The 72089-nt window shown below is 45.4% G+C and overlaps 1 protein-coding gene and 1 pseudogene across 2 annotated transcripts; one reads left to right on the top strand and one right to left on the bottom strand.

Moving 5' to 3' along the window:
* The first annotated feature begins 31655 nt into the window (after positions 1–31655).
* On the top strand, positions 31656–32467 carry LOC308341621 (F-box only protein 27-like; annotated as a pseudogene). The gene has a single exon. The product of its transcript is annotated as an F-box only protein 27-like (transcript).
* A 20264-nt stretch (positions 32468–52731) lies between these two features.
* Positions 52732–55989, bottom strand: LOC308341620 (cryptic protein-like; the record flags this gene model as incomplete). The annotated part of the gene is made up of 4 exons (XM_080801650.1): positions 52732–52737; positions 53189–53297; positions 53540–53657; positions 55983–55989. The coding sequence occupies 4 exons, from the start codon at positions 55987–55989 to the stop codon at positions 52732–52734; spliced, it is 240 nt and encodes a 79-aa protein (XP_080657776.1).
* Between the last annotated feature and the right edge of the window lie 16100 nt (positions 55990–72089).

Raw genomic sequence — 72089 nt, 5'->3', positions numbered from 1 at the left:
CACATTGATTGATTTGCGAATGTTGAACTCTCCTTGCAACCCAGGGATGAATCCCACCTGGTCATGGTGGGTAATCTTTTTAATGCGCTGTTGGATCCCATTTGCTTGGATCTTGTTGAGAATCTTGGCATCCATATTCATCAGTGATATTGGTCTGATATTCTCCTTTTTGGTGGGGTCTTTGCCTGGTTTGGGGATCAGGGTAATGCTGGCTTCATAAAAAGAGTCTGGAAGTTTTCCTTTTGCTTCAATTTTTTGAAACAGCTTCAGGAGAATTGGTGTTATTTCTTCTTTGAAAGTTTGGTAGAATTCCCCAAGGAATCCATCAGGTCCTGGGCTCTTGTTTTTTGGGAGGTTTTTGATCACTGCTTCAATCTCGTTACTAGATATCGGTCTATTCAGGTTGTCAATTTCTTCCTGGTTCAATTTTGGAAGTTTATAGTTTTCCAGGAATGCATCCATTTCATCTAGGTTGCTTAACTTATTGGCATATAACTGTTGATAATAACTTCTGATGATTGTTTCTATTTCCGTGGTGTTAGTTGGATCTCTCCCTTTTCATTCATAATTTTATTAATTTAGGCCTTCTCTCTTTTCTTTTGGATTAGTTTGGCCAATGGTTTATCGATCTTATTGGTTCTTTCAAAAAACCAGCTTCGAGTTTCACTGATGTGTTCTACTCTATCTCTAGTTTCTGTCTCATTGATCTCTGCTCTAATCTTGAGTATTTCCCTTCTTCTGTGTGGAGTTGGCTTAATTTGTTGTTGATTCTCCAGTTGTTTAAGGTGTAGAGACAGCTGGTGTATTCTGGATTTTTCAATTTTTTTGAGGGAGGCTTGGATGGCTATGTATTTCCTCCTTAGGATGGCTTTTGCTGTATCCCATAGGTTTTGGACTGAAGTGTCTTCATTTTCATTTGTTTCCATGAACTATGTAAGTTCTTCTTTGATCTCCTGGCTGATCCAAGCATTCTTAAGCAAGGTGGTCTTTAGCTTTCAGGTGTTTGAGTTCCTTCCAAACTTTTCCTTGTGGTTGAGCTCCAGTTTCAAAGCATTGTGCTCTGACCATATGCAAGGAATAATCTCAATCTTTTGGTATCAGTTGAGCCCTGATTTGTGACCCAGTATGTGGTCTATTCTGGAGAAGGTTCCATGTGCATTTGAGAAGAATGGGTATTCTGTTGTTTTGGGGTGAAATGTTCTGTATTATATACAGAACATGAGGTCCATCTGGTCCAATGTGTCATTCAATGCTCTTGTTTCTTTGTTGATTTTCTGCTTGGATGATCTGTCTATTACGGAGAGTGGTGTGTTAAGATCTCCTACGATTAATGTATTCATATCAATATGACTCTTTATCTTGATTAACAGTTTTCTTATGTAATTGGCTGTTCCCATATTGGGGGCATAAATGTTTACAATTGTTAGATCTTCTTGGCGGATAATCTCTTTAAGAATTATGTAGTGTCCTTCTGTATCTCTGACTACAGTCTTTAGTTTAAAATCTAATTTATCTGATATGAGAATCACTACCCCAGCCTTCTTTTGAGGCCCATTGGCATGAAAGATGCTTCTCCATCCCTTCATTTTCAGTCTGGGTGTATCCTTATGTTCGAAATAGGTCTCTTGTAGACAACATATGGATGGGTCCTGTCATTTTATCCAATCTACAACCCTGTGTCATTTTATGGGTGCATTTAGGCCATTCACATTGAGAGTGATTATAGAGAGAAATGTTTTTACTGACGTTGCGTTACCTGTGAAGTCTTTGTTTCTAGAGATTGTCTCCATATATTTCTGTTCAATGATATTCTTAGGATCTTTCCTCTTTTATAGAACCCCCCTTAATATTTCCTGCAGTGTTGGCTTGGTGGTCGTATACTCTTTTAAACCTTGCCAGTATTGGAAGCTCTTTATCTCTCCATCCATTTTGAATGTCAGTCTTGCTGGATAAAGTATTCTTGGCTGCATGTTCTTCTCATTTAGTGCCCTGAATACATCTTGCCAGCCCTTTCTGGCTTACCAGGTTTCTGTGGACAGGTTTGACGTTATTCTGATGGGCTTTCCTCTGTACATAAGGAGTTTCTTTGTCCTAGCTGCTTTCAAGAGCTCCTGTCTACAATTATGATTCATCATTTTCACTATCAGGTGTCTTGAGGTATTTCTAGATTCTATGATCTTGGGAGGAGACTATTCTGCCTCTAGTACATGAACGCTGGTTCCATTTGTGAGATTGGGAAAATTTTCATGGAGAATTTGTTCAACTATATCTTCTAGTCTTTTTCTTTCTCCTCTCCTTCAGGGGTTCCAATAATTCTGACATTGGAACATTTCATGGCATCATTTATTTCCCTAATTCTGTTTTTGTGGCCTCTAAGCTATTTGCTCCAGGCTTCCTTCTGATCTTTTTTCTCTATCTGTTTGTCCTCCAGGTCATTAATTCTATCTTCTGTCTCAGTTACCCTAGCTTTTAGAGAATTTAGATTAGATTGGAACTCATTGAGAAGATTGTGAACATCATCCCTGGTGGCTTTCACTTCTGTCCTAATCAATTCCATTTTGTCATCCATGGCATTCTCCAACCTAGCTATTGCCTGGGTAATTGTTAGCCTGAATTCCCGTTCTGACCTATTGTCTATATCCATACTCATTAGCTCTGTTGCACAAGGCCCAGTCTCTGGATTTTTCTTCTATTGGGCATTCCTCCTCCTAGTCATTTTGGTGAGACATGGCTGAACAGATGTGTAGCTGAATGTATTGACCATAGTGCAGGCAAGGTGCACCCTGGAACGCCTCTGAGCAGTCAAGAGTCCCCACCCAAAAGAAAGAAAAAAGAAAAAAAAAAGAAAAAGAGAGATAGGGGGAAAAAGAAAGATAAAATAAAAGAGAAGGCTCAGCCCAAATGGGCCCCAAGGTAAGATTTATGAAGTATACAAACAGAAACAGACAAACAAAAAGACTGACAAAAGTAGATGACAAGAGAAAAAAATAAATATACAAAAACAACAACAACAAAAGAGCCTGGTCAAAAAGAACCCCAAGTATAAGACTTATATACTACCAGGACAAAAACAAATACACAGAAACACTGGTGGAAGAAAAAGATGGGAGAGTGGTTACAAATTCTCAGTGGGCAAGGAAGGTTATTTTGATTCTTCCTGGATGTATCTTGATATCTTTGTTAAAGGACTCAAATTTCCTAAGATAAAGGGGGATTAAAAACTGGTTTACCTATAGGGGTAACAGTGATTGGGGAAAGGGCATTACCTTGAAGATTATGTCTATATGAATATTAAAAAAAAGAATAAAATAAAATAAAATTTTAAAAAAATTAAAAAACAGAAAAGCAAAAGAAAAACACAGGTATATGTATCAAAAAGTTCAGGTTAGGGGCACCTGGGTGGCTCAGTGTGTTAAGCTTCTGCCTTCAGCTCAGGTCATGATCTCAGGATCCTGGAATTGAGCCCCTCATTGGGCTCTCTGCTTGGCGGGGAGCCTGCTCTCCCCTCTCTCTCTGCCTGCCTCTTTGCCTACTTGTGATCTCTCCCTCTCTGTCAAATAAAAAAAAAAGTTCAGGTTAAAAGGTTATTATGGAATTTGATGTACTGGACATCTCACTGTGATGATAAATAGGTTAAAAAGTTATATATATATATATAATGTATATATGTATGTATATATGTATGTATATATATATATGTGTGTGTATATATACACACACACACACATATATATATATAAACCAGAATTGTGGGAATGAATTAAAAATAAAAGTTGTATCTATGAAGTAGTGGTGGTTGTCCTCTTGTCTTTTTTTGGGGGGGGGTTGGTTTTCTGGGGGAGGGGCCTGCTGCGTGGGTTTTCAGGCAATGTCCCTAGAGTTAAGTCCTCCTGCCCCCATCAAGGGGGTGGGCTCTGAGGAAACCGGTTTTTCAGGCTTTTGTTCTCTGGAGATTTTGTTTGTTTGTTTGTTTTCTCTCCCCTTGGCAGCTTTTGATGGTTTTTGGACTTTAGAGGAAAGAAACTGCATCCAGCCCTCCCTCCCAGAGAGAAGCCTCAGTCTCTTCCCCTCTGGGTGCTCCAGAGCACATAAATTCCCCCTCAGCTGCTGGCAGAGCATGTTCCCAGTCAGTCTCTGGGGTCACAGGAACTCCCGCTTGTACCCAAATCCACAATGGCCGGGGCTCTCTGGGCAGCTCCAGACCGCCAGAGAGGTCCCAAGCAGGGTTAGCGCCCTGAGATTTTCCTGCTGGCCCGGGCTGGGAGTGCTCAGACTCTCCGGGTCCAAGAGAGCGCCGGCTGGCACCTGCACACACCTCTCTCAAGGGGGACGTGTGGGGCGCGACTCAGACTCTGGATGCACGGTGCACGTGTGTAGAGTGCAAAAGGCTGTGGTTCTGCTGGCTAGCGAGGCTCCCTGCCCCTCATGGGAGCTGCCACCCAGATGCTCTCAGGCGTGCTGGCAGCTCAGGGACCAAGACCTGGCTTCTTCGCCACGCTCTCTGGCTCAGCACCAGTCCTGGGTCTGGGGACTTAAGGCCCTGTCCTTAACTGCCCCGATTCCCACAATTTCCCCCCACAATCCTTTGCTCTTTTTGAGTGCTTTCACCCAGACTCCAAGTTAATGCTCATCCCCAGTTGCAGGGCACTCTCCGGGGTATTACTTTCTAACGGGTCGCTTCTGGTGGCTCCCTCTCCTTTTTGTTTATCTTCCGGTATCAGTCCAATGTTCTCACTCTGCTTTACCTGCCCACTGCTGTCTTATGCCCCCGTAGAGATCCAGAAGTGTATAATTCTAATCTCAGGCTGATTTCATGGGCAATCAGAGTTCTTTGGTAGGTAATCAGCTCACTTTAGGGTACAGGTTGAAACAGCACCTCCTCCTACTTCCCCACCATCTTGTCGAATCTCTTTCTTTGTTCTTGCCTGAGTGCCTGGCATTGCCCAGCTGTCCAAAATCCATTTTTGTCTCACCTCTAGGTTTCTGTACATGCCACATCCCCGTCCAGCCCAAGCGTTTGTGTGCCTTTCCTGAAGACACTTGGGGCGAGCCCCTAGCATGGCAGAATCCCATCCCGAGGGCTCCCTGGAGGACCACAGCATTAGAGTGAGCCTCAGGGTTCTGCTGAGGCCATGGTGGGGAGGATTCCTTCCTACTGTGGCTGAGTTTCAGGTTGCTGGCTGGAACCCTGTGATCTGGCAGCACTTAGGGGCTGCATAACTGGCCTCTGGACTGTCCTTGGTGCTTCCTGCACCATGGCTCCTTCCCTCTTCACTGTCAAGGAGCAAGAAGAGCAGCCCCTGGACCTAATACTCCCCCACTCCGGATCTTCCCACCTGTGTTTCAGGTAAATATTAAAAGTGGAGTGGGTCCAGGTGAAATGTAAATCAGTATTTGAACTAAGTTAAGTTTGTTGGTTTAATGAATATAGACATGTCTTTAAAGTTACAGCAGTACAGAAACTTCAATCAAAGTTCACTGAAGGTCAAATAAGCTCATGCTATTTGTTAAAATCTGTTAGTAAAGAAATAACTGAACTGATGGTTAATTGTCTGTCTCAAAGTTTTAATGGGTAATTGTTAAAGTAACTTTCAAAGTCTTTGGTAACCTGAAACTTCAAAGTTTTGGTTGGATGACAAATGAAATTAAATTTGTTGGACATCTAGGTCTTAACCAAATGGGATAAAATGCTAAAGTATTGAGTACTTGATGTAGGTTTGTGCTTTTGACTTCTTACTGCAAAGAAACAAAGAATATTTAAATCTGTCGGTAAACATGTTTTGTGCTTATCTGATTCATAAATTTGCCATTTACAGAATTCTGTTGTAACTGTTCACAATTGGTTAATACTTAACCATCACCAGAAACTGAAATATTTCTAAGAATAGAAAATTCTGCTAACTGTAACTAAGACTGATGGAAGTAAGGGAAATAACCCTATATGTAAAAAAGTAGGAGATACAAAGGAAAGATAAGAAATGGGAATACATTTTGTTAAAGAAAAGGTAATTTTGTCCTAAATGAGATGGTTTTTGAAAGGAAGTGGCTTGGGACAAAACCTGGATACAAAAGAAAGTTGTAAAAGGTTTGTGAAGGGAAATTTTCAGAAAAAAAAAAAATTTAGGTATGGTCAGGATGGACTACCAAAAGAAAAACACCATAAGGTTTTTATTAAAAGTTTTAATGTTGTCTGAAAAAAAAAACAGAGGAAAGGCAGTTGACTGATAGTAAGTTTAAAAAAAAACTGTACACACAAAAAAAAGAGGGCCTAAGAGAGTAAATAGTTTTGTCTTAAAGTAAAAATATCTGGTTGCACCAGAACATGAAAGGAGATAATAAAAACTAAACTTGAGGGTATATAGTAAGTTGTAGAAGGCTTGGGGAAAGTAACTTTTATTTGCCTTGGTTTATAGGTTTGAAAGGAAACAATGAAATATGTTAAAACTTTGACCATATTAGATCAGTTTTGATGGATTTATTTACAAGAAGGGAAAAAAGACTAATAAATCTTTTCCTGTAAAATGTTTCTGTTCAAATGAGACATAGTATTTAAGGAAGGAAGACTAAAGCCCTGTGTCATGGCAAATCTATATTGGTGATCCATTCAAGTAAATGTTAAAATCAGAGGGCAATAAATCTTGTCTTTGCCAGTCAGTCAGCCCCCGATATAAGGAAGAAACTTCAGAAAATTGAAGAATTTGAAGGGAAGAATCTGACTGAGTTAGTGGGAAGAGCAGAAAAGGTGTTTAACAACAGGATACATAAGAAGATAAAAAGACTAAAAAAATAGTTAAAGTTTTGATATTACATGAGGCAGGAAGGAGACACACACACAAAAAAAGTTCAGTGGAAAAGAAAAAGGCAGGTAGGAGATGGTCAATGGAAAAAAAAAAAAAAAAAAGCCTAAACACAGAGAAAGCAGGTGGGAAGGCTTAGATTCAGATCAGTGTGCTTATTGCAAGGAAAAAGGACACTGGGCCGGAGAGTGCCCTAAGAAGAAAACAGCAATGCTGGTCACCAAAAACTGAAGGGGCCACGGTTCAGAGCCCCTCCCCGAACCTTGGGTTAAAATTGAGGTGGAGGGAAAATCAATTGATTTTTTGGTGGACATGGGAGCCCAATTTTCATCATTACTAAAGCCTATGGGAAAACTATCTGGAGAGGAAGTCTGGGTACAAGGGGCAAATGGCACAGAAAGACAGAAATGGACAACAGAAAGGACTTTAAATTTGGCCTCGGGAGTAGTCAAACATCAATTCTTGGTCCTCCCTAATGCCCCGTATAACCTGATGGGAAGAGATCTCATCCACAAACTAGGGGCTGGCATTCAGTTCTTGGAAGGAGACATGACTGTGACTTTGGTACAACCCACTGTGCAGATGCTTGTGGCAGCAGTAGATGAACATCTCCTTTATGAGCCAGTCTCAAAACCACAGGAGATAAGGGAGGGAAGCCTTCTCCAAACCCTACAGGTCGAATTTCCTGAAGTCTGGGCAGAAGGGAGGCCTCCTGGCCTGGGCAAGGGACAACCTCCACTAGTGGTACAGTTAAAAGCATCAGCTATGGCTCTTTGAGTCCGGCAGTCCTCCCTCCCCTGGGAAGCAAAGGAAGGGATAAGAAAACACATTAACTGCATCTGAGGAGATGGGATCCTAGTTCCTTGCAAGTCTCCATGGAACACACCTTTACTGCCCATCAAAAAGGCTGAAACTGGGGAGTACTGACCTGTTCAGGACTTGCAGGAAGTTAACAAACGGGTTGAGGATATCCATCCAACGGTGCCCAACCCTTATACCCTACTCTCCCTCCTAGACCCCAAAAGAACTGTGTATACTGTCTTAGATCTCAAGGATGCATTTTTCTGCATACCTTTGGCAAGGGAGTCTCAACCCCCTTTTGCTTTTGAGTGGTCTGACCCACAGGAAGTGTTCCAGGGCCAGCTCTCCTGGACAAGACTTCCCCAAGGATTCAAAAATTCACCCACCATCTTCAACAAGACCCTACATGAGGATTTGTGTGAGTACAGAATTACCAACCCGGGGTCACTCTGTTACAGTATGTTGATGACTTGCTAATAATAGCCGCTGAGGACTAAGAGTCATGCTTGTGGGGGGTGGGGGCGTGCGGGGACGAAAACCCTCTTACAGACTCTGCAGGAAAAAAAGGTATTGGATGTCAGCAAAGAAAGAACAGCTTTGTCAGAGCCACACCACTTATTTATGCTTTGATCTCCATGAGGGAGTGCGTTCATTGTCTGAGACCAGGAAACAGGTGATCACCCGATACCTCCACCCCACCACGCCCCAACAAGTGAGGGAGTTTCTTGGGACAGTGGGCTACTGCAGACTGTGGATACCACGGTTCGCAGAGATTGCCCGACCCCTCTACGAACTGATTAAGGGAGGACTCACTACGGTAGAGTGGACAGCTGAGGCAGAAGGAGCATTTCGAAAATTACAAACAGCCTTACTGAATGCCCCAGCACTGGCCATCCCAGATGTTACCAAGCCCTTCCACTTGTATGTAGATGAAAAGTCAGGGGTAGCCAAAGAGGTTTTGACTCAGACTCTGGGGCCTTAGCAAAGGCCAGTAGCCTGTCTTAGAAAAAAACACAGACAAAGACAAAAAAAAAAAAAAAAAAAACTAGATCCAGTAGCGGCTGGGATCCCCTCTTGCCTCTGCATAATTGCTGCCATGGCCCTCCTGGTCAAGAATGCAAGTAAATTAACTTTGGGTCAAAATCTCATCTTGACCACTACTCACGCTATCGAAGGCCTCCTCTGGACCCTACCAGACTGGTGGATGACAAACGCCCGAGTGACAGGGTATCAAGCCCTCCTCCTCAACGAACCAAAAGTGATTTTCAGGCCCCTGGTGGTGCTAAATCCAGCCACATTGCTGCCAGAAAAGCTAGCTGACCACCCACCACTACTGCGGGGAGTTCCTAACCCAGATCACAGAAATAAGGTCTGACCTCAGAGACACTCCCCCTCCTAGATGCGGAGATGACTCTGTTCACAGATGGGAGTAGCTACATGGCCGATAGAAAGAGGTATGCGGGGGCTGCGGTGGTTTCTCCTGAACAGGAACTCTGGAAGGCGACCCTGCCACACGGAACCTCGGTGCAAAAAGCAGAGCTGATTGCACTCACCAAGGCACTGCTGATGGCCAGGGGTAAGACTGCCAACATCTATATGGACAGCAGGTACAGCAAGTATGCCTTTGCTACTCTCCATATACATGGGGCTATTTATAAAGAAAGGGGCCTATTAATAGCAGAAGGAAAAGAAATTAAAAACAGAAAAGAAATATTGGCTCTCCTCCAGGCTATTTGAAACCCGAAAGAGGTGGCATTGCCCGGGGCACCAAAAGGGGACTAATCTGGTTTCAAAAGGAAACCAATTATCAGATTCAACAGCAAAGCAAGCAGCCAGGGAAACAGCTCAAGAACTGGTTACACTCCCGGCTCCAGCCCTACCAGAAAAACCAGATTATTCAGAGGGAGGTTTAAAATATTTACAAAAATTGACTAAATTAGACTATGAAGGGGATTGGGCTAAGACGAGGGCAGGAAAGTTAATTCTTCCTTGAAGACTAGGAAAAAAAAAATTAGTAAGCCAAATACATCAGGGCACTCATTTAGGGACACGCAAGCTTAAGGAACTCGTGGGTAAACAGTTCCAGGTTTCTAAATTAGGGCGTATGGCTCAGGATGTGGTTGATAAGTGTGCTCAATGTCAGGTGGTAAATGCGGGAGAAACTAGGATGGGAAGAGGAAAAAGAGAAAGAGGAAGGGAACCAGGAATTTATTGGGAAGTAGATTTTACAGAGATGAAACAGGGAAAGTATGGACACAAGTATATGTTAGTTTTTGTGGATACCTTTTCAGGCTGGGTAGAGGCTTTTTCCGCCAAACATGAAATGGCAGGAATGGTAGCCAAAAAACTACTAGAAGAAATAATTCCTAGGTTTGGGTTGCCTCTCGCGATTGGGTCAGACAACGGCCCTGCATTTTTGAGTTCAGTTTCACAGGCATTGGCCAAGGCCATGGGCACTAATTGGAAACTACACTGTGCCTACCGGTCCCAGAGCTCCAGACAAGTAGAGAGAATGATTCAGACTCTTAAAGAGACCTTAACAAAGTTAATTCTGGAGACTGGCGGTGGATGGGTGGATCTTCTTCCCTTTGCCCTCCTTAGGGCGCGATGTACACCCTACTTAAACAAAGTTACCCCATTTGAAATAATGTTCGGGCGACCCCTTCCACTCTGCCTGCAGCTACAAGAGGTTGCTCTAGCGGAAATGACTGATCAGTCTGTACTCCAGTTACTGCAGGCATTACAGTCTGTCTTAAAAAGAGCCCATGCAGGGATCCGAGCTGCCTACACTGAGATGGAGACAGAGGTAGAACCGCATCCTTACCAACCTGGAGACTTGGTTTGGATATGCCGTCACTGAGTGGAAAACTTGGAGCCCCACTGGAAGGGACCATTCATGGTCATCCTGACCACCCCCACAGCAGTAAAAGTAGAAGGCATCAGGGCTTGGATTCACGCACGTCACGTCAAACGAGCCGAAAACAAGGACACCCCCCAGAAATGGGAGCCACTGCCGGTGGACTCCACTAACTGTGGACTAAAACTAAGACTCAAAAGGGTTCCATAACTTGGTCACTTTTAACCCTGTTCCTAGTCAGCAGCAGCCAGGGGACACCTCATCAGCCTAAAACAGCCCAATAGAAAATCAGAAAAGCAGCAGAGGAAACAACACTCAAGGTTAACAACACCTCAGGTCAGCCTGTTTTCACCCTCAAGAACTGGCTGAAGAGTCAAAGAATTGACTAATCTCCAAAGTAAAGGGGGGGGGAATGTTAGGGCCAATTTAATGTTAAAACCTGTTTAACTATTAGGGCCTGCTTAGCCAGAGCAACTCCATATTGCCTAGGTAGCCATATTGTTGTTTACATCCACGGACTTCATTCCAGGAATAAACATCCCTGTAGTTCCTGGTATGGTTCCGGGTATCGATTCTGAGAGTAAATGCCTTAACAATAGAAGCCACATACCTTGGGTCTGCGGTTATTCCCTATAAAACCAGCCTGTGAGATCAGGAGGGGGTCGCTCTCTTCAGAGGCTGCCCTGGCCAGTCAGTCTGACTTCTAATGCTTGGCATAGAATAAAGCTTCACATAACTTTCACTTTGTCTCAGTCTCATTCTTTTGATAACGGACCCCAACAGAAGTTTCTTTATGCTTCCAGATATTGAGGGTGATTCTATCTTCAGGTGACCTTGTGCTGCCTGCTACCCAAACTTATTCCTCAGAGGTAAGGGTATGGATGGCCCTTTCCTTGCACTTCCATGCAGAAATTTCAAAAAGGTGTCTCTGTTCAGGATGGAGGAATGTTCGTTGACAGAGGGTTTCGTATAGTGTGGTTTTGTTTTTGTTTTTGTTTTTGTTTGTTTTGTTTTGTTTTGTTTTGAGAAACCTACATAGCACTTAACTCAATCATTCATAGGCAGGGCCAGAGTGTTTGCTAGGGCTAGGCAGAGAAACTGGAGCTGGTAGGCTCCTATGCGATGATGTATTGCAGAGAAGCACCCAGGGCACTGCATGGAGGGCTAGCCTTGGGGTGAGCAGCTGGCTTTTAATTTGGCCTCAGCAAAATGTGATTAGTATTCCTAAGCTCTAGTCTTCCCTAGGCTTGTGGTCCTCAGAAACACCCCTAGTCTGTCCTAGCGCCAGAATGTCCTTCTTTGTTCTTGCCTGACTAGCCTGGCATTGACCCAGGTGTCCAATATCCATTTTTGCCTCACCACTAGGGTTCTGGACCTGTTACGACACCGTCCAGCCCAAGCTTTTGCATGCCGGTCCTGAAGGCACTATAGATGAAGCCCTTAGAACAGCAGAGTCACATCCTGAGGGCTCCGTAAAGGGCCGCAGCATTAGGATGAGACTCAAAGTTCAGCAGCGACCTTGTTGGGGAGGAATGACACCTACTGTGGCTGAGTTTCAGACTGGTGACTGGAACCCTGTGGTCCTGCAGCATCCAGGGGCTGCAGGACCACATGGTTTCCTTCTGTAGTCCTGAACAACATGTGGGGTGGGTTTGGGAAGTCATTTCCTTCTGCACCCTTAGAACAAGGGTTCTGCCACAATCAGATGCACTGTCCAGGCTAGGGTTCAAGTTATGGTCCGGGAAGTGTGAGGAGACTCCTCAAATGGCAGCGTGGACCCCTGCCCTGCAGCCTGAGTAGAGGGTCAGCCTTAGGGCATAGCTCAGGATTAGGGTTGTGGGGGTTCTCAAGGTGTAGGGTGACCAAAACTAGTTCCAGATGGAATTCAAACCCCACTGTGGACCATTTCCTGGGAAGCTGGCTGTGTTGGAATGTCACTTAGATCATTTTGTGTTTCTATCTTATTGTTTTCTGCCAATGTCCTCTACTAATTACTTAAACTACAAAATTTAGTAATTTCCCACATTCTAAAACTTTATTTGTAGTATTTTTCATGGGTTAAAAATGGCAGGGCAATATGCAACCTTCAGGGCAAAGGATGGCACATCACAGTATTTCAGTGCTAAGCACCCATCAGGTGCCTAGGATGCAACTAGGAGGTGCCTAGGGTAGATTAGAGACACCAGCTTCCCTCTTATGGGGCCTTTTATTGCAGAAATGCCTTCATGGGATGGCAAGATTGTGATAAGTAGAGATTTCTTGTTTAAGGGACATCTCCAGTCTGTCGGTTGACAGGAACCTCCGACATATCCTGTCTGGGAGGCCACCCTGCATTTAGGAGGACTTGGTAATGGACATTCCATTTCCTTTAGTTTTCTGGGATCATGGCCTCAGTAAGCTTCACCTTTGGTTTCCAGGGACTTTCCCTTAAAGTTAAACTTTAACCCACTGGAAACAATTCAGTTTGCAAAACATAGGAAAGGACTGAACTCCTGTAAAAACTGCATGGCCTCTCTAGGATCTGTCAGATTTCTTTTGTAGGCAAAAGGCAGAATGTTTACCCAAATGTGTCTGGCTATTAAACTCCCTCCTGGCATACTGGGTAATTATCTAAATTTGACTCCTCCAAATAAACCCAGGTTTCTGGAGGAAACACAGGCCCTCCCTCACAAAGGGGCCTCTGACTCTCTCACTGTTCCTTCTCTTAATAGTTGTGGGTCTTCTCCCTCACTCTTATCCTGGGTTAATAGAGTTGGAGGCAGCTGTGGTTGGTCTACTAATAGTCTAAGGAATATTCCCAAGCAGCTGCCCAAATTCCCTTTGTTTCCAGGAAATTCCCTGTTTTCTCTGGCCCACCATTAACTGTCTATTTCCCTCTTGGTGGAAAATACGGCATCTGTTCCTCTGTTGGAGCTGATGAGTCTGCCTTCTGCTGCATTTTGGCAGCATTTTGAATCTTCTGTCTCCCCTCCTCCTTCCATTTCTGCATCACCTTGGGGGCAGCCTGCCTCCCTGGCTTCTGTACCATCCTCAGTGCCTTAAATATCATGGCTCCATCTCCCCTCAGTATCAAGGAGAGAAGTGGAACACCTCCTGGACCTAACACTGCCCACTCCAGATTTCTCCAACAGTGTCTCAGGTAAGAATTGACTATAGAAAGGGGATCCATGTGGGAAAAAATTCAGTATTTAAACTAATTTACTTTCTTGGCTTAATTAAAAGAGCATTAAGTTATCAATGTTAAATGTAAAACTCTTACTTCAGTAGAAGTATTTCATATTTTCTCCTTTACAATTTTTTAACAAAAAGATGGCTTGAAATGATAGCTAATTTCCTCTCTTTCCAAGTGTTTCATAAGTAATTTTTAAGATAACTTTCAAAGACTTTGTTAACCTGAAACTAAAGTTTTCCTTGAATGATAAATGGGAGTAATTTTACTGGACGTCGAGGTCTTCTCCAAATAAGATGAAGTGCTAAATCATTTATAATTGGACATAGATTTTTGCTTTTTGACTTCTTATCACAAAAAAACTAAAGATATTTGGGTCTTGTGGTAAAAATGCGTTGTGCTTAACCAGTTCATAAAATTGCTCTCTAAAGAATGTTCGTGAAACAGTTCACGATTGGTTATTACTTAGTCCTCAATGGAGACTAAGGTTTCTAGGAGTGCAAAATTCTGCTTAGTGTTATTGAGACTGAAGGAATAAGGGAAAGAAGACTCTATGTAGAAAAGTAGGAGATATGTAAGAAAGATAAAAGGAATGGGAATGCATTTTTGCTGAAAGAAAAAAATGTAATTTTGTCCTAAATGAGACAGGTTGTTTGGAAGGAAATGGGTTGGGAGAAAGTCTGCATGCAAAAGGAAAGTTACAGAAGGGTTGTGATGGAAAATTTTGGAATGGAAATTTAGGTGTGGTCAGGACCAAGATTAAAAAGAGTTGGTTAAAAAGTACATTGATATAAGACTGAAAGTCTGCTCCCTAGTCAAAAAGACAAGTTTTCTTGAATTGTTCTGTTCTTGATGAGAAAATGTGTACAGTTCTTTTCTCTTTGCCTGCCCAGAAAAACAGTTTTCTATATTTTACCTTTATCCAGTCTTTGACTATCACTAAACCTACATAGCCATGTGGTTTAAAACTCTAAAGTTTTAACAAAATTCCCCTAGGTTTAAAAAATGAACAGTCTCCTTGACTAATTAAGTTTACTTCATTAGTATATTACCTTCTGTTATGAGGTCATCACTTGATATTTTGATTATTGAAGTGTTGTTAGTCAAAGAAATAACAACTTCTTGTGATTTGCATCATAATGAATTCTTAAAACTTTAACAATGTCTATTTCTGAGTTTTTTCATTAGCAATTATTTTTATTCTCTTGCAAAATACGTTTCCTGTTCAAGGAAGTGCGTAGAAAGGGCTTTTAGAACAAAACATGTAGTCCTTATCCTTAAGGTCATAAAAATGAAATGGGTAAGAACTGACTAAAAAGTTGCATTCAAATTAAACAAGAAGTAGCCAATTAGGACTAAATGAACTAAAAAATCACACGTTTGTGACTGTTATTTGAAACACTGTTGGTTCTCTAATGTTTACTCTTCCAGATTAAGGAAATTCTTAAGAGAAAAAATATCTATGATTTACAGAAACATGATAGAGTATTCACTGTGAACAAATTGAAGCATTTTACTGTTCTCATTACATAAACCCTCTGAAATTCAAAAGGTCCCAATGAGTGTTCTTTCTTCCATGGAAATCATAATCATTTGCATAAGTCAATAAGGATCTGTTCTCCTGATAATTGGACATCATTGGAAACTTTGGTTATTTTACCAAGGATTTGACTGGAATGTCAAATTGGAGAGAGACATGCATAAACTCAGAACCAAACAGCTTTGAGGAACTAAGGCTGATGTTATGAAACATGGAGCTATAAAACTCCTTGGAAACAAGATCATCAGGTGAATAAAGAATGCCACTTCCTAGCAGGAGCAGGAACATCAGGATATATAGGAAAAACTCATGAAGAGGAATCCATCCACATCTTCATGTATTACAGGCAGGTCTGCAGGATTGGCTTCTGGCCTGCAGAGGCTACTGAAAGTTTATCATAGAGATTCCTTACAAAAACTTCCACAAAAGCAGATTCTAAAAGTCTTTTTTATTATGTTCAATTAGCCAACGTAAAGTACGTCATTAGTTTTTGATATAGTGTTCAATTCATTAGTTGCAACCAGTGTTCATCACAACATGTGCCCTCCTCAATAAGCATTACCCAGTTACCCCATCCACTCCTCCTCACTTCTCTAACCTTGAGTTTGTTTCCCAGAGTCCACAGTATATCATTGTTTCCCCCCCCCCCCTGATTTTTTCCCATTCAGTTCTCCCTCCCTTTCCCTATGGTCCTCCACATTATTCCTTATATTTCACACATGAGTGAAACCATATCATTGTCTTTCTCAATTTGACTTAATTCACTTAACATAATCCCCTCCAGTTCAATCCATGTGGATGCAAATGGTAGGGACAGCTAATAGTCCATTGTATATATGGACCTCATCTTCTTTATCCATTTGTCTTTTGAAGGGGATCTTGGCTCCTTCCATAGTTCGGCCATTGTGGACATGGCTATTATGAACTTTGGGGTGCAGTTGCCCCTTTTTTCACTACATTTGTATCTTTGGGGTAGATACCTTGTGGTTTTATTGTTTTGTCATAGGGTACCACTATTTTTAAAGTCTTGAGGAACTGCTTTCAGGATAGTTTTCCAGAGTGGCTGCACCAGCTTGCATTCCCAAAAAGGGTGTATGAGGGTTCCCCTTTCTCCATATCATTGCCAACATTTGTCTCCTGTCTTTTTAATTTTGCCATTCTAAATGGTGTAAGATGGTATTTCATTGTGGTTTTGAGTTGCAGTTCCCTGATGGATAGTATTGTTGAATATTTCTTCAAGTATCTCTTAGCTATTTGACTGTATCCTTTGGAGAAGTGTCTGCTCATGTCTTCTGCCCATTACTTAACTGGATTATTTCTTGGATGTTGAGTTTGAGAAGTTCTTTATAGATCTTGGATAGTATCTTTATCTGGTGCTTAGAAACAGGGTCACGAGCTCCTCAATAAACCGTGCCTGTTTAGCCCTTTATCCAAAATGCCATTTGCAAATAAGTTCTCCCATTCCCTGGGTTTCTTTTAATTTTAATGACTGTTTCTTTTGCAGTGAAATTTTTATCTTGATGACATACCAAAAGTTCATTTTTACATTTGTTTTTCTTGCCTTTGGAGATGTGTCTTGAAAGAAGTTACTGTGGCTGCTGTCGAAGAGATCACTGTCTATGTTCTCCTCTAGGATTTCAATGGATTCCTTTCTCACACTGAGCTTTTTCAACCATTTTGAGTTTATCTTTATGAATGTAAGAGAGTGGTCAAGTTTCATCCTTCTGTATATGGTTATCCAATTTTTTCAGTTCCATTCATTGAAGAGACTGTCATTTTTCCATTGGATACGGTTTCCTGATATCTGGAGGATTAGACGAACATAAAGTAAAGGGTCCTTTTCTGGGGTTTCTATTCTGTTCCATTCATCTATATTTGTTTTTGTGACAATGCCATGCTGTTTTGCAGCTTTGTAATGTAACTCGAAGTCAGCCACTGTGATACCCTCAACTTTGATTTTCCTTTTTCAAAGATCCCTTGGCGATTCAGGATCTTTTCTGGTTTCATCCTTGTATTGTTCCAGCTCCATAAAAATTTTAATGGTATTTTATGATGATTTCATTGAAAGTGTAGTTTGCTCTTGGCAGCATACACATTTTCACAACAAACTTCTAAACGATCTATATGATTAATCATTATTCTTGTTGGAGGGCAAGATGGCAGAGTGAAGGACTCTGTTTCCACCTTTCCTATACTATAGCTAGTTATCTTGCAAGGCACCTCAAATACCCACAAAATCAGCCTGAGATGATCATATGTCTGGATCTCTATGGAGGAAGATCTTCAGCTAAGAGGTATGAAGAAAGAAATTGTGATTGCATGGACAGATGTTGGAGGACAAACAGAAGAGGTAGGGAACCACCAGAGGCTAGCCACTGACAAGTAATACCCCAGTACAAAAGCTTCCTGCACCTGGGAGACCAGTGATAGCTTTGAGAGCAGTGGTGTGGGTTAGGAAGGGACTAATAATAGTACTCAAACAGAACTCAGGGGATTAAGGGGCAAATGTTGGGACTGGAGCAGCTGCAGGAAAGAACATGAGCCCACGAATCCAGGGGGCCAGCCACCGCTGCAGCCACCACCACCACTGCCAGCTGCACCCATGAAATGAGGGTGGGTGGCTTAGTCAGTTAAGCATCTGCCTTCGGATCAGGTCATGTTCCAAGGCTATTGGGATCAAGACCCTCCTTGGGCTCCTTGGCCTTCTTCTCCCCCTCCAACTGCCTGCCACTCCCCATTCTCCTCCTGCTTCTCTTCTCTCTCTCTGTCAAATATATAACATAGTTGTTTTAAAAATGATCACTTTTGTCTTACACAGGAATTTCAATGGGCTTGCCTTGGTCATGAGTCCCTAATCCCTGGGGAGGAGTTAGCGTGATGAAGGAGGACAGCATAATTAGGGTGAGGTGGCAAAACTTTGGAGATTATAAAAGAATAGGTGCTAGGCTAACCAGGAGATGGCATGTGGGAAGCCACAGCTATAACAGTGTGCATTCAAAACACTCAGGAGCAGCAGTGTAGACAGATGCCCAGGCTGAGGGCAGCTGTGCTGAGCTGGACCAGGGGATGCATGGATCTGGGAGTAGTGCTGGCTGAACCTCACTGGCCTCAAGGTGCTGCTGTCCCTCGTGGACTTTAGAAGAGGCTAAGGAGCTCCCAGAATCTGTAAGAAGCAGGGTCCTGTGTCCCCTGAGCTGACGATCTGAGGACAGACACTGGAGCAAAAAAATGGCCATTGCTTGTTCCCAGGCCGGTGCAGCATTTAGAAGCAGTGTCACAAGCTGTTCTATAAACCGTGAATGTTTTGCTCAGTGCTGGGCTGAGCAGACTCTGGGAGATGGGATTCTTTAACAACAGGAAATGCTGTCTGTCCTTCATCCCCATCAGCCAGATGGGACTCTGACTCCTCCTAGATCCTGCAGCAGGTGCAGAGGAGGAGTGGGATCTAGGTCTTCCCAGGAGATTTGGATCTATACAAAATGGGGCAGGTCCATCCTTCCTGCTGTTTGAAAGACCTCTGGTGGCTTCTCTTCTTTAGTGGCTCCTGAAAACAAGGGAGGCCTCCAGACTTCATCTAGAGACAAAAATACAACAATCACCATCTCAGGCTGGTGATGGCCCTGCTCAGTCACTGCACACCAGGGGCACACATCCAGATCCAAACACAAACAGAGCACACAGCAAACCACAAACTGTTGATATAATGAACACAGACACAGAGATACACAAACAACTAATTTCTTCTTGATTGTATGGCATTGGCCTGCTGATAAGCACCCAGCTTGTCTCCCTCTCCTTGCTGATTGACAAGCCTTCATCATGAAATCAAGCCCAGAACACTTTTTGCCCTTGCATGGAATCCTGCCAAGAGACCCACTTAAAAACATTTGATATTTGCCCCAAAGCACCACTGATATACCCAAGCCACTTGTAACTGTGCTCACTGATGATCAGGGGAGGAAAAGAGCCAAGGCAAGAAGTTTTCTCTCTCTTTCAGCATGAGAAACTCAGGTTTCTTACTAAAATGGCTCCAAGGTGTAGCCAATGAAGGCTCCCATTGCCCGGGCACAGGTATTTCTTATACCTGTTATGGTTAGCTCGCTGGGAAATAGTGCTTGTCACTCACTTCAATATTATCCCTATAATTAGAGGCAGAAGCCTAGGAGACATGCCGGGCACGGAATTCACAGAAACCACTTTGGGGAAAGTCGAACAATGAATATCTTCGTCCCTGAAGAGAGACAGTGTTGGCAGTAGGAAGTGTAGCAATGTAAGGGAAAAGGCCCATGTACTTAAGTTTGAGGAACCAGGCTGTACAGATGGTTTCTCGTTTCCAGAAGATGGAGGCCCATTTTCAATGGGAAGCGAGAACGCCAACGGAAAATGCCCTCTGCTTCCTTACCTATGAGAAATCACTCGGTGCCCACGGCAGCTACCAGAGTCTGCGAGGAAGTCCCACATGAAAGCGCCATACACTTCCCCCCAAGAGAGTATCCTGAAGGGAGACCATCTCTCACGATGACCTCTTCTTTCCTGAAGACAGAAAGATGCTCAGCAGCCTGAGGGGAACCAGAATGAAAAGGACCCCACTCTTAACATCTGAGAAACTCTGAGAGAGCTCACCCTTATCTCGGGCCTCAGAGTACGGCCCCGCGCTGGCATGGGATCAACTCCTACCATCTCCCCGACCACAACCCTGACGGTGGCCCTGGTGGTGGAACTGACTGGGCCCCAACTGGAGTTCTGAGGGTGTGATGGAGCTGACGCCCCTGGCCGATGCCAGAAGAATGGTGAGGAGCACAGGAGGGACTCCGGCAAGAACAAGGATCTGAAGCGGGGGATTCGGAGCGGCCGGGGGAGTTGCCGCCGACCATGACGTAGTGATGCGTCTATGCGTGAGGAACAGTAGGATAGTATGTGGGGTGGAAGGATGGGATGTTTCAAACGGAAGTAGAGGAGTTAGGGGGCATTAGGGTGCCTGCAAGAAGGCGTTATTAGATGGATGAGTGATACTGGAGAAGATGTTATTCACACTGAGATGCAGCAGGAATGGAGGAGTCTGTGGACCATGCACCAAAGTCTTCCCTAAATGTGGATTTCATAAAATGAGCCAATATTATCCAGAAACAAGAAGGGAGGGCAATATAGATGGGGAAATAAAAAGTGATTTCACAAGCTCATAGATGAGAATTAGTTTGAAGTGGAATCTGTGTTTTGTAAATGACTTACTTAAGGGGACTGCAGAGGAAGCAGTGTCTTCAAGAGAGCAAGTTGGAAGAAACAGGGAAATGGAATAACTACTTAAAATTGAGGCCAACATCAAAGAGAGCATTGTGCTTCATAGGAAGTAGAAGAATGTTCAACCTAAAGCATCTGGGTCTAATTTGCTATATTTACCCTTTGTTTATTTATACATTCAGAATATAGGATAACAGAGCCAAAATCGATATAACTCACAGAGGCAAAGTAATCATGCAAATTCATAGACTCTCCTAATGAATGAAGGAAGAGGATTTCAGTTTCAGACTAAAACAAAAACAAAAACAGAAACAAAAACAAAATCAAAAAACAAAGAAAAAACACACCAAAACAACAACAACAACAACCAACTAAAGGAAGGAAACTACAAAAAAAGGAACTTGGAATTAAAAGAAGGGGAAGAAGAAGGAGAAGAAGGGAGAGAAAATGAAGTCGGGTGACTACCATTTTCTCTGACATTACCTTTAAAATGATGAAAAGTACATTTCAGCAATTACACACACACATTGAATTGACTTCTTTCCCAGCATCACCTTTCTATCTTTTACAGTCTCCTGTTTTTATTTCCAAGGGTGTACATTCTTGCTTTATTTGTCTGGCACACTAAATATGTTTATTATACAGACAAGATCTAAGTGTTCTATTAACTCTGTTTCTTTGAATGCACATTCTATTTGTTGAGTTTGTTAGTCTTTCATTAGTTTGGATTTTGTTAACTATATGGTGATTAAATTTATTGTAACACATATTTGCAGCACTGCCTACAGTTTTTGAACTATAGTTTCCTGAATCAGCCATGGGCCTCACCAGGTACACTCAACTACCTAAGTTAGCTCTATTCCTAAAGGTAGTCATTAATTTCCCTCCTACTTTTTTTTTTTTTTTGGTGTTGAATTCATTTCAGTTTCTTTGTTGATAGTTCCCTTTCTTACTTTCCAACATGATGATGTATACTTGTTTATTTTATTTTTTTTAAGATTTTATTTATTTATTTGTCAGAGAGAGTGAGCACAGGCAGACAGAGTGGCAGGCAGAGGGAGAAGCAGGCTCCCTGCTGAGCAAGGAGCCCGATGTGGGACTCAATCCCAGGACGCTGGGATCATGACCGGAGCCAAAGGCAGATGCTTAACCAACTGAGCCACCCAGGCATCCCTGTATACTTATTTATTTATTTATTTGAGAGACAGAGGTCAAAAGTGGGCAGAGAGGCAGGCAGAGAAAGATGGGGAAGCAGGCCCCCTGCTGAGCAGAGAGCTTGATGCGGGGCTCGATCCCAGGACCCTGAGATCATAACCTGAGCTGAAGGCAGAGGCTTAACCCACTGAGCCATGCAGGCGTCCCTACTTATTCATTTTAATAATGGTTTTATTGTTTCTGAGTTTGACAGATACGGAGGAGACAAAGTATGACTATCATATATTATTTTGGAATTAGAAATCTTAAGAAAAGTATACGTACACCTAGAAGTGATTCATTAAATATGATGAGAACTAGAGCTTTGTCAATGCCACGTATATTCAAAATAAGAGATTAATTAAGGAAAGCATTGCCCAATTAAAGTTATCTAATTAAAAGTTAAAATTATTATTGTCCACTGATATGGTGAATCAGTTTTCAATCACATTATTTCCAATTTTCTATAAATGCAGAATCATGGTATATGCTTGCTCATTTCAAATTTCTGCTACTTATTTGTAAAATTCTAAGAGCTTATTAGATTTTTGTTAAGATTTGTTTTCTCATTGAATTATACATTTGATTTCTCTCCAACCAACTTAATTTGATTTGGAATTACACTCTATCAGGAAAATAAAAGCAGCCTAAACTATACCACGAAAACAACTTAATTAGTTCATGAATATTAAAAAAATGGAAAATATATCTGAAGTTACTAAGTACTATGTTAACCAAGAACCAAGTGAACTTGTGAATTTTCACACAAACAATATACATCCAGCCCATGAGATGATAATCTGTGTTAAAATACTAAAGTGAAGCTATTTCAGCTATACTGATTCAAAGCTTCAGTATTTGACATTTTCTTCTCATCATGTATCTATTGCATTAAAAATGTCATAGAAGGAATCACAAGCATCATCATATCATTCTTGAAAGATGGAGCCTATTTGGGAAATGAAGCCCCACATAGCTATCTTGAAATGTTGAAATATTTCAGTAGTGAATCTAAAACTTAAGTCCACATAACACTAAAATGTTGGGGTCATCTGGATTATTTTATATTCCATATTTGAAATCCTTATGCCAACAAATCAGAAAATCTGAAAAAGTGGCATTACTGTGTACTAACAGATGATAACAGGGACTTAGAAACATCAGAGAGGTTGCTGAAGGTTAGAAAGTGGTTAGTGGTAGAATCAGGGTTCAAAGCCAAGTGTGTTTTATTTCTAAAATCTGTTATTCTCCAATAGGACATTCCACCAGGAATCTCCCAACCATCTTGATGTTAATGGCTTGCCAAAAGACAACATTGATCAAGCCTCTGGTATCCCTGCGCCTTGGAGGCCTCCTTTAGCATATGAAAGCTCCGTTGAAACCTCCCTTTCCCTCACCTTCCCCCAACCGCAGGGTACATAACCTGCCATCCCTCACAACCCGGAGCAGCAGCTCTTCCTGCCCACGGGTCCTGTCCCCGTGCTTTAATAAACCACCATTTTGCACCAAAAAAAAAAAATAATAATAATAATAATAATACAGAGTATACCATAGCCAGGGATTTAGACTATTTCTTACTCAGTCCCTATATTTCAATACACATGAACACATACACACACCTGACTGTAAATATGTGTTTATAACTATTGCTGTGTGAAACATGAATATGTGTACATATTCATGTATATGTGTACATATATATGTGTACACGTATATGTGTACATAAACATACAAATGTTTATATATTCACAAAGTTTTATTTAGTCATTTAACAAATACTTCTTGAATAATTAATGTGTCTAGGCAAGTTGAGCAACTTACAAATGTGAATGTAGCTCCATCTTTTCTGTTACCTCAAAGTATCAAAATTGGCAACCAGTAAACCATAGTGCTAATTTTATGTGTAACATAAATCTTTGTTTATAAAAAGGAACTAAGCACAATATAATCCTAGGGGTTTGAAGTTTTGTTATATTTGTGTATCTTATTATAACATTTATCTTCCTTCCAAGTATTTTTGTTTAGAATTTAAAGTAGCACAACATTTTTCCAGAAAGTTGTTTTATTGCTAACCCTCAATTAAAACTTATAAAAGGGAATAAAAGTGAAATTAATGCCAGAGATCCTTCAGAAGTTCTTTCATGTATGATACCCAATTTTCCCCAATTATTATTGTTTGCCTTCTTGTACAGAACATCCTGCAACATTTGTAAAGTACCTTTTAGAATCACAGTCAAAAAATAAAAGTGAGCCTCAGTGGTTTTTGGCTCATATAGATAGTGTCCTCAGTAGCAGCTCATGGCTTTGATTTGCCCCAGTGAAATGTCATATCCAGAAAGAGCACGCATGAATCACTTTTATGGGCTAAATGTCTTTCTCTGCAGGCCACCTTGAATTCTTAATGGCTGATTCAGTTTGGTGGCTAGAACTAGAGTTCTTTCTAGGGTAAGGTTATATTCAAGTAGCTTTCTTATGATTTCCTATATGGTTAACCATTAGAATTATTTCAACCCAGGGCATTTCATTTCTCTTCTCCATAAATTTGAATATATTCTTAATTTCAATGTGAACTTCTGGAACATACTTTTTGCACTTGTGATGCAGTACATGAAGACATGGACTTTGGAGTCAGACACACCTGAATTTATTCCTGGATCTATTACTTAAGCTTTATAACCTTGAACATGTTAATATCTCTAAAGCATAACTTCCTTTTTTTCAAAAATAAGGGATGAAATGACCTATCTTATTGGAATTAGTGTAAGGATAAAAAAGATCATAAAACCTCCTAGTAGGGTTCTTGGCTTGTAGGAAGACTTTAGTAGATGATAAGTATAGTAATTTGTTGGACATTGTTACATTAAGCAATCAACAGTAAACAGGGTAAAATCCAAGTTCAAAATGTTGCATTGTATAATAGGGAAAATGAAGATAGGAACTAAAAAGAAGAAAATGAATAAAGATGAAAATTTAATATAGTCAGAAAAGGCTTGATAAAGGTCTTAGGGACCTGAGTATGATCTTGAAAGGCAGTTATAATCTCTATAACAGCTGGGAAATGGTTAATTGGTACAGTTTATGATGGAATGAATATATTATGTCTCATTCACAGAAAATTGGACTTTAATACATATATATGTATACACACACACACACACACACACACACAAAATCTCTCTCTTTCTCTCTCTCTAATATGGATACCACGGAGACCAGAAAATTTATGTTGCTTGCTCAGGTATTTAATTACTAGTCAGTGTTTACCACTTAAACTGGCATCTAGGTCTGTGCTCTTGTCCCAGTACTTTTTTACTGCCATATGTTGAGTGAGCAAGCAAACCTTCAAAACCTTCTTGAATTATTCATATAAAATATGTACAATCCTATCTTATTGTATAAGTCCACTTTCATTTATAGATATTAGGACTATAAGACTTTTCTTATATTCAGCCATCTCAATGACTAATTCCTGCACCACCAATTTCAGTAGTGTCCTAGAGGAGGAGTCTACAGGTTACTGAAAGTCTCAAATCTGTGTTCAGTGATGTCACCTTGGCAGCCTGAAAAAAGCCATGGTGGGAGTATTTACACCATGGGTAAAAATGAATGTTACCAATTATGGCTTCTTCTTCTTCTTTTTTTTTTTTAATTCTGAAGATTCAACTGATAAATATTTTCTAGGACACCACTCTTTGCAATAGTGAATTATATACAATTCCACTATTAAAATGGCTATAAGTATAAAATTATATTTTTAATGTCATATGAGTGGACTTCAGAGTGAGATATGGAAAAGTCAAAGAAATAAAAATCTTTGAAAGAAAAGGATGAAAATGGAGGAATTATTATTTTCTATCATAGGATTCTCTCATAAGTAAAGAGGAACGATTTTGATATATAAGACATATATGAGCAGTTGTAGTAAAGTTTGTATTGTATGTATGTATGTAAATTTACACAAAATAAATGGAAGTAAATACCATGAATAGATTAAATTCTATCCCAGGAACACAAGGACATTACTGTTCCAAAAAAACCTATAAATCTACTCTGTTATTTAACAATTGGTGAAATATGAAAAAACGTTTACTTCAATAGATGAAGATGAAGCATTTGATTAAAAGTGTTAGTAATTAGATACAATGGGATAATGGCATATGCAAGCTACTTCTAGAAAAATTCAATATTTTCTTTTATGTAAGTAAATGATAGCTACAAAATGTAATCATTACATATGACCAACAAAAATGCTTGATTTTATAAACATAAACATACACCTGAAATATGCTGCAAATATTAACACAGATAACACATTGTGGGTGATTTTTATTTACTCCTTAGAATTTAAAATTCTGTTTAAAATTTCTCTACAGTGAATAATTTTGACTGTTGATTATGAAAATTATGAAAAGGAAATATAGAGATCAGACCTCATTCACAACAACAAAAACTTAAAATATCCAAAAGTTTATTTTTTCAAAAATTTATTTATTTTAGAGAGAGAGAGATGGGGGGGGTTGGGCAGAGGGAGAGAATATTCAAGCAGACTCCCTGCTGAGCACAGAGCCCAGTTCTGGGCTGGATCCCAGGAATGAAAAGATCATGACCTGAGCTGAAACTCAACAACCGAGCCACCCAGGTGCCCCTCCAAGAGTAGCTTTAAATGAGAAGAAATTCAAATTTGATCAATCCTAAACATGTAAGAATAAAAAGGAAGAGTAGGAGAAGGAAGACAAAGAAGAAAGACAAGAGCAGAGGAAGAGAAGTCAAGGAATAATATGAATTTTATTAAAGCGTGGCATGAGACAAAACTACAAAGAAAAAAATAACTTTATTAGTAGCATCTTTGGGGTATGACACATGTATATTTTGTGTGTGTGTGTTCTGTTTTTATTCTCCATACTTGCAAAAATGTCTTCCTTTCTTTTAAAGCATGCATGGATTATTTCAATTTTATCTTTAATATTTAAAGAAAAGATGTTATATAGCTTACTTTCTCAAATGTTTTAGGACTTCTGGCAGGAATTCTCCTCAACCACACTGCATCCCCAAAGTTTTTTATATATGGCTGATCCCCACCATAATTTAGGCCTTGGAGGTGATCCTTGATGGCTTTCTCTAACATGAACCAAGAATAATAGATATTCCTGCATCATCTTTGTTTCTTTTATTGTCCTTACCACAATGATAAGTACTTATTAACTTAGTTATGTACATGTTAAATGTCTCTTGTTCTCTCACTTATCATTAACTACAAAAGGGCAGTCAGCTCTTCTGTTTTCTTCACCAATATATAATCAATTGTCTAACACATGACAAATTAGGTAGGAACTCAATAAATAAATTTGAATGAATAAATAATGTAAATGAGGAAATTGTAACAGAGTTTGGAAGTATAACTGAAAATCTATAAGTATAAAATAAAAACTGATTTGCCAGACAAATGTTGAAAATTGTCATCCAAAAAATTGACCATTAGTGTCCACTTTTTTCTTTTTAATACTCTTTCATTACTATTTTTCACTGAGATTTCCTATTCCCCAAACTGATATATAGACATATCATTTGAGAAAAGAATAAATAATTGTTTTTGCATAGTGTGAGCACCAGAACCAGCACAACCACTTGATGCCTCCAGAGCACATGATGTCAGGAGACATTCATGCCTGGGTTTGTGCAAGCCTCAACCCTGGAACTTCATGACTCTGCAAGTGAGTGACTCCATAAATTTTGTACCCCAGGGGCCTCACGTGTCTCATTCTGGTACCTCTGTTAATTGATCTATTACTTATTCTTTCTATAAACTAATCCATGAAAGAGAAAGGAATGCATCTCCAGGCTGTTATATCTTCCCAACCACAGGTTCCTGAATGTCCTTCCTTTCATACAAAACATATTACCTGTGTTCTGACTTTGTTCTTGTCCTTCAATATTATGTTGGCTATTCTTGACCTTCAGTCCTTTCAAGTAAATTTAGAATCAGTTTGCTGATATCCATAAATTAACTTGATGATATTTTTTTTTAAAGATTTTATTTATCCATTTGACAGACAGAGATCACAAGTAGGCAGAGAGGCAGGCAGAGACAGTGAGGAAAGCAGGCTCCCCACTGAGCAGAGAGCCGGATGTGGGGCTCGATCCCGCGACCCTGAGATCATGACCTGAGCCGAAGGCAGAGGCTTTAACCCACTGAGCCACCCAGGCGCCCCTGATGATATTTTTGACTGGGATTGTGTTGAATCTATAGACCAATTTGTGATGAACTGATATCTTCACCATGTGGAATCTTTATCCATGAATATAGGGTCTCTCTCAATTTCTTTTGTTCAATGATGCCTTCCGTCAGCATTTAACGTTGTTTTTATATAGATAAAAGGGGTATTTTTCAAAATGGTTCTTTTTCCCTTTCTCCTGCTAGAGGCACAAGGAAATTTTTCTCCACTGTTAACTATGAGGCCCTGGTAGAGCTCCTGGAGGTAAAACTCACAAATGTATGGAGGCTCCCTATGGCTGGTTCCCCTTGTAGTTTGTTTTTGTTTGGGGGGCTTTTCCCCCCTTAGGGTTCTTAACAGAGTCATAGCCACACTAAAACTTCAAGCAATACACTAATTACAGTTTAGGTTTCCCAACCTGAGGACTGGTGTCTGTGGAAGTTTCTGTTCTGGAAGGTTGTAATTCTCTGCATCTGCCTAGACAGATGCAGACTCATGTTTTAGGAGCAGGGGTTTGTCCATGAACACAGTCTCTGAAAAATCCAAGGAGAGTTGCTTATTTTTTCAGCTTTTTACTTATTAGGATGGAGTGACAATTTCTAAGATCCTTATTTGTCAGACCAAACCAGTTATGCTTTTATTTGAGAGAGGGAGAGATAGAAAGTGTGGGGGGGAGGGGGGCAGAAAGAAAGGGAGAGAGTCCTAAGCAGACTCCCCATTGAGCATGGAGCCTGACATAGGGCTCCATCTCACAGCCCTGAGATCATGACCTGAGCCAAAACCAAGACAGCACCACCCAGGGGCCCCCAATTATGCTTATTTTTTAATCAACATCTTCAAGTCTCACAACTCTTACCTCTCTTTTCTTACTTGCCTTTTCAATGATCACCCATTAAATCACTCACTGAACAAAAGTTACAAAGTACCTACTAGATTAGATAAGGTCTCTGCAAGCTGAAGGGAATTAAGTAATAATTTGTAGCCAAGATATATAATATACCTGCTTTCATGATTTTACAGTCTAGTGGAATAAACCCCAGTGAATATCTTCCATTTCTATTACCTGACTGATCGATCTAGTTAATAAACCACTTGGTCTCCGGATTATATCTTTTCCATGTAGAATATGATATCATATAAGAATATTTTTAAATTTTTAATGAAAATTGTTTTCAGTACTAAATGAAGCAAACACTAAGTTAAAACTGTTGTGGTCCTTGGAAGTAATTTCAGTCACAGATTGCAACAAGTCTGTCAATAGTTACAAGTGGGAAATACATAAGCAATAGAAAGACAATGCTCTGGGGAGAGATGATTTAAGAAAGTTAGATTTCTGTACTGGTATAGTGCATTTTCTTTTAAATAGAAAGTCACTACTTCAAATTAAATCTAAGTTTTGGGCAAAACAGTCTGTGATATTTATTATTTATGTACTGAGATTTAGGTAGAACACAAAAGTAATTTGAGATTTTTTTTATGGTAACAAATGTGAAATTGCCCTAGCAGTAGGATGACACACTCAGTAAGAAACACTCTGTATGTTTGCCAAGAGGTTCTGCACAGCGACTCACCTCAAAGGTTTTAAGTAAGTCTATCTAATCAAGTGGGAAGTTTGCAAGGAGGAAAGCAGTTGTAGCCTTTCTAGAAATACAATATGCTAAAAATATTTTAACACATCTGAGTATTTTCAAACTCAATATTTATTTTTTTTTATTTTAATAAACTTATAATGTATTTTTATCCCCAGGTCTGTGAATCGCCAGGTTTACACATTTCACAGCACTCATCATAGCACATACCCTCCCCAATGTCCATTTCCCCACCACCCTCTCCCATCCCCCCTCCCCCCAGCAACCCTCAGTCTGTTTTTTGAGATTGAGTCTTTTATGGTTTGTCTCCCTCCCAATCCCATCTTTTCATTTTTTCTTTTCCTACCTCCCACCAACCCCCCCCCATTGCATCTCCACTTCCTCATATCAAAGAGATCATATGATAGCTGTCTTTCTCCGATTGACTTATTTCGCTAAGCATGATACCCTCTAGTTCCATCCACGTCGTCGCAAATGGCAAGATTTCATGTCTTTTGATGGCTGCATAGTATTCCATTGTGTATATATACCACATCTTCTTTATCCATTTCATCTGTTGATGGACATCTAGGCTCTTTCCACAGTTTGGCTATTGTGGACATTGCTGCTATAAACATTCGGGTGCACGTGCCCCTTCGGAGCACCACTTTGTATCTTTAGGATATATACCCAGTAGTGCAATTGCTGGGTCATAGGGTAGCTCTATTTTCAGTTTTTTGAGGAACCTCCACACTGTTTTCCAGAGTGGTTGCACCAGCTTGCATTCGCACCAGCAGTGTAGGAGGGTTCCCCTCTCTCTGCATCCTCGCCAGCATCTGTCATTTCTTGACTTGTTAATTTTAGCCATTCTGACTGGTGTGAGGTGGTATCTCATTGTGGTTTTGATTTGTATTTCCCTGATGCCGAGTGATGTGGACCATTTTTTCATGTCTCTGTTGGCCATCTGGATGTCTTCTTTGCAGAAATGTCTGTTCATGTCCTCTGCCCATTTCTTGACTGGATTATTTGTTCTTTGGGTATTGAGTTTGATAAGCTCTTTATAGATTTTGGATACTAGCCCTTTATCTGATATGTCGTTTGCAAATATCTTCTCCCATTCTGTCAGTTGTCTTTTGGTTTTGTTAACTACTTCCTTTGCTGTGCAAAAGCTTTTGATCTTGATGAAATCCCAATAGTTCATTTTTGCCCTTGCTTCTGTTGCATTTGGTGATGTTCCTAGGAAGAAGTTGCTGCGGTGGAGGTCAAAGAGGTTGCTGCCTGCATTCTCCTCAAGGATTTTGATAGATTCCTTTCTCACATTGAGGTCCTTCATCCATTTTGAGTCTATTTTCATGTGTGGTGTAAGGAAAGAGTCCAATTTCATTTTTCTGCATGTGGCTGTCCAATTTTCCCAGCACCATTTGTTGAAGAGGCTGTCTTTTTTCCATTGGATATTCTTTCCTGCTTTGTCAAAGATTAGTTGACCGTAGAGTTGAGGGTCTATTTCTGGGCTCTCTATTCTGTTCCATTGATCTATATGTCTGTTTTTGTGCCAGTACCATACTGTCTTGATGATGACAGCTTTGTAATAGAGCTTGAAGTCTGGAGTTGTGATGCCACCGACTTTGGCTTTCTTTTTCAGTATTCCTTTGGCTATTCGAGGTCTTTTCTGGTTCCATGTAAGTTTTAGGATTATTTGTTCTATTTCTTTAAAAAAATGGATGGGATTTTGATAGGGATTGCATTAAATGTGTAGATTGCTTTATCAACCTCAATATTTTTACAATTCAATGTTACCTTGTTTTTACTTATTTTCTAAGTTAAATGCCTTCCATAATTCATTAGGATTATTATAAATTTGTTCGAACAAAAACCTAGGTGGTAAAAATATTCAACATGTGCATTTAAATAAATATTGCTCTTAGGCTATGTGAAGGGTCTTTCCCATGTTCGTTTTTTTTTACCCCTACATGAATGTTTATTTCCATGTTTCCATCTTCTTAAGTGAAGCCCTCAGCACTTTTGTGTCCACTCAGAGTTCAAGGAAAATTTTTTCACATTGCCTATTATGGAATGAGTAATTAATTGTCATATTTAATGGAAATCAATAAGACAAAGCTGCTTGTAGGTTTGAGAACACTTTGATAAATCAAATTAATAAACAGTATGTTATGTAGAGAAGAGAGTGCTAGAGCGAGGAGCCCTGGCTCTGATCCAAGTCACTGACAGGCCTGGTGCGGGCTGGGCGGGTGACCATGGGAGTCTTGGCCTCCTGAGGCATGCCCACCCCCGACTCAGTGCCAAAGCCCAAACCCAAGGAGGCGCTGGACCTGAGCCAACTGCCATTGGAGCTGCTCCTGCTGGTGCTGAGCCATGTGGCCTGCGCATGCTCCTGAGTTGCTGCTGCAGAGTATGCCTAGGCTGAGCTGCCCTGGTGGATGGCAGGCTCTGTGGCTGCTCATCCTGGCCCGGGACCATGGTGCCCTGCTGCTGCTTGCCCTCAGCTGCCTGTCCCCTGCCCCTCCCCTGCCACTGCCTGCAATGGCAGGCCCTGCCTCCTGGGCCGCTTCTGTCAGCGCAGCCCATTGGGATGCAACCTCATCCACAACCCCTGCGGCCAGGAAGGCCTTTGGAAACAGATGGTGCAGCATGTGGGAGCCAGCTTGGTGGTGGAGGTAACAAGTGAATGGTGCCGCGGGCCCCCTCGTAGACCTGTTTCATGTCCTCCTTGGGCTGGTGTCGCAAAAAACAGGTGTTGGACCTGGAGGAGGAGGGTTGTGGCCACAGCTGCTAGATAGTGGCAAGACTGAGATTGGTGTCTCTGACTGGTGGGGAGCTTGAGAGGACAGTGGCTGTATGTACCAACTCCTTGTCCAACTTCTAGATGCCAGCTGTGCCATTCTCTACTGTGCCCATTCCCACCCAATAGAACAACAATGTCTGCTTTCAGATCACCCACATTTTCTCCAACATCAGGATGGATGTCTGCTTTGTGTGTTTCCAATTCTGGGGCCAGGACACGTTCTGGGCTGGTCACTACAGAGCCCGTGTGACCAACTCCAGTGTGGTCATGCAGGCCCAGCTCTATTAGTTGAGGGCTGTCCTTGCACAACCACCTGATGGGTGACTTCCAGGACTGGGGACCATTGGCCAGGACTTTTCATTAACCTAGGACAAGTACCTCCCTGGCATCCTGGGTACTCGAGGACCCCTTCAAGGGTTCTGCTAGGACCCCTCTTTTTGGTCTTTCTTCAGAGTTCCCCACTGCTGTTGTAGGACAGTCCTGCCCCTAGAGACCCCCAGTTCAGCCCCAGGCCCCTCTGTCCTGTCTCCTCTCCTTTCTGCTTTCAGGGGGCTTTATCTGTCCCTTTAGAGAAGGCCACTCATCTCGGAAGTGGAATCTCATCCTTATGGCTGGGAAAAGTCCAGCCACCTTGAGTGGCAAACTTAACCTCCCACAGGGTCAAGGCTGGGACCAGGTCTCCCAGCTGAAAGTCAACCAGCACAAAAAAATGTGTGGAGATCCTCAAGGACCCTGTGATTGTGTGGTGTATAAAATTGTATTTTATATTGAAATTTTCCACGAACTTTGAGAGAATAATATATCAGCAACAATTTCTGCTGATCATATGTAATAAATTTTTTATTTTGCAAAAAAAAAAAACCCAGTATATTAGGGAAATACCAACTATAACAAAACTCAAGGAAGCAGAAGATTCATCTATGACTTCCAGCGTCCTAAATTAATCTTTCCAGATGTAAAAAAGATATCATCATTTATTAACTTTACACTTAACATGTACTCCATATTTTCCAGGTACTGGGGATTCGACAGCAAATTAACACATCAGATCCTAGCTCTTTCCCTTTTGAAGTTTTGAATTTGTGGTCCCCACCCAAAAGGAAGGCAGTTCCTCTGTTTATCATTCATCTGCCTCCTCTTCATTCAGTTCTTAGTACAATATATCTCTCTAGGCCTCTGTGATCATCCTGCTGAATGGTCCACTACTCTATCCCCATCATTTTCTATCACAAAACTGGCTGGTTTCCTTAATTAGTTTTTGGAATTAATTTATTTGTAATTTTTGTTTATTTTTTCATGTTTTTATACCACAGTATAATGAAAATCCCATAGAGTAGACCTTTGCAGCACCTCCAGGAAAAGTGATCAATAACTTCTGCATAGATTCGTCAATAACTGTTACTTGAACTAATTCATCAGTAAGAAGAAATCAGAGGGGGAGACAAACCATGAGAGACCCTGGACTCCTGAAAACAAACTGAAGGTTGCAGAAGGGAGGGGGATGGGAGGATGGGGTAATCAGGTGGTGGGTATTAAGGAGGGCTCATGTTGTGTTGAACACTGGGTGTTACGTGCAAATAATGAATCATTGAACACTACATCAAAAACTAATGACATGGGGAGACAAGATGGCGGGGAAGTAGGAGGAGGCGCCTTTTCAACCTGTACCCTAAAGTGAGCTGATTACCTACCAAAGAACTCCGATCACCCATGAAATTAGCCTGAGATCAGAATTATACACGTCTGGATCTCTACGGGGGGCAGAAGATGCCAGTGGGCAGGTAAAGTGGAGTGGGAACCTCGGACTGATATCGGAAGATAAACAAAAGGGGGAGGGAGCCACCAGAGGCGACCGATTGGAAAATAATACCCCAATACGAGAGTGCCCTGCATCTGGGGACCAGCATTAACTTGGAGTCTGGTTGAAAGCACTCAAAAGAGCAAAGGACCGTGGGGAGAAATTGTGGGAATTGGGGCGGTTAGGGACAGGGGCTTAAGTCCCCAGACCCAGGTCAGCCTCCCCTGGCGCTGAGCCAGAGAGAGTGTGGTGGAGAAACCTGGTCTTTGTCCCTGAGCCGCCAGTGCGCCCGAGAAGGGGTGGAGTCTGGCTCCCGTGAGAGGCTGGGAGCCACACCAGACGGCAGAACGCGCACCTTGCTGGAGATGCGCGCGTGCCTCACCCTCCCCTGAGAGAGGTGCACAAACGCCTAGCCTGGTGTTCTCGGACACACGCGGCGATAGAGCCGATAGAGCTGATAGAGCCAATAGAGCCGGAGACGCCACGCCCCAAACCCTTCCCTGGGAGAGGTGCGCGCGAGCCCGGCGCTCTTAGCCCCGGCCAGCAGGAAAATCTCAGTGTGCGATCACTGCTTGGAACCTCTCTGGCTGTCTGGAGCTGCCCAGACAGCTGCCGCTGCCTTGGTTTTGCGTACAAGCAGGAGATCCTGTGTCCCCAGGGACCGAGACTCAGAACCTGCTCTGCCAGCAGCCCAGTGGCTGCAGCACCCGCAGGGGAGCAGACTGAGGCTTCTCTCTGAGAGGGAGGTTGGGGTGCAGTTTTCTTTCCTCTAAACCTCCAAAAACCAGCAAAAGCTGTCAAGGCGAGAGAAAAGAAGTGAACAAACATAAAAACCTCCAGAGAACAAAAGCCTGAAAAAACTGTTTTTCTCAGAGCCCACCCCCTTGAGGGGGGCGGGAGGACTTAACTCAGGGAACATCATTGACTGAAAACCCACGTGGCAGCCCCCTCCCCCAGAAAACAAATCAGGAAAAAAAAAAAAAGACTACAAGAGAACAACCACCACTACTTCATAGATACAACTTTTATTTTTAATTCATTCCCACTATTCTGGCTCATTTTTTTTCTTTTTTTTATATAGATAATTTTTTAACCTATTTACCATCACAGTGAGATGTCCAGTACATCCAATTCCATAATAAACTTCTGAATTTTTTGATACATACACATGTGTTTTTCTTTTGCTTTTCTATTTTTTTAATTTTTTAAAAAAATTTTAGTTTAGTTTAGTCCAGTTTATTCCTTTTTTATTTTTATTTTCTAATATTCATATAGAGTTAAACTTCAAGGTAACCCCCTTTCTCCAATCAATGCTACCCCTATAGGTGAACCAATTTTTAATCCCCCTTTTTCTTAGGAAAGTTGAGTCCTTTAACAAAGATATCAAGATACATCCAGGAAGAATCAAAATAACCTTCCTCGCCCACACTGAGAATCTATAACCATGCTCCCATCTTTTTCTTCTGTCAGTGTCTCTGTGTATTTATGTTTGTCCTGATAGTATATAAATCTTATACTTGGGGTTCTTCTTGACGAGGCACCTCCTTCTTTTTGCTTATATATATATATATATTCTCTCATCATATACTTTTATCAGTCTGTTTGTCTGTTTTTGTTTGTATATGTCATAAATCTTACCCTGGGGCCCATTTGGGCTGAACCTTCTCTTTTATCTTCCCTTTTCTTCCTGTCTCTCTCTCTCTTTTTTCTTTTTCTTTTCTTTTTTCTCTCGTTTGGGTGGGGAATCCTGAGTACTCAGAAGCGTCCCAGGGTGCACCTTGACGGCACCACAGTTGATACATCCAGCTACATCTGTCCAGTCATCTCTCACCAAAATGACTAGGAGGAGGAATCCCCAACAGAAGAAAAATACAGAGGATGGGCCTTCTGCAACAGAGCTAACGGCTATCAACATAGACAATATGTCAGAAAGAGAATTCAGGCTAACAATTATCCAGGCAATAGCTAGGTTGGAGAAAGCCATGGATGACCAAACGGAATTGATTAGGGCAGAATTGAAAGCGACTAGGGATGATGTTCATAATGTTAGGGCAGAGCTGAAGGCCACCAGGGATGAGGTTCACAACGCTCTCAATGAGTTCCAATCTAATCTAAATTCTCTAAAAGCTAGGGTAACTGAGACAGAAGATAGAATTAGTGATCTGGAGGACAAACAGATAGAGAGAAAGGATCAGGAGGAAGCCTGGAACAAACAGCTTAGAAGCCACGAAAACAGAATCAGGGAAATAAATGATGCCATGAAACGTTCCAACGTCAGAATTATTGGAATCCCTGAAGGGGAGGAGAAAGAAAGAAGTCTAGAAGATATAGTGGAACAAGTTCTTCATGAAAATTTTCCCAATCTTGCAAATGGAACCAGTGTTCATGTACTAGAAGCAGAAAGGTCTCCCCCCAAGATTATAAATTCCAAAAAAAATCCAGGCACCTCATAGTAAAATTGAGGAATCATAATTGTAGATACAATCTCTTGAAAGCCGCTAGGACAAAGAAGCTCCTTACGTACAGAGGAAAGCCCATCAGAATAATGTCAGACCTGTCCACAGAGACCTGGAAAGCCAGAAAGGGCTGGCAAGATGTATTCAGGGCACTAAATGAGAAGAACATGCAGCCAAGAATACTTTATCCAGCAAGACTGACATTCAAAATGGATGGAGAGATAAAGAGTTTCCAAGACCGGCAAGGCTTAAAAGACTATGCAACCACCAAGCCGACACTGCAGGAAATATTAAGGGGGGTTCTATAAAAGAGGAAAAATCCTAAGAATAGCATTGAACAGAAATATAGAGACAATCGACAGAAAGAAAGACTTCAAAGATAACACAATGTCAATAAAAACGTATCTCTCAATAATCACTCTCAATGTGAATGGCCTAAATGCGCCCATAAAACGACACAGGGTTGCAGACTGGATAAAACGACAGGACCCATCCATATGTTGTCTACAAGAGACCCATTTTGAACCTAAAGATACACCCAGACTGAAAGTGAAGGGATGGAGAAGCATCTTTCATGCCAATGGGCCTCAAAAGAAGGCCAGGGTAGCGATTCTCATATCACATAAATTAGATTTTAAACTAAAGACTGTAGTCAGAGATACAGAAGGACACTACATAATTCTTAAAGGGACTATCCACCAAGATGATCTAACAATTGTAAATATCTATGCCCCCAATATGGGAGCAGCCAATTACATAAGAAAACTGTTAATCAAGATAAAGAGTCATATTGATATGAATGCATTAATAGTAGGAGATCTTAACACGCCTCTCTCAGAAATAGATCATCGAAGCAGAAAATCCATAAAGAAATAAGAGCATTGAATGACACATTGGACCAGATGGACCTCATAGATATATACAGAACATTCCACCCTAAAACAACAGAATACTCATTCTTCTCAAGTGCACATGGAACCTTCTCCAGAATAGACCACATACTGGGTCACAAATCAGGGCTCAACCGATACCAAAAGACAGAGATTATTCCCTGCATATTCTCAGATCACAATGCTTTGAAACTGGAGCTCAATCACAAGGAAAAGTTCAGAAGGAACTCAAACACCTGGAAGCTAAAGACCACCTTGCTTAAGAATGCTTGGATCAACCAGGAGATCAAAGAAGAACTTAAACAATTTATGGAAACCAATGAGAATGAAGACACTTCACTCCAAAACCTATGGGATACAGCAAAGGCGGTCCTAAGGGGGAAATTCATAGCCATCCAAGCCTCCCTCAAAAAAATTGAAAAATCCAGAATACACCAGCTGTCTCTACACCTTAAAGAACTAGAGAATCAACAACAAATCAAAACAACCCCACACGTAAGAAGGGAAATACTCAAGATTAGAGCAGAGATCAATGAGGTAGAAACCAGAGATACAGTAGAATGTATCAATGAAACTAGAAGCTGGTTTTTTGAAAGAATCAATAAGATTGATAAACCATTGGCCACACTAATCCAAAAGAAAAGAGAGAAAGCCCAAATTAATAAAATTATGAATGAAAAGGGAGAGATCACAACTAACACCAAGGAAGTAGAAACAATCATCAGAAGTTATTATCAACAGTTATATGCCAATAAGCTAAGCAACCTAGATGAAATGGATGCATTCCTGGAAAACTATAAACTCCCAAAATTGAACCAGGAAGAAATTGACAACCTGAATAGACCGATATCTAGTAACGAGATTGAAGCAGTGATCAAAAACCTCCCAAAAAACAAGAGCCCAGGACCTGACGGATTCCCTGGGGAATTCTATCAAACTTTCAAAGAAGAAATAATACCTATTCTCCTGAAGCTGTTTCAAAAAATTGAAGCAGAAGGAAAACTTCCAGACTCTTTTTATGAAGCCAGCATTACCCTGATCCCCAAACCAGGCAAAGACCCTACCAAAAAGGAGAATTTCAGACCAATATCACTGATGAATATGGATGCTAAGATTCTCAACAAGATCCTAACAAACAGGATCCAACAGCACATTAAAAAGATTATCCACCATGACCAGGTGGGATTCACCCCTGGGTTACAAGGATGGTTCAACATTCGCAAATCAATCAATGTGATAGAAAAAAATCAATAACAGAAGAGAGAAGAACCACATGATCCTCTCAATTGATGCAGAAAAAGCTTTTGACAAAATCCAGCATCCATTCCTGATTAAAACGCTTCAAAGTACAGGGATAGAGGGAACATTCCTGAACTTCATCGAATTTATCTATGAAAAACCCACAGCAAATATCATTCTCAATGGGAAAAAGTTTGCAGCCTTCCCATTGAGATCAGGAACACAACAAGGATGCCCACTCTCACCACTCTTGTTCAACATAGTATTAGAAGTCCTAGCAACAGCAATCAGACAACAAAGAGAAATAAAAGGTATCCAAATTGGTGAGGAAGAAGTCAAACTCTCTCTCTTCGCAGATGACATGATTCTTTATATGGAAAACCCGAAAGACTCCACCCCCAAACTACTAGAACTCATACAGCAATTCAGTAATGTAGCAGGATACAAAGTCAATGTCCAGAAATCAGTGGCTTTCTTATACACTAACAATGAAAATACAGAAAGGCAAATTAGAGAATCGATTCCATTTACTATAGCACCAAGAACCATAAGATACCTCGGAATAAACCTAACCAAAGAAGTTAAAGATCTGTACTCGAGGAACTACAGAACACTCCTAAAAGAAATTGAAGACACAAAAAGATGGAAGACCATTCCATGCTCTTGGATTGGAAGAATAAACATCGTTAAAATGTCTATACTGCCCAGAGCAATCTATACTTTTAATGCCATTCCGATCAAAATTCCACCAGTATTTTTCAAAGAGCTGGAGCAAATAATACTAAAATTTGTATGGAATCAGAAGAGACCCCGAATTGCTAAGGAAATATTGAAAAACAAAAATAAAACTGGTGGCATCACGTTACCTGATTTCAAGCTTTACTACAAAGCTGTGATCACCAAGACAGCATGGTACTGGCATAAAAACAGACACATGGACCAGTGGAACAGAGTAGAGAGCCCAGATATGGACCCTCAACTCTATGGTCAAATAATCTTCGACAAAACAGGAAAAAATATCCAGTGGAAAAAAGACAGTCTCTTCAATAAATGGTGCTGGGAAAACTGGACAGCTATATGTAGAAGAATGAAACTCGACCATTCTCTTACACCGTACACAAAGATAAACTCGAAATGGATAAAAGACCTCAACGTGAGACAGGAATCCATCAGAATCCTCGAGGAGGACATAGGCAGTAACCTCTTTGATATCAGCCACAGCAACTTCTTTCAAGATATGTCTCCAAAGGCGAAGGAAACAAAGGCAAAGATGAACTTTTGGGACTTCATCAAGATCAAAAGCTTCTGCACAGCAAAAGAAACAGTCAACAAAACAAAGAGGCAACCCACGGAATGGGAGAAGATATTTGCAAATGACAGTACAGACAAAAGGTTGATATCCAGGATCTATAAAGAACTCCTCAAACTCAACACACACAAAACAGATGATCATATTAAAAAATGGGCAGAAGATATGAACAGACACTTCTCCAATGAAGACATACAAATGGCTACCAGACACATGAAAAAATGTTCATCATCATTAGCCATCAGGGAGATTCAAATCAAAACCACATTGAGATACCACCTTACACCAGTTAGAATGGCCAAAATTAGCAAGACAGGAAACAACGTGTGTTGGAGAGGATGTGGAGAAAGGGGAACCCTCTTACACTGTTGGTGGGAATGCAAACTGGTGCAGCCACTTTGGAGAACAGTGTGGAGATTCCTCAGGAAATTAAAAATAGAGCTTCCCTATGACCCTGCAATTGCACTGCTGGGTATTTACCCCAAAGACACAGATGTAGTGAAAAGAAGGGCCATCTGTACCCCAATGTTTATAGCAGCCATGGCCACGGTCGCCAAACTGTGGAAAGAACCAAGATGCCCTTCGGCGGACGAATGGATAAGGAAGATGTGGTCCATATACACTATGGAGTATTATGCCTCCATCAGAAAGGACGAATACTCAACTTTTGTAGCAACATGGATGGGACTGGAAGAGATTATGCTGAGTGAAATAAGTCAAACAGAGAGAGTCAAGTATCCTATGGTTTCACTTATTTGGAGCATAACAAATAATATAGAGGACAAGGGTAGATGGAGAGGAGAAGGGAGTTGAGGGAAATTGGAGTGGGAGGTGAACCATGAGAGACTATGGACTCTGAATAACAACCTGAGGGTTTTGAAGGGGCGGGGGGTGGGAGGGTGGGGGAACCAGGTGGTGGGTATTGGGGAGAGCACAGATTGCATGGAGCACTGGGTGTGGTGAAAAAACAATGAATACTATTACACTGAAAATAAATAAAAAATTTAATTAAAAAAAAACTAATGACATAGTATACAGTGGCTAACTGAACATTAAAAAAAAACAAAACAACAAAACAAAAACCTGATGCTCTCTTGCAAACCACGGGTCTCTTGAGCATCACTGGAGTACTTTAAAATATAGTTATGATTTTCTTTGTTCAAATTATTGATGACCTATCAAAATATGTAATAGGTACTTCAGTATTAGAATGAAATATCCAAAACAAAATCCAGAAAGAGGAGACTACTTTTATGGTGAAGTAGAAAGAATAATTTGTATACTTTTAATCCTTTCCTTCCTTGAATTAGATCGTTTAAATTGCTCTTGTCTGGCAGAATAGAAGGACGTATTTGGTATAACAATTCCCCCAGTCCTTAGATTTGATTTCTGAGCACATTTAGGAATTTTCTTTTTACTTTTTCTTATTTCTGTTCTTAATATGGCGGGAGGTTGTGCTTTTCCCTGCAGACAAATCACAGACAACAGCCTAGCTTGTGGCTCACTTTGGTCCTTACCCATCTGAATTTAAAATGCTGTCACAAGATTTCTTCTAAATCACCGAAACTTAACAAGATATTTTCTTTCTGCATTTCTTTTTGCCACTTACTCTGTCCTTTGGTGTTGTAATACCAGTTCAAACTTCTTCTCTCTCTATGCCTAATATGAGGTTTCTTCTGTCAGCAAAATCGGTGACATTGTCTTTCATCTTAATTGTTAAGATACATTAATCGTTTATAGTTGGTTGATTATTTTAATTTTGAGAGCATATAACTTACTTTCTACTCACTGCTCAAGAATAGTTTTTAATATTCACAGGAGAATATTCATGTAAAACAGAGATTATTTTGAGTTATATATATGTCAGTATGGAAAGGAGACAATATCTACCAGAGGCAATAGTTTGGAAGAGACCAATCTCTAAATGTATTTGCATGTAAATTGAGTTCTGAAATTGTAGTTCCAAGATCATGATGTAATTGGAAAATTTTCCACTGAAACTGATATTTCCTTTTTAAGCAAATTTAGTCACATGGTCCATTGCTAAAATAATTGTATTTGTATTGCATGGGTAGCACGATACAAAGTATCTTAAAATTTAAAGTGCATCTTTTTGTGTCTTCTTCAATTTCTTTCATGAGTGTTCTGTAGTTCCTCCAGTACAGATCCTTTACCTCTTTGGTTAGGTTTATTCCCAGGTATCTTATGGTTCTTGGTGCTATAGTAAATGGAATCAATTCTTTAATTTCCCTCTCTGTATTTTCATCGTTAGTGTATAAGAAAGCCACTGATTTCTGGACATTGACTTTGTATTCTGCCACATTACTGAATTGCTGTATGAGTTCTAGTAGTTTGGGAGTGGAGTCATTTGAGTTTTCCTTATAAAGAACCATGTCATCTGCCAAGAGAGAGAGTTTGACTTCTTCATTGCCAATTTGGATACCTTTTATTTCTCTTTGTTTTCTGATTGCTGTTGCTAGGACTTCTAATACTATGTTGAACAAGAGTGGTGAGAGTGGGCATCCTTGTCGTGTTCCTGATCTCAACAAGAAGGCTATGAGATTTTTCCCATTGAGGATGATATTTGCTGCCAAACTGTGGAAAGAACCAAGATGCCCTTCAATGGACGAATGGATTAGGAAGATGTGGTCCATATACACTAAGGAGTATTACGCCTCCATCAGAAAGCATGAATACCCAACTTTTGTAGCAACATGGATGGGACTGGAAAAGATTATTTGAGGGAAATAAGTCAAGCAGAGAGAGCCAATTATCATATGGTTTCACTTATTTGTGGAGCATAACAAATAACATGGAGGACATAGGGAGATGGAGAGGAGAAGGGAGTTGAGGGAAATTGGAATGGGAGGTGAACCATGAGAGACTATGGACTCTGAAAAACAATCTGAGGGTTTTGAGGGGAGGGGTAGGAGGTTGGGGGAGCCAGGTGGTGGGTATTAAGGAGGGCATGTATTGCATGGAGCACTGGGTGTGGTGCAAAAATAATGAATGCTGTTATGCTGAAAAGAAATAAAAAAAAAGAAAAAATATTTTAAATGCAATAGCTAAAAAGTCTGATTTTAGTTTGGTACATTTAGTTGAGCACATTTCATGTTGTACATTTAGTACAATAAAAAATGAAGGGGTGCGTAGATGCCTTAGTGAATTGAGCTACAGACTCTTAATTTCAGCTCAGGTCATGATCTTGGGGTCCCGAAATGAGTCCCATATCATGTTCTGAGCTCAGCACGGAGTCTGCTTGTCCCTCTCCCTCTGTTCCTTCCCCTGTTCATATGCACTCTCTCTCTCAAATAAATAAATAAATAAACAAAATTTTTAAAAATGGAAAGTAGGCAAAACATGGCAATTGCAAATCAAATAAAGATATTTAGAGCTTCCAATATCTTAAAATCCCATCATTGTCTTTTAGGATTGAACTTAAGCTCATCTTTTCCTGTGTTCCAACCGAATTGCCTTAGTAGTGTGATGTTGGTGTCTTTTCCCCCACAGATCATGATATTTGATTACTTTCTTTTTTTAGTTAACATATAATGTATTATTTGTTTCAGGGGTACAGGTCTGTGATTCATCGGTCCTAAACAATTAACAGTGCTCACCATAGCACATACCCTTTGCAATGTCCATCACCCAGTGACCCCATCTTGCACACACACACCCCTTCATTCTAGCAACCCTCAGTTTGTTTCCTGAGATTAAGAGTTTCTTATGGTTTGTCTTTGTCTCTGGGTTTGTCTTGTTCCATTTTTCCTTCCTTCACCTACGATCCCCTATCTTGTCTAATTCTTCATATCAGTGAGATAATATGATAATTGTCTTTCTCTGATTGACTTATTTCACTTAGTGTAATACCCTCTAGTTCCATTCATGTCATTGCATATGGCAAGAGTTCATGGGTTTTTTTGAGGGCTGCATAATATTCCCTAGTATATATATACACCACATATTCTTTATCCATTCCTCTGTTGATGGACATCTAAGCTCTTCCCATAGTTTGGCTGTTGTGGACATTGCTGCTATACACATTCAGCTGCACATGCCCCTTCAGATCACGACGTGTGTATCTTATCAGTAGTGGAATTGCCGGGTCGTAGGGTAGCTCTATTTTCAACTTTTTGAGGAACCGTCATACTGTTTTCCAGAGTGGCTTCACCAGCTTGCATTCCCACCAATAGTGTAGGAAGGTTCCCCTTTCTCTGCATCCTCGCAAATACCTGTTGTTTCCTGACTGGTTAATTTTAGCCATTCTGACTGGTGTCAGGTGGTATCTCGCTGTGGTTTTGATTTGGATTTCCCTGATGCTGAATGATGTTCAGCACTTTTTCATGTGTCTGTTAGACATTTGGATGTCTTCTTTGCAGAAATGTCTGCCCATGTCTTCTGCCCATTTCTTGATTGCATTATCTGTTCTTTTGGGTGTTGAGTTTGATAAGTTCTTTATAGATTTTGGATACTAGCCGTGTATGTAATATGCCACTTGCAAATATCTTCTCCCATTCTGTTGGTTGTCTTTTGGTTTTGTTAACTGTTTCCTTTGCTGTGTGAAAGCTTTTTATCTTGATGAGGTTCCAATAGTTCATTTCTGCCCTTGACTTTGGAGATGTGTCTAGCAAGAAGTTACTGGGGCCAAGGTCAAAGAGGTTGCTACCTGTGTTCTCCTGAAGAATTTTGATGGATTCTTGTCCCACATTGAGGGTATTTCATCTATTTTGGATCTATTTTTGTGTGTGGTGTAAGGAAATGATCCCATTTCATGTGGCTGTCCAATTTTCCCAACACCATTTGTTGAAGAAACTGTCTTTTTTTTCCAATGATACTCTTTGCCTGATTTGTCAAAGATTAGTTGACCATAGAGCTGAGGGTCCATTTCTGAGCTCTGTATTCTGTTCCACTGACATATATGTCTGCTTTTGTGCCAGTACCATACTGTCTTGATGTTTATAGCTTTGTAATAGAGCTTGAAGCCCAGAATTGTGATGCCACCAGCTTTAGTGTCCTTTTCCAACATTCTTTTGGTTATTTGGAGTCGTTTCTGTTTCCATACAAGTTTTAGGATTATTTGTTCCAGTTCTGTGAGAACAGTTGATGGTATTTTGATGGAGACTGCATTGATTGTGTAGATTGCTCTAGGTAGCATAGACATTTTCACAATATTTCTTCCTCCAATATGTGAGCATGGAACGTGTTTCCATTTCTTTGTGTCTTCCTCTATTTCTTTCATGAGTATTCTATAGTTTTCTGAGTACAGATCCTTTGCCTCTTTGGTTAGGTTTATTGCTAGGTATCTTATGGTTTTGGGTTTTACTGTGAAGGGGAGCCACACCTTAATTTCTCTTTCTTCTGTCTCATTGTTGCTGTATAGAAAGGCAACTGATTTCTGTGCATTCAATTTATATCCTGACACTTTACTGAATTCCTATATGAGTTCTAGCAGTTTTGGGATGGAGGCTTTTGGGTTTTTCACAGAAAGTATCCTATCATCTGCAAAGAGTGAGAGTCTGACTTCTTCTTTGCTGACTCAAATGCCATTTATTTCTATTTGTAACAGCAATGTTCACAGTAGCCAAACTATGGAGAGAGCACAGATATCCACCCACAGATGAATGGATAAAGTAGATGTGGCATGTGTATTCAATGGGATACTAGCCAACAATCAAAAAAATGAAGTCTTGCCACTTTCAATGACATGGATGGAACTAGAGGGTATTATGCTAAGCAAAATGAGTCCATCATTGAAAGACAATTATCATAAGATCTCAGTGATAAGGGGAATTTAAGAACAAAAGCAGAGGATCATAGGGGAAGAGAGAAAAAAATGACACAGATGAAAACAGAGAGGAAGACAAACCATAAGAGACTCCTAATCTCTAGAAACAAACTGAGGGTTGCTGGAGGGAAAGGGGGGGAAGGGATGGCTGGGTGATGGACGTTGGGGAGGATATGTATTGTGGTGAGTGCTGTGTGTTGTGTAAGACTGATGAATCATGTATCTGTACCCCTGAAACATATAATACAAGATATGTTAATAATAATAATAATAATAAAGAATAAATAAGGGCTCCCATTAGGAGTGTCCCTGATATCAAGGGCTCTCCACTAAGGCATGCATCTAACACTTTCTCAGTAATTTTCTTTCTAGAAAAATAAAGAGAGCTTTGTACAGAAAGAATTTGGATATCTACTAAAAGCAGATTTGCCATTGACTCACAACAGTAACTATTCACTTTTCAAAAAGAATATACAAAATACTGATTTTTTTCCAACTAAGTCACATTCAACACCTTTTAAACTAAACTTCTATGAAACAATCATTTGAAATATAATATCCAGAACTTACACACGCCAGAAACTTTGGTTATTTAGTTATTTGGATACTGATGATTGATAGAATGATGTACCAAGCATAGGGTGAAGCTACAAAGCAAAGACAAGATAAAGTATAGAAGAATAAGATTGGACAGGTTTTGCAATCTTTCTTCCCACTTTGAGTAATTTTCAATTTATCAAAAAATGAAATTACAAGAAATAAATCTATTTGCTTCATTTCAACTCTTAATCACCCACCTGCTTCTTAACAAAATTTTTAAAAAGCCGTTTTTTTTTCCTTAAACACAACCACCATTACTTTTGAAATCTCAGTAAATAAAAAAGAAAAAAAAATATTTGTCTTCACTGAGTGTAGAATATTAAATTTACCCTACCTCCAAATCCATTTACCTCTCCAAGAGTCTGCTCTGTTGCTAACATTGATAATTTCTGTTAAACTTACATGCTGAGAAGAGGATAAATGAAGATGAGAAGAGAGTTATGATAGAAGTAGAAGAGAAAATTGGCATCTGCCTTCTAATCTGTGGCACTGGGATTTCCTAGAAAGTAAATGTCATCAGTCATGTCAGTTAATCCACACTATACCAGTCCCCAGCCAGAGGACAGGGAACCCTAGACGAGGGTAACTGGGATAATCACAGTATAACCTCAGGGTTATTAGTCACGACTTTGGGCAGAAGAGCCCACTTAAGGATGTGGTCAGAATGGACAACCAATGATAAGCAGTGCCAAAATGAAGTCTGGCTACCACAAGTATACCAGCGTTTGAAATTCATTATTCAGGAAAGAAAAAAATTCTGAATAAAGGTCCAGGAGACAGGATGGGATCCAAAAGCTGAAGGATGGCAGCAAAGTGATAAAGGTGGACATGTCAAGGGACAGAATGAGAATTCTGATTTCTTGCCACTTTTCTTTAATTATATTTGCTCACATTCATTTTGCCCCTCCTGTTTATGCAGAGCATCAGCATGTAGATGAATGAAAGAATAAAATATTGTCTAAAAGCACTTAAGATATATTGTATGAATTTAATTCACACTTTGGCAGAATAAAGGAGGTTTTTTGGTGTGTTTTGCATCTCCCCTAACCCTCACATCCTCTCCCAAACCCTTGCTTTTGGTTTCAGTCAGCATTTGAAGACTGGTCAACTATATGGTTCTCTTCCTTTTCTCACGTTCCCACTCTTTATTCAAGAAGTGGCTGAAAGGGTAGTGAAATTTATACTCCTTCCAGAATTATGAACACCGGAATAGACATATGAGCCATTGTTTGAGATAGTGGCTAGAATGATATTCTGCTAGGATCAAAGATTAGCATCCAATCCAATCTGCTGGTAGTCATGCTGGATCCCTCATGATGTATTCTGAATAGGACCAGTGGCTAGTGGAGTGACCTAGTTCGGATTAACATAGAACTGTTAAACACAAAACATCTCTCAGTCCAGAACTCCCCTATACCCTACTCTGTCCCTAACCCAAGATCATAAAAATTACCTCTAATATATTCTTCCAATACTTGTATAACTTTACCTCTTAAATTTCGATCCTTGATCCACTTCAAGGTAATTTATTTTGTATATTTGTATGGTGTGATGTATCAATGTTTTTTTTTCTCCGTTTTTGCATATTGATATATTGATATCCAACTTTTCTAGCACTAACTGCTGAAAAGACTCTCCTACAATGCATTTCCAACTTTACCAAAAATCAGTTCTGTTCCTTTGATCTCTATGTCTGTCTTTATGTCAATAACACACTGGTTTAACTAATGTAGCTTTAAAGCAAGTTTTGAAATCAGGGAGGTTAAGTCCTTCAATTTTGTTCTACTCGTTCAAATTGTTTTGGCTCTTCTGGGTTCATTTCCACTTAAATTTTCAGGTCACATTCACGATTTTTAAATTATATTTCAAATTTAGAATAGTTTTGTGTTTCTGGAAAAATTACAAAGAGGAAACAGAGCATTCCCTTGTACCTCACACTAGGTTTCCCTGATATTAACATGAAGCATTATTATGGCACATTTGTCTCAATTATGAGCCAAGATTGATATATTGTTAGGCGAAGTCCATACTTCATCTGGATTTCTTCAGTTTTCCCCTCAAGCTTTTTTTCCATTCCGGGATGTCATCCAGGTACCACGTTATGTACATTTAGCTGTCTTCTTAGGTGTCTCTTGCTGTGGCGGTTTCTTAGATTTTCCTTGTTGATGGCCTTGATAGTTTTGAAGAGTACTGGTCAGGAATTCTGTAAAATGCCCTCAACTGTGATTTTTCAGACTTTTTTCTCTGGGGTCTGGGTTTTGGGAAATAAGACCACTAGGGTGAAGTGCTGTTTTCATCATGTCATACTAAGGATACATACTATCAGCCTGATATGTCTACCAGTTTTAACCTTGATGACCTGGCCAAGGTACTGTTTGTTAGATTTCCTTATTTTAAATTTACATTCCCACCTGCCCCCACTTTCTATCCTGTACTCTTTGGAAGGAAGCTACTGTGTGCAGATTACATTTAAGGAGTGGCATATAGCGGCACTTAGGTGGCTCAGTGGATTAAGCCTCTGCCTTTAGCTTAGGTTATGATTTCAGGGTCCTGGGATCCAGCCCAGCATCAGGCTCTCTGCTCAGCAGGGAGTCTGCTTCCCCCTCTCTCTGCCTGCCTCTCTGCCTACTTGTGATCTCCCTCTCTGTCAAATAAATCAATAAAATCTTAAAAAAAAAAAGAAGGGGTGCCTGGGTAGCTCAGTGGGTTAAAGCCTTTGCCTTCGGCTCAGGTCATGATCTCAGGGTCCTGGGATCTAGCCCCACATCGGACTCTCTGCTCAGCAGGGAGCCTGCTTCCTCATCTCTGTCTGCCCGCCTCTCTGCCTACTTGTGCTCTCTGTCTGTCAAATAAACAAATAATATCTTTAAAAAAAGTGGCATGTAGGCATACCTCATTTTATTGCACTTCACTTTATAGACCTTTGCAGATACCGCATTTTTTTTTTACAAATTGGTTCTTGGCAACCCTGAGTTGAACAAGTCTACTGGGCACCATTTTTCCAACAGCAGGGAGCCTGCTTCCCCATCTCTCTGCCTACTTGTAATCTCTCTCTCTGTCAAATAAATCAATAAACTCTTAAGGAAAAAAAGTGGCATATAGGCATACCTCATTTTATTGCACTTCACTTTATAGAGCTTTGCAGGTACTGCATTTTTTTTTTACAAATTGGTTCTTGGCAACCCTGAGTTGAACAAATCTACTGGGCACCATTTTTCCAACAGCATTTACTCACTTCATATTTCTATGTCACATTTTTGGAATTCTCGCCATATTTAAAACTTTTTCATTATTATTTGTTTATGGTTATCTGTGATCAGTGATTATGATTTGCTGAAAGATCAGATGATGGTTAGCATTTTTAGCAATAAAGTTTTTTAAATTTTTTTGATGAAGTATTTTTAAACAAGGTATGTACATTGTTTTCTAGGCATAATGTTATTTTACACTTAATAGAATGTAGTACAGTGTGAACATAAAGTACAGTGGATATTTTATGCATTGGAAACCAAAAAATTTTGACTTGCTTTATTGCAGTGATCTAGAAACAAGACACAGTATCTATGAGGTATGCCTGTATCTAGATAAGTTATTTGGAACTTTTCTACATAGTAGATTTTTCTACTCCCCCACATATATGTTAATTTAATGAATCATTTGTTTATATTAGTATGGATTCATGAATATTATCTTATATTTTGGAGTTATAATCCATTACTATTTTATTTTATTTTATTTTATTTTATTGCTCAAATTGCTCCAGCTTTGGCTTTTATGATCTCTTCCAGTCTCTTCCTGAATCCCTTTGACATATGCCCATCATTGTGATTTTCATTTTTATTTTTGTTTTGAGCACTTCCTTACTATCTAGCACTGTAAGTTTGTATAAGAAAGCATATAGGAGCACCTGGCTGGCTCAGTTGGTAGAACATGAGACTTTTGATTTTGGGGTTGTGAAAAGCCTACTTTAAAAAGGAAAAAAAAAAGAATGGCTATGATGAAGTAGAAAAAAATGTTAATTTAAAAAAAAGCATGTAGTGAGATCTCATATTTTGTTTTTTTGTTTTCTAATCCAATATAACAATCTCCTTTTCTTTAGATTTTATGTATGTATGTACGTATGTATGTATGTATTTTAGAGATAGATATAGAGCATGTGTGAGTGGGGGGAGGAGCAGAGGGAGAGGGACAAGCAGACTCAAAGCTGAGGTCAGAGCATGATGTGGGGCTCTATCCCATGATCCTGCAATCATGACTGGTGTCAAAATCAAGAGTCAGGCACTAAGCTAAGGCACCCAAGCACCCTGACAATCTCTAGTGATTAGAGTGTTTAGTTCACTCAGATTTAATGTAATTAGTGATAAATTTCAGTTTTCATGTGCCATTTTAGCATTAGATTTTTATGTCTCGTCATTTTATGTCCCCATGATCCTACTTTACCTCCTCTTTCTGTTGTAAACAAGTAATTTTACAACACTTTAATTATTCTACTGTTTTTTACCAATATTACCAAGCGTTTCATAGTGGTTGCTTTCATTATAATATCCATCTTTAACATCACAATCTACCTCAGATTAATAGTGATTTAATTCTGGTAAAATCGAATAACTTCAAATCAGATCAGCTTCATTGATTCAATCTGCTTCATACTATATATTCAGAATGTATTTACATATACATATTCATTCTGGTGCTCCTCAACTTTTTTCTATGATTACAAGTTACAATTTTCTTTTTACCCTAAGGACTTTTTTGGGGGGGGGAGGGGTAATGAATGCTAGTAAAACATCTGTTTTTGCTAATCTGTCAATGTATTTTGCCATTTTTGAGGGATTGTTTTGCTGGAATAGAATCTTGATAGACTAATATAGCACTTTGAACACATCATCTTATTGCCTTCTTGACCTCCCTTGTTTCTAAAGGGGTATCACGATAACATGTACCCATGTGTGATGAGTTGTTTTACACTTGTAGCTTAGTGATATTTCCTTTGCCTTTGCCTTAGCACTTTGATTTTGATATGCAGAAGATGTGCTCAAGCACCTCAAATTTAGAAGGCTTCCAGTCTCTTCCAATGGAGCAGTATGTGGGTTGAGAGATGCACTCAAAGTTGTAGTCTTTGAAAAGACTACACTTTGGGGTGCCTGGGTGGCTCAGTGGGGTGAGCCTCTGCCTTCAGCTCAGGTCATGATCTCAGGGTCCTGGCATTGAGCCCTGCATTGGGCTCTCTGCTCAGTGGGGAGCCTGCTTCCCCCTCTCTCTCTGCCTGCCTCTCTGCCTACTTGTGCCCTCTCTCTGTCAAATAAATAAATAAAATCTTTTTTAAAAAAACGAAAAGAGAAGACAAGACTACACTTTGAAAATTTCCTTGTCTTTTGCATTTTGCCAGGTTTCTAGAGTTTGCTTCTGATGACAAAGCTCAGGAGTGAGAGGTTATTTCACTCCTTTTCTGCTTTTTTTATGTGTAAGTTCTCCCCCATAAACTTTTGGCCTGCTGATTGCCACAAACCAGAATGAAAACTTGAGCTAGCATACTTGCAGATTTTCTCTGTGATTTTAAGCCAAGTAGGCCAGTTAAGGCGAGCAAGCTGCAAGTTTTCACTCTCCACCCAGAACTGTGGTTGACACCCTCGGCAGAAGTGCGTGTTCTCTTTGAGGTAAAATTATAGTTATTCCAGATTGATCTGGGTGTGTGTTGAGGGGAAATAGAAAAAGAAGAAGTTCTAGGCAAGAAAATCATTCTCTTCCACCATTCTTATTGGAGCTCTTGTCATTTTTAAAGTAAACACTTCTTAATTTGTTATAGGCCTCTAGTCAGTATCCAATGTCTTTAAATGGTTGGGTTTCCTTTTCCTTAATTATTTTACCCATTTTATCCTAAAGGCTACATAATAAAGACCTTTCCTACACTTGTTTATATTTGCTTTCTACAGAAGGGAATCACCCAGCCTTCTAGAATCATTGTTGGAAATCCCATAATTATTAAATTACTGAAAGGGTTTCAGTGAAACTGCTGAGAAAAACAAAGTGCTACATCGAGTCATAGGGAAGAGGGGAAGAGATTCAGGTGTTTAAACTCTAAGTGAAAATCAAATATGCTAGACACCTGTTGAAGATATATGCTTATTCTCTAAAGACTCATGCTTAACACTTACAGATTAATAGAAGGTTTTGGCTTCTCTATGACCCTGATTATATCTGAAGTTAAGCATGTATTGGTTTTGATTTACTAGTTGCAGATAAAGTTATCAAGTTTGAACATAGCTTGTGTATTTGTATAAACTGCTCAGAAGTCTCACAAATGAGTGTTCACCCTGTGTGTTCTCCACACCCTCCTGGCTTTTTATATGTGTGGCAGGCCTGAGTTGTGCTTACAAGCCACCTTCCTTCTCTGGGAACACTGCCTGTTTGGTCCTAAAGAGTGCTGCCTGGCTATCCATGCCTGTTCCTGTGCTGCTCCAGTGCAGTCCTCATTTCACAGCTGAGGAGAGGGTGTTGGACTGGTGTAGGGAAATCACTGGAGATTTGGTCTGTAACCTCCCTGGCAGGCTTGGCTCTGCTTAGCAGCTTGTGTGCTCCGTGAAGTGTGCTCCCTGAAAGGACACTTAAGGACACTGTTTGAAAAAACACACTTAAACCCAGCCTTCTGGTCATAGTCAACTTAGGAATCATTTAAAAAAATAATGATATTATTAATGACCAACATATAATCATTATAAATATATGTCATCATATAATAAACACAAAAATAATTATAATGCAAAAATAATAAACCATATGAATCACAATAAATATGACTTTTCTAAGTGAATAACCAACACAGGTTCTCATTTCTCTGTCTCCTGGCACTGCTAGATCTCCATGCATTGGTAGGTACGAAGGAGCAATGCCTGGGAGCGTGGACTATGTGCACAGGACACGGATCCACTTACCTTAGCTGCCGGTATCTGCTGGAGGAGACAGTGCAGGGCTGCAAAGACACACCTGTAAAGGCAGCAGCGTTGGAGGGTCCAGGCACCATGCATGAGTGTGCTGCATTCACTGAGCAGAGAGGCATCTTCAGCCCCCCTCCAGGTGCCTGCACTGCCCTCACTCTTCCATGCCCCGCCCTGCCTGTCCTCCCCCACCCCAGCTGTCTGCTTCCCACCCTACTCTGGGGACCCTGTCCACACACCCCTTTCCCTATGCAAGGTCAAGCCCTGCTTCTCCCCATGCCTGATCCCATGCCCCCACCCAACTGGCAGCCTGCTCCTGCCTGCTCCTGCTCCTGCTCACCTGCTCACCACCTCTGCCTCTGGTCCTGCTCAAAACATGGGCTGGTGAAGTGGGCAGGGCATATGCAGAAGCTGCCCAGCACACAGGTGCCACCATTCCTACAGCAGCATAGCCATGGTGGTGCCCCTATAGGCAAGAGGGATGGGTGTTATCAGCTGCTGGCTTCTAGGCCCTTTGCATTAGACTACCACCAAAGGGCCTTATGAGATTACCTGGGGAAGCAATAAAATTTAACTCTCTGCCAAGTGTCTTTGCTCAGGTAAACCCCATTTGTTAATTTAAGGATTAAAAACAAGCTGCCAGGGGTGCTGGAGGGTCAGGAACCAGTTTAAGGCCCCAAGGAGAAACCCTGGCCCCTGCAGGTAGCATTTTCCCTCTTCCTTCCTTTCATATGTTAAAGTCAGGTTGTGATTTCCCTGGACAGGGATTAAAAACAGGCCTTCAGGGTGGGGACCACCTATAGGTGGGATGACTAGAGAAAACCCTCCCAACCCCTTGTCCCCCTCCCCCCTCCCCGGGCTCCTCCCAGGGACCTACCCTTGCCTCCTCCAGAGACATGGGGTCTGGAGCCTGAGAGTCTGCAGTAAGCCAAGCAAGGGTCTGCTTTCAACTTGTGTTGGAATAGCTGTTTTGAATGTACTTAAAAGACACCCCTCTAGACTGAGCAAATGAAACATTGTATCAATCAAAGAGTAAACTTGTATTCACAGCAAAAGAGCACCTCACTAGGACATATTTTTCACTTTAGAGTATATCATCATGTGAAGATGATAAAATGCAGATTAAATCTGCTGGGTTTTTAATTTTGTCCTTAATCTATTCCAGGTTGTTTTCAGATCCTAACCTGGGAGGCCAGTGATGACCCCAGAGATATTTGGGGGGCAACGTGACTTATGACCTTGGAATGCCCTAAAGTAGGGACTTGAATCCTGGGGCTGCCAGCCACCCCTGCTTCTATTCCCCTCCCCAAAATTATTCAGGGTCCAGTTGAGTGTCTTTTGCTGCAGCTTCTGGACTGCAACATTGTTGATTTCTTCTCTATTATTGTTATGTTTCTCTCTTTCATAACCTTTTAAAAACATTGAAAATATGGGACATGATTAAGAAATAAATACGCAATTGAAAGAGACTATAAATAAAATCCTCCTTACTGTTGTTTCCCAAGGGGATGATGTGTAATGCCAAACTGATAAAAAACAGAAGCCTAGAATGTTTAAAGAAAATCGTTGAAGTTTAAAATATTAAAAGTAGAAATGTACATAAGCTTAAAATGTAATCATATATAAACAAAAGTATATACAGATTTAACATATAATAAATATTATGCCATCATTCTGTAACCTGAATTAGAAAGATTTTGAGACCAAGGAAGTGTACATGCCCCTTAATGAGAAGGAACAACTGTGTGTGCAATGCAGTTTATTCTGGAGGCTTTTAAATGCCCCTCTCAACCCTCAGATGTGGGTGATGCGTGTCCTTACCTAACAGGGTGTCTCTGGGTCATTTCCCACTGACACATCTGGTGTGAGAGTCTCATTCTCTCATCAATACATTGAAGATCAATTTCCAAGGAAATGGAGATCAGTCTCCAAGGAAGTCGAGTCTTACAACGTTTTGTATTTGAAGGTATCTTTACTCCAGGTCCCAGAATAGCTGCATTAAGACATGAGATGGATAAGGAAAGAAGATACAGATCTTCCTACCCTTCTCTGGGCTGTGAGAAACAACAGTGAGATCTCTAGGTTCTGCTGTGGAAGCCCATTAGGCAGTGAGCTGCTGTGACAGGCAAGGCCCCATGCTAAGCCTCCAGGATTGTCCCCTTGACTGAGACCCGGTGGGGGTGGGGGAGGGGCTGGAGACTTGGGCTGATTCTCTCCTCAGTAGTGTTAACAGTGCTGACAGCAGCAAGAGTAGTCAACCCCTGATGTAAACATTGGTGGCTAAGGCAACAAGACTTATCTCATCGAAAAACAAACAAACAAAACAAAACAAAACAAAAATTAAAATCTAAACAGGAAAAGAAGTTTTCACAGGGAAATGGAAATTTTGTATTGTGTAACCTGCTATGGTGGTGAGGGCCCAGCTAGAAAAGGGAGCCATGTGGGACCTAGGCAACCAGCATGGGTCCCAAAAGTCTTGACTGGGGAGCAAGAATATAAAGGGAGACATGTGACCACCTGCTTTCTGAAGATGTATGGATCCTTCCACAGACTGAGCCTTTTCTCTGTACTAAGCACTGTGGTGACTAAGTCATGTGCATTTCCCATTTAATGCAGCATGCCTCTGGGGCAGCGTTTTTACTATCCCCCATGTAAAAGGAGAGGCAACAGAGGCTTAGTTTAAGTCCCTGTGGCAGTTAGATCTTCAAACATATGTAGTGTACAAGTTTTATGAGAAGAAGCCTACATTGTGCTCAGCTTGTGAAGACCACAGAGTGTAGAGGTGACTGACCCGTCATTGTCTGATGTTAAGCTCTGGATCCACGATGGGAGTGATCACCAAAATAAGGACTGGGGCCCTTTTATCATCACCGAAGAGGAGACCTTGCAACTCTGGGCCAAATCCTTCTGTGATGTTCATATAAAAATAGCTTTCAAGAAATAGCATGCTTCCTCTAAGGATGAAATGGTCTCTGATACTGATTTAATTTTTTAAACCTCTAAATGTGAGGTTTATTAGAGACGCTGTTAAATAAAGCAATAAAGCGGAGGGAATTGGTGAGCCTGGCTGTCATGGACCTCCCAAGGACTAGTTCTGGGAGCTGCCAGCACCACATCAGCCCAGGAGACCTGCCTGGGCAAACTGTGTGCAGGAAGACCCCTCACACATATAAAAGTATATGACTCTAAATCAATAGAAACTTTTTGAACAAAATGGGTTGCACAGTAAAATAAGACAAAACATGCATAAAGGACTGTATGTCTTTGAATAAGAAGTTTTAAAACTTCAGTTTACATGATGATATCAAATGAATCCAGAAATTTCTGATGACATTAACTTTCTAAGAATAGTATCTAAAATCGAATTACCCCCCATAGTGTCTTCCATTATATTTTGTATTGTGGACACTTTTCAATGTACACAAGAGCCAGGATAATGATTGATTGAACTTGAGTTCATAGATTAAGTATCAGACATTTCCAATCTTATTTATTCTGCACCCACACCCATTTTTTTTCTGGAGTCTTTGAAGGCAAATCTCAGAAATCACGATAATTTCTATGTCAAATAAATTTCTGAAAATATACACTTTATAAGGAAACTGTAGGAAGAGCAAAGGAAATGTTTTATCAGCAAGATAGGATTGAGAGTCCAGAAAGAAGGATGGAATGTCCCATCTGTGGCTGTGGCTTGCTTAAGACAGCTCCAGGGAGGGAAAGGGCTGATGGCCTGGCAGGGAGAAAGCTGCTGATAGCTATTTTTCAGGTTTTTGCCACTTGCTCTCATTTACCTATTGTAAAAAGGAGTTTCGCATTTCATAGAGAGGAACCCAGATTTGCTTGGTGAATGAGGCCCAGCTAGAAGGGGCTGCCTGGGAATGGCTGGAACACTGGCGAGGGGCAGTGGATCCCAGGCTCTGGGGAAGGTTCTTTCTTGTTGTCAGTTGTAAACAGATACTATTGCAGCCAACCTATGCATCAGACCTCCAGTAGAACGTCTGACTCTCTGACATGAAAGAAAGTGTGTGGAAATTGGGACACCCTGTCCCAGGATGGAAGATCATGCCACCTCTGTGTCCTCAGAACTTCAAACAATCTCTCAGGGAAATGTCCGGCAACAAATCAGGTGTAAAGGAATTCTCTAAGTGTGCTAAAAGCACTAGTTTTCAATGCATACTGCCTATTGGGTTCTATGGGAAGCTCTGATTCCACCTAAAGCCATACCTCATGGCCTTCTGCTCAGAACCCCTGGGCAGAGCCCAGCATTAGGATTGCTTAACCTGCTCAGGGGACTCCAGTATCTAGCCAGGACTGTGATTCTGCTGCCTGTGTTCTGGGTGGCTATGTGTTCCCAATGTTCTCAGGGCTAGGAGTGCTCCTTTCTTGTCTTTGCATTCTGACCTTGTAGCACAGTGTTGATGTCTAGAACCACACAATCTGGTGTTGTTTGTATCAATAAAAGAATAAATGGGGGCACCTGGGTGGCTCAGTGGGTTAAGCCTCTGACTTTGGTTCAGGTCATGATCTCAGGGTCCTGGGATCGAGCCTCTCATCGGGTTCTCTGCTCAGCAGGGAGCCTGCTTCCCCCTCTCTGTTTCTGCCTGCCTCTCTGTCTACTTGTGATCTCTGTCTGTCAAATAAATAAATAAAATCTTTAAAAAAAAAAAAGAATAAATGGATGATCATATCTCCAACCATTTTTCAGGGAGGAAATTGAGATCTATGGAGTTAAGAAGCTGGCTGGGGGATATGTGACTGAGTAATGGTTGTGCAGAGGCTTGAGCCCAGGCTCATCTGCTCTACACTCTTGATTGGTTCAAGTTCCTTTAAAGTTATTGTTTAATTATGACCAGGCAAACTATGCTCACTGAGTCTCACAGATTGTTCTATTTGATTGTCATCCATTCTTCTGGCAGAGACATTAATTTCTCCATTTTTCAGGTGAGAAAAATGAGGTTTCAAGACTTGAGGACTTGTCCAGTGTGCCTCACAGCAGTGGCCCAGGTGGCGAAAGTTGAGCTACCCCTTGCAACCATGACGGCATGCTGCTGTCCTCTGATGGGGAGGGCTTCTGCGTGGGCACAGTGGAAAATACTAGACGCAGGGTCATTGCCCCAGTTCTGCAGGTAAGGGAGGGGTTTAGAGAGCAGAAAGTATTTACCTACACAGGGCAGTTACAGGGCATTTACAGGATGTGGGCTCTGGGCTGTCACTGTTGAGATCACTGCCTGCTAGAGGGAAGGAGGTGTTATGGGGACGACGAGGATGAACAGGACCACCAGGGTCCATAGGAGGGGTGGAAGGGCAGGAGGAGGAGCTGTGGGTGGGGCCAGGTGATGCAGGAGGAACTATAGCATAGAGAGGCCAGACCCTGGGGAACTCATGGAAGTCTTTGCAGGAAGTCATGAAGACCTGGTGAGGAATCAACAGGGAATTAAGAGAAAATAATAAACTCTAAACATACTTAACAACCAGTATCAATTTTCTCTAATTTTGAAAAATATAATATATTCTGGTAATAGGGCTAGGGTGTCCAGTGATGCAGGTGACAAGGAATTGATCTAAGAATAGAGCCATAAGCAGGGAAGAGTTGATTCACTCTCCAAAGGAAGAGAGGGGCCAGAGAGCAAGAGAAATGTCAGCCCCGAGTTTCTATCAGATCTGGTCTTTTAAGGGGTTTTTAAGGATGTGAGAGGGTTGTAGCTGTGACCATTAGGGGTGGGGGATTGACTCATAGCCAGGTAGAGCAGGAGGTGGCAGGTTTTTCGAGGTTCTCTGACCCAGATGTGGGCTATGGTCAGTCTAGAGAAGAATATGTTTTGTAGTCGGGGTTTACTTTCTGAAGTTGTAAGGCACTGTGATGTAGAAAACAAAGAGGATCAAGTGCAGACACTGGTGAGTGTCACCAATTATCAACACAGTGAAAAGACAACATACTGAATGGAATAAGATATTTGCAAACTACCTAACCGATAAAGGTTTAATATCCAAAGTATTAAAGAACTCATACAAGTCAGTAACACAAAAACAAGTAGCAGTTACAAAATCAGTAAAGTTCAGAATAGACATATTTCTAAAGAAAGCACGCAGATGCCCAACAAATACATAAAGAGATGTTCACCACCACATATGATTAGGGAAATGCAAACTAAAAGCTAGAGAAAGGGCACATGACACCTGTCAGAATGGCTCCTATCCAAAAGAGCAGATATAACAAGGGTTGGCCAAAATGTGGAGGAAATGGAACCCTGTGCAGGGTTAGTGGGATTGTGAATGAGAGCAGCCACTATGGAAAACAGTATCATGTTTTCTCAAAAAATTCAACATAGCGGCACATGGCTGACTTAGTGTGACTCTTGATCTTGGGGTCGTGACTCTAGATCTTGGGGTCGTGAGTTCGAGACTCACGTTTGGCTTATGGATTATGTCAGTAAAAATCATCTCAAAATAGAACAACCATATCATCCAATAGTTCCCCTCTTAGATATTAAAAGCAAAGAAACTGAAATAGCTAACCCATAAATGTCCTTGCATACCTCTATTCATTGCCACATTATTCATAATAACCAAGGGGGCATACTAAATTAAAGAGACCAGAAAGTGAAAGACAAATACCACATGAGCTCACAAATAAGCAGAATCTAAATCAAACAATAAAACCAGAAAACAAAATAACAGATAACAAAAAACACAAGAGCTCCAACCCCTAGATACAGAGAACATAGATAGGATTTGCCAAGGTAAGGGGTGAGAAATGAATAAAACAGGTAAGAAGATAGAAACTAACAACAATAAACAAGAATATAAGGGCAACTGGTTGGCTTAGTCAGTTGGGCGGCTGCTTTCAGCTCAGGTCATAATCCCAAGGTCGGGGTGGAGCCCTACATCAGGCTCTCTGCTCAGCAGGGAATCTATTTCTGCCTCTCCCTTTGCCCCTCTCGCCACTGCCTCTGTGTGTGCTCCCTCTCTGTTTCTTTCAAATAAATGAATAAAATATTTAAGAATAAAAGAGTATATCAAGAGGGAAATTGGAGAGTAAATAGGACTTCAATCTATTGCTGTCTTCCTATATTTCAAGCATCTTAGTGAATTCATTCTCTTACATTCAACTTTTCTGACCTACAAAATTTTCTCCTCATGAGGTGGTCATATTTTTTGAGATGAGTTGTCTATTTAATAATATTTCAGATTTGTAAATACAGAGGGCTTACTTCCTAGATGTTTGAATCTTTGAATACTTTTATAGCTTTTTAAGTATAATTATATAAACAAAACTTTCATACCTCAAAGTGTACAATTTCATGACTCTTGGTATATGCACAGAACAGTAAAACAATCACTATAACTAAGGTAATGTACATGTATCCATCATCCAAAAATGATTCCCCCCCTTTTTTTGTAGTCCATTATTAGCGAGATGTGTAACTTCTGTTGGTCCCTGAAGAGTCATTCTTTCCTCAAGGAGAAGGTTTCCCATAGAATGAAATAATTGTTTGAATTTGTTGCTCTGTATTATTGGGAGCTCATAATAGAGGTTGATCTAAAGATAAATATTATGGGTGACTGAGTGGCTCATTTCATTGAGTGTCTGACTCTTGATTTTGGCTCATGTCACAAACATACACATGTAAGATTGAACCCTGCGTTGGGTTCCATGCTGAGCATGGAGAATACCTGGGGTTCTTGCTCCCTCAGCCCTTCCCACATGACCCACCTCCTAGTCAATCTGTTTGTCTCTCCCCCCACCCCCAAAAATAGGAAGGCATGGTACATGGAGCCAGAGTCGTTCCGCACAGGGGCGCGGAAGCCGAACGAGCCCAAGGTGCCCTGAGTTCGGAGCAACACCGTGCTCCGGGTAAAGCCTTCTCCCCCCTGACCAGCCTGGGCGAAGCGGGAGACGTGGATGAGGGAGGGAGCGGCCCGGCGGCGTCCTGAGCGGCGAACGCCTGGGCTGAGGGGGCCCGCCTCTGCCGGCTCAGCGCCTGGCGCCTGGCGCCTGGCGCCATCGTGCGCGGGGAGGCGGTCTGCTACCTCAGAGCGTGTGTGGACGCCTGAGGCAAGGTCCCTCGGCCTCCCTGTGAGAAAGAAGTCAGGGTGGGATGCCCACAGCGTCCCCACACACATGGCCCCACGGAGAAGGACGCCTTCTCCAGCCTGAGCCTGTGCAACGCGAGCGAGCGAGAACCAGAGCCTTACCTCCAAGAATCAAGCTTGAAGCCCAGCTGCCTTTTCGCGTGCAGGCCTCTCTCGCAAAGAGAGAAAGAGAGTGGCGCCCGTGGGCTGGTGCGGGAGCCGCGCGAAGATGCCCGGCCGTCGGGTCGGAGGACATCCGAGAAGCTGCCCCTTCCCTCGGCCTCACAGAAGCCCGCCCGAAGGCACCGAGACCGGCTCCTGCTGCTACCGTGACCGCGGGACCCACAGCGGCACACACGCCCCGGGACCGATGGCTCGGCAGTGCTTCGGCCAGCAGCCCCGCTTCTCTCGGGCCGGACCGTCGTCGCTGTGGGTCGGCGCCCCGGGAGCAAGCGTGAGGAAAGCACCGTGCTGCCTCCCCGTCCGGCGCAGAGCACAGGACGGCGACGCCCTCCTTGGGGCGTACATCCCTGGAGGCGCCCTGAGCCTGGAGGCCTTCCCGAACCCGAACCCCGGTGGGGGCGGGGAGGGCAGCTGGGAGGGGAGGGAGCGCTGAACAAGTGCCTCGGCAGAAGTGCGGCACGGGCCACTTGCCCCGGACACCGCACTCCGTGCCGGGGAGAGAGAAGCAAGCGGTCGGGACGCCCAGAAGCACAGAGCAAGGCACCTGCTCCTCTGCTCCACGAGCGAGCCGCACGGACGAGGCCCGGTCAGCTCGTTCCCCCTCATGCCAGAAGGCCTCCTGTCAGACGCTGGCGAACGTACACACCCCTCGCCCCGCCCCGCCGGCCCGGGGGCTCTGGCCTCCACCCAGGGGACAGGCGGGTGCCGCCAGCCCCTCCGGTGCGACGGCGTGTTTCGGGGAGACAGAGTCCTTGCACCCAGGGGCTCGCAAGCCGATCGAGCCAGCGGGCCCTGAACTCAAAGCAGCACCGTTCTCTGGGCAAAGCGTTCTCCGAGCAGCAGCGTCCGCGAACAGAGACGCGTGGACGAGAGCGGAGGCGGCCCGCTTCCTGACCGGGCAGCGCCCGGGCTGAGGGTCCGGCCGCTGCCTGCTCAGCACCCGGCGTCGTACATGGGGAGGCAGGGGGCTAACTCCGAGTGCGTGCGAACCGAACGCCCCAGTTCAGTCAAGTCCCTCGGCCTCTCTGTGAGGAGGAAGTCGGCGGGGGAGGCCCGCCCCGTCCCCGCAAACGTCGCTCCACGCAAGGGCATGCCTTCTCAAAGCTGAGCCCGGGGAACGTTCGCGAGGGAGACCCAGAGCCTTACCTCCAGGGAACAAACCAGAAGCCGAGCTGCCTTTCGCGGGCAGGCCGCTCTCTCGCGACGAGAGGCGGGCTCGCGCCGGCCGGTTCGTGCGGCCGCCCGAGGGAGGTGCCCGGCCTTCGGGTCGGAGGACGTCCTAGAAGGCGCCCCTTCCCTGGGCCTCACAGAAGCCCCGCACGAGGGCGTCGAAACCGGCTCCTGCTGCGACTGGGACCGCAGGACCCACGGAGGCGCCCACTCCAGTCTCAGAGCGCGGGCGTCCTGCTGACAGCAGCCCCTCTTCTGCCAGCCTGACACTGGCCCCCGGTCGGCTCCCCTGGAGGGAGCGCTAGCGAAGCACCGCGCGCGGCCTCCCCGTCACGCAGAGAGGGCAGGACGGCGGCACCCGCCTTGGGGCAGCCAGGCTTGGAAGCGCCTGCCCCAGACGGGGCTGCGGGGCGGGGCGGGGCGGGGCGGGGCGGCCGGGGCAGAGGGTGGAAGGCCGCAGCAAGGGCCACCGGAGCACGTCGGGGGCAGCGCGGTTGCCCCGCACGCCACGCTCGGTGCCGTGATGAGGGAAGCCGTCCTGACACCGAGAAGCACAGCGCAAGGCGCGAACGCCTCAGCTCCGTGAGGGAGCAGCCCGGAGGAGGCCCACTCGGCGGCAGCCTCCCCCAGGGCCAGAAAGCCTTCTGTCGGACGCTGGCGGAGGCTCACACAACCCCCGAGAGCTTTGCCCCCCCTCCCCCACCCCAGGGACCCGTGGGGGCCGCCAGCCCGTCCGGCGCGACGGCGCGGTTCGGGGAGCCAGAGTCGTTCCGCACAGGGGCGCGGAAGCCGAAGGAGCCCAAGGTGCCCTGAGTTCAGAGCGACACGGTGCTCCGGGTAAAGCCTTCTCCCCCCTGACCAGCCTGGGCGAAGCGGGAGGCGTGGATGAGGGAGGAAGCGGCCCGGCGGCGTCCTGAGCGGCGAGCGCCGGGGCTGAGGGGGCCCGCCTCTGCCGGCTCAGCGCCTGGCGCCTGGCGCCTGGCGCCGTCGTGCGCGGGGAGGCGGTCTGCTACCTCAGAGCGTGTGTGGACGCCTGAGGCAAGGTCCCTCGGCCTCCCTGTGAGAAAGAAGTCAGGGTGGGATGCCCACAGCGTCCCCGCACACATGGCCCCACGGAGAAGGACGCCTTCTCCAGCCTGAGCCTGTGCAACGCGAGCGAGCGAGAACCAGAGCCTTACCTCCAAGAATCAAGCTTGAAGCCCAGCTGCCTTTTCGCGTGCAGGCCTCTCTCGCAAAGAGAGAAAGAGAGTGGCGCCCGTGGGCTGGTGCGGGAGCCGCGCGAAGATGCCCGGCCGTCGGGTCGGAGGACATCCGAGAAGCTGCCCCTTCCCTCGGCCTCACAGAAGCCCGCCCGAAGGCACCGAGACCGGCTCCTGCTGCTACCGTGACCGCGGGACCCACAGCGGCACACACGCCCCGGGACCGATGGCTCGGCAGTGCTTCGGCCAGCAGCCCCGCTTCTCTCGGGCCGGACCGTCGTCGCTGTGGGTCGGCGCCCCGGGAGCAAGCGTGAGGAAAGCACCGTGCTGCCTCCCCGTCCGGCGCAGAGCACAGGACGGCGACGCCCTCCTTGGGGCGTACATCCCTGGAGGCGCCCTGAGCCTGGAGGCCTTCCCGAACCCGAACCCCGGTGGGGGCGGGGAGGGCAGCTGGGAGGGGAGGGAGCGCTGAACAAGTGCCTCGGCAGAAGTGCGGCACGGGCCACTTGCCCCGGACACCGCACTCCGTGCCGGGGAGAGAGAAGCAAGCGGTCGGGACGCCCAGAAGCACAGAGCAAGGCACCTGCTCCTCTGCTCCACGAGCGAGCCGCACGGACGAGGCCCGGTCAGCTCGTTCCCCCTCATGCCAGAAGGCCTCCTGTCAGACGCTGGCGAACGTACACACCCCTCGCCCCGCCCCGCCGGCCCGGGGGCTCTGGCCTCCACCCAGGGGACAGGCGGGTGCCGCCAGCCCCTCCGGTGCGACGGCGTGTTTCGGGGAGACAGAGTCCTTGCACCCAGGGGCTCGCAAGCCGATCGAGCCAGCGGGCCCTGAACTCAAAGCAGCACCGTTCTCTGGGCAAAGCGTTCTCCGAGCAGCAGCGTCCGCGAACAGAGACGCGTGGACGAGAGCGGAGGCGGCCCGCTTCCTGACCGGGCAGCGCCCGGGCTGAGGGTCCGGCCGCTGCCTGCTCAGCACCCGGCGTCGTACATGGGGAGGCAGGGGGCTAACTCCGAGTGCGTGCGAACCGAACGCCCCAGTTCAGTCAAGTCCCTCGGCCTCTCTGTGAGGAGGAAGTCGGCGGGGGAGGCCCGCCCCGTCCCCGCAAACGTCGCTCCACGCAAGGGCATGCCTTCTCAAAGCTGAGCCCGGGGAACGTTCGCGAGGGAGACCCAGAGCCTTACCTCCAGGGAACAAACCAGAAGCCGAGCTGCCTTTCGCGGGCAGGCCGCTCTCTCGCGACGAGAGGCGGGCTCGCGCCGGCCGGTTCGTGCGGCCGCCCGAGGGAGGTGCCCGGCCTTCGGGTCGGAGGACGTCCTAGAAGGCGCCCCTTCCCTGGGCCTCACAGAAGCCCCGCACGAGGGCGTCGAAACCGGCTCCTGCTGCGACTGGGACCGCAGGACCCACGGAGGCGCCCACTCCAGTCTCAGAGCGCGGGCGTCCTGCTGACAGCAGCCCCTCTTCTGCCAGCCTGACACTGGCCCCCGGTCGGCTCCCCTGGAGGGAGCGCTAGCGAAGCACCGCGCGCGGCCTCCCCGTCACGCAGAGAGGGCAGGACGGCGGCACCCGCCTTGGGGCAGCCAGGCTTGGAAGCGCCTGCCCCAGACGGGGCTGCGGGGCGGGGCGGGGCGGGGCGGGGCGGCCGGGGCAGAGGGTGGAAGGCCGCAGCAAGGGCCACCGGAGCACGTCGGGGGCAGCGCGGTTGCCCCGCACGCCACGCTCGGTGCCGTGATGAGGGAAGCCGTCCTGACACCGAGAAGCACAGCGCAAGGCGCGAACGCCTCAGCTCCGTGAGGGAGCAGCCCGGAGGAGGCCCACTCGGCGGCAGCCTCCCCCAGGGCCAGAAAGCCTTCTGTCGGACGCTGGCGGAGGCTCACACAACCCCCGAGAGCTTTGCCCCCCCTCCCCCACCCCAGGGACCCGTGGGGGCCGCCAGCCCGTCCGGCGCGACGGCGCGGTTCGGGGAGCCAGAGTCGTTCCGCACAGGGGCGCGGAAGCCGAAGGAGCCCAAGGTGCCCTGAGTTCAGAGCGACACGGTGCTCCGGGTAAAGCCTTCTCCCCCCTGACCAGCCTGGGCGAAGCGGGAGGCGTGGATGAGGGAGGAAGCGGCCCGGCGGCGTCCTGAGCGGCGAGCGCCGGGGCTGAGGGGGCCCGCCTCTGCCGGCTCAGCGCCTGGCGCCTGGCGCCTGGCGCCGTCGTGCGCGGGGAGGCGGTCTGCTACCTCAGAGCGTGTGTGGACGCCTGAGGCAAGGTCCCTCGGCCTCCCTGTGAGAAAGAAGTCAGGGTGGGATGCCCACAGCGTCCCCGCACACATGGCCCCACGGAGAAGGACGCCTTCTCCAGCCTGAGCCTGTGCAACGCGAGCGAGCGAGAACCAGAGCCTTACCTCCAAGAATCAAGCTTGAAGCCCAGCTGCCTTTTCGCGTGCAGGCCTCTCTCGCAAAGAGAGAAAGAGAGTGGCGCCCGTGGGCTGGTGCGGGAGCCGCGCGAAGATGCCCGGCCGTCGGGTCGGAGGACATCCGAGAAGCTGCCCCTTCCCTCGGCCTCACAGAAGCCCGCCCGAAGGCACCGAGACCGGCTCCTGCTGCTACCGTGACCGCGGGACCCACAGCGGCACACACGCCCCGGGACCGATGGCTCGGCAGTGCTTCGGCCAGCAGCCCCGCTTCTCTCGGGCCGGACCGTCGTCGCTGTGGGTCGGCGCCCCGGGAGCAAGCGTGAGGAAAGCACCGTGCTGCCTCCCCGTCCGGCGCAGAGCACAGGACGGCGACGCCCTCCTTGGGGCGTACATCCCTGGAGGCGCCCTGAGCCTGGAGGCCTTCCCGAACCCGAACCCCGGTGGGGGCGGGGAGGGCAGCTGGGAGGGGAGGGAGCGCTGAACAAGTGCCTCGGCAGAAGTGCGGCACGGGCCACTTGCCCCGGACACCGCACTCCGTGCCGGGGAGAGAGAAGCAAGCGGTCGGGACGCCCAGAAGCACAGAGCAAGGCACCTGCTCCTCTGCTCCACGAGCGAGCCGCACGGACGAGGCCCGGTCAGCTCGTTCCCCCTCATGCCAGAAGGCCTCCTGTCAGACGCTGGCGAACGTACACACCCCTCGCCCCGCCCCGCCGGCCCGGGGGCTCTGGCCTCCACCCAGGGGACAGGCGGGTGCCGCCAGCCCCTCCGGTGCGACGGCGTGTTTCGGGGAGACAGAGTCCTTGCACCCAGGGGCTCGCAAGCCGATCGAGCCAGCGGGCCCTGAACTCAAAGCAGCACCGTTCTCTGGGCAAAGCGTTCTCCGAGCAGCAGCGTCCGCGAACAGAGACGCGTGGACGAGAGCGGAGGCGGCCCGCTTCCTGACCGGGCAGCGCCCGGGCTGAGGGTCCGGCCGCTGCCTGCTCAGCACCCGGCGTCGTACATGGGGAGGCAGGGGGCTAACTCCGAGTGCGTGCGAACCGAACGCCCCAGTTCAGTCAAGTCCCTCGGCCTCTCTGTGAGGAGGAAGTCGGCGGGGGAGGCCCGCCCCGTCCCCGCAAACGTCGCTCCACGCAAGGGCATGCCTTCTCAAAGCTGAGCCCGGGGAACGTTCGCGAGGGAGACCCAGAGCCTTACCTCCAGGGAACAAACCAGAAGCCGAGCTGCCTTTCGCGGGCAGGCCGCTCTCTCGCGACGAGAGGCGGGCTCGCGCCGGCCGGTTCGTGCGGCCGCCCGAGGGAGGTGCCCGGCCTTCGGGTCGGAGGACGTCCTAGAAGGCGCCCCTTCCCTGGGCCTCACAGAAGCCCCGCACGAGGGCGTCGAAACCGGCTCCTGCTGCGACTGGGACCGCAGGACCCACGGAGGCGCCCACTCCAGTCTCAGAGCGCGGGCGTCCTGCTGACAGCAGCCCCTCTTCTGCCAGCCTGACACTGGCCCCCGGTCGGCTCCCCTGGAGGGAGCGCTAGCGAAGCACCGCGCGCGGCCTCCCCGTCACGCAGAGAGGGCAGGACGGCGGCACCCGCCTTGGGGCAGCCAGGCTTGGAAGCGCCTGCCCCAGACGGGGCTGCGGGGCGGGGCGGGGCGGGGCGGGGCGGCCGGGGCAGAGGGTGGAAGGCCGCAGCAAGGGCCACCGGAGCACGTCGGGGGCAGCGCGGTTGCCCCGCACGCCACGCTCGGTGCCGTGATGAGGGAAGCCGTCCTGACACCGAGAAGCACAGCGCAAGGCGCGAACGCCTCAGCTCCGTGAGGGAGCAGCCCGGAGGAGGCCCACTCGGCGGCAGCCTCCCCCAGGGCCAGAAAGCCTTCTGTCGGACGCTGGCGGAGGCTCACACAACCCCCGAGAGCTTTGCCCCCCCTCCCCCACCCCAGGGACCCGTGGGGGCCGCCAGCCCGTCCGGCGCGACGGCGCGGTTCGGGGAGCCAGAGTCGTTCCGCACAGGGGCGCGGAAGCCGAAGGAGCCCAAGGTGCCCTGAGTTCAGAGCGACACGGTGCTCCGGGTAAAGCCTTCTCCCCCCTGACCAGCCTGGGCGAAGCGGGAGGCGTGGATGAGGGAGGAAGCGGCCCGGCGGCGTCCTGAGCGGCGAGCGCCGGGGCTGAGGGGGCCCGCCTCTGCCGGCTCAGCGCCTGGCGCCTGGCGCCTGGCGCCGTCGTGCGCGGGGAGGCGGTCTGCTACCTCAGAGCGTGTGTGGACGCCTGAGGCAAGGTCCCTCGGCCTCCCTGTGAGAAAGAAGTCAGGGTGGGATGCCCACAGCGTCCCCACACACATGGCCCCACGGAGAAGGACGCCTTCTCCAGCCTGAGCCTGTGCAACGCGAGCGAGCGAGAACCAGAGCCTTACCTCCAAGAATCAAGCTTGAAGCCCAGCTGCCTTTTCGCGTGCAGGCCTCTCTCGCAAAGAGAGAAAGAGAGTGGCGCCCGTGGGCTGGTGCGGGAGCCGCGCGAAGATGCCCGGCCGTCGGGTCGGAGGACATCCGAGAAGCTGCCCCTTCCCTCGGCCTCACAGAAGCCCGCCCGAAGGCACCGAGACCGGCTCCTGCTGCTACCGTGACCGCGGGACCCACAGCGGCACACACGCCCCGGGACCGATGGCTCGGCAGTGCTTCGGCCAGCAGCCCCGCTTCTCTCGGGCCGGACCGTCGTCGCTGTGGGTCGGCGCCCCGGGAGCAAGCGTGAGGAAAGCACCGTGCTGCCTCCCCGTCCGGCGCAGAGCACAGGACGGCGACGCCCTCCTTGGGGCGTACATCCCTGGAGGCGCCCTGAGCCTGGAGGCCTTCCCGAACCCGAACCCCGGTGGGGGCGGGGAGGGCAGCTGGGAGGGGAGGGAGCGCTGAACAAGTGCCTCGGCAGAAGTGCGGCACGGGCCACTTGCCCCGGACACCGCACTCCGTGCCGGGGAGAGAGAAGCAAGCGGTCGGGACGCCCAGAAGCACAGAGCAAGGCACCTGCTCCTCTGCTCCACGAGCGAGCCGCACGGACGAGGCCCGGTCAGCTCGTTCCCCCGCATGCCAGAAGGCCTCCTGTCAGACGCTGGCGAACGTACACACCCCTCGCCCCGCCCCGCCGGCCCGGGGGCTCTGGCCTCCACCCAGGGGACAGGCGGGTGCCGCCAGCCCCTCCGGTGCGACGGCGTGTTTCGGGGAGACAGAGTCCTTGCACCCAGGGGCTCGCAAGCCGATCGAGCCAGCGGGCCCTGAACTCAAAGCAGCACCGTTCTCTGGGCAAAGCGTTCTCCGAGCAGCAGCGTCCGCGAACAGAGACGCGTGGACGAGAGCGGAGGCGGCCCGCTTCCTGACCGGGCAGCGCCCGGGCTGAGGGTCCGGCCGCTGCCTGCTCAGCACCCGGCGTCGTACATGGGGAGGCAGGGGGCTAACTCCGAGTGCGTGCGAACCGAACGCCCCAGTTCAGTCAAGTCCCTCGGCCTCTCTGTGAGGAGGAAGTCGGCGGGGGAGGCCCGCCCCGTCCCCGCAAACGTCGCTCCACGCAAGGGCATGCCTTCTCAAAGCTGAGCCCGGGGAACGTTCGCGAGGGAGACCCAGAGCCTTACCTCCAGGGAACAAACCAGAAGCCGAGCTGCCTTTCGCGGGCAGGCCGCTCTCTCGCGACGAGAGGCGGGCTCGCGCCGGCCGGTTCGTGCGGCCGCCCGAGGGAGGTGCCCGGCCTTCGGGTCGGAGGACGTCCTAGAAGGCGCCCCTTCCCTGGGCCTCACAGAAGCCCCGCACGAGGGCGTCGAAACCGGCTCCTGCTGCGACTGGGACCGCAGGACCCACGGAGGCGCCCACTCCAGTCTCAGAGCGCGGGAGTCCTGCTGACAGCAGCCCCTCTTCTGCCAGCCTGACACTGGCCCCCGGTCGGCTCCCCTGGAGGGAGCGCTAGCGAAGCACCGCGCGCGGCCTCCCCGTCACGCAGAGAGGGCAGGACGGCGGCACCCGCCTTGGGGCAGCCAGGCTTGGAAGCGCCTGCCCCAGACGGGGCTGCGGGGCGGGGCGGGGCGGGGCGGGGCGGCCGGGGCAGAGGGTGGAAGGCCGCAGCAAGGGCCACCGGAGCACGTCGGGGGCAGCGCGGTTGCCCCGCACGCCACGCTCGGTGCCGTGATGAGGGAAGCCGTCCTGACACCGAGAAGCACAGCGCAAGGCGCGAACGCCTCAGCTCCGTGAGGGAGCAGCCCGGAGGAGGCCCACTCGGCGGCAGCCTCCCCCAGGGCCAGAAAGCCTTCTGTCGGACGCTGGCGGAGGCTCACACAACCCCCGAGAGCTTTGCCCCCCCTCCCCCACCCCAGGGACCCGTGGGGGCCGCCAGCCCGTCCGGCGCGACGGCGCGGTTCGGGGAGCCAGAGTCGTTCCGCACAGGGGCGCGGAAGCCGAAGGAGCCCAAGGTGCCCTGAGTTCAGAGCGACACGGTGCTCCGGGTAAAGCCTTCTCCCCCCCTGACCAGCCTGGGCGAAGCGGGAGGCGTGGATGAGGGAGGAAGCGGCCCGGCGGCGTCCTGAGCGGCGAGCGCCGGGGCTGAGGGGGCCCGCCTCTGCCGGCTCAGCGCCTGGCGCCTGGCGCCTGGCGCCCTCGTGCGCGGGGAGGCGGTCTGCTACCTCAGAGCGTGTGTGGACGCCTGAGGCAAGGTCCCTCGGCCTCCCTGTGAGAAAGAAGTCAGGGTGGGATGCCCACAGCGTCCCCGCACACATGGCCCCACGGAGAAGGACGCCTTCTCCAGCCTGAGCCTGTGCAACGCGAGCGAGCGAGAACCAGAGCCTTACCTCCAAGAATCAAGCTTGAAGCCCAGCTGCCTTTTCGCGTGCAGGCCTCTCTCGCAAAGAGAGAAAGAGAGTGGCGCCCGTGGGCTGGTGCGGGAGCCGCGCGAAGATGCCCGGCCGTCGGGTCGGAGGACATCCGAGAAGCTGCCCCTTCCCTCGGCCTCACAGAAGCCCGCCCGAAGGCACCGAGACCGGCTCCTGCTGCTACCGTGACCGCGGGACCCACAGCGGCACACACGCCCCGGGACCGATGGCTCGGCAGTGCTTCGGCCAGCAGCCCCGCTTCTCTCGGGCCGGACCGTCGTCGCTGTGGGTCGGCGCCCCGGGAGCAAGCGTGAGGAAAGCACCGTGCTGCCTCCCCGTCCGGCGCAGAGCACAGGACGGCGACGCCCTCCTTGGGGCGTACATCCCTGGAGGCGCCCTGAGCCTGGAGGCCTTCCCGAACCCGAACCCCGGTGGGGGCGGGGAGGGCAGCTGGGAGGGGAGGGAGCGCTGAACAAGTGCCTCGGCAGAACTGCGGCACGGGGCACTTGCCCCGGACACCGCACTCCGTGCCGGGGAGAGAGAAGCAAGCGGTCGGGACGCCCAGAAGCACAGAGCAAGGCACCTGCTCCTCTGCTCCACGAGCGAGCCGCACGGACGAGGCCCGGTCAGCTCGTTCCCCCTCATGCCAGAAGGCCTCCTGTCAGACGCTGGCGAACGTACACACCCCTCGCCCCGCCCCGCCGGCCCGGGGGCTCTGGCCTCCACCCAGGGGACAGGCGGGTGCCGCCAGCCCCTCCGGTGCGACGGCGTGTTTCGGGGAGACAGAGTCCTTGCACCCAGGGGCTCGCAAGCCGATCGAGCCAGCGGGCCCTGAACTCAAAGCAGCACCGTTCTCTGGGCAAAGCGTTCTCCGAGCAGCAGCGTCCGCGAACAGAGACGCGTGGACGAGAGCGGAGGCGGCCCGCTTCCTGACCGGGCAGCGCCCGGGCTGAGGGTCCGGCCGCTGCCTGCTCAGCACCCGGCGTCGTACATGGGGAGGCAGGGGGCTAACTCCGAGTGCGTGCGAACCGAACGCCCCAGTTCAGTC

The sequence above is a fragment of the Martes martes genome (genome assembly GCF_963455335.1).
Source record: "Martes martes genome assembly, chromosome: 4".
Classification (NCBI taxonomy): Eukaryota; Metazoa; Chordata; class Mammalia; order Carnivora; family Mustelidae; genus Martes; species Martes martes.
The sequence above is the reverse complement of the archived record's forward strand: the minus strand, read 5'-3'. Positions and strand labels throughout refer to the sequence as shown.